Here is a 70270-nt window from a genome sequence, read left to right as displayed (position 1 = left end):
TGGAGCTGCAGCTGACTGGGCTCCTGGCTTTGGTCTGGCACAGCCTCAGTCTGTGGGGGAGTGGGCCAGCAAATGGAGGGTCTCTCTGTCTCTCTCTGTCGCTCCCTCTCTCTGCAACTCTGCTGCTCAAACAAATTAAAATTAAAAAAAGATCTGGAGCTGAGCCTATGGAATATAGGCATCTTAACTGATAGGCTACCCTCCGGCCCCTAAGTTTATATTCTAATTCTTCTTTCCGTTAAGTTTTGGAATTACTTTCCTCTATCATGCACCTGATTAAATTTTTTAAGATTTTATTTTTACTGCAAAGTCAGATATACAGAGAGGAGGAGAGACAGAGAGGAAGATCTTCCATTCAATGATTCACTCCCCAAGTGGCCGCAATGGCCAGAGCTGAGCCGATCTGAAGCCAGGAGCCAGGAACCTCTTCTGAGTCTCCCATGTGGGTGCAGGATCCCAAGGCTTTGGGCAGTCCTTGACTGCCTTCCCAGGCTACAAGCAGGGAGTTGGATAGGAAACAGGGATGCTGGAATTAGAATCAGCTTCCATATGGGATTCCAGCACATGCAAGGTGAGGACTTAAGCAGCTAGGCCACCGCGCCAGACCCAGCTCCTGATTAAATGTTAATCAAGACTTTCTTCTACCCTTATAAAAATCTCCACCTTAACCAGGCTTTTAAAGTTCAGTGAAAGGTCCAGTGGTGTCCTTACCCACTCCGCAACGCTAAAAAGATAGAACGTGCAGGTGCCCCAAATGGCAACAAGCACCCACACCTTGGAGGACTGTTATTCCTGATGAAAATCAGTGATTTCCTTACAGTGGGGGCAAACAGCAATTGACTGACTGAGATCCCTCTTGACAACTCACCTTCTCCACAAGGGCAATAGATCTGCTCAATTTTATCATCGGTATATTCCCATGCCAGAGCAGGGCAAGTTCTTAATGCATAATTTTCAATGAATGTGTGGATCAATGGCTAGATGAAAGACTAAGACAGATTTTGTGGAGTAATGCAAAGATGACTTTTGTAAGATTCCTGGCTGAGTCTCCTGTGAAAGAAAGTAGGTAAAGGTGGCCCCATGTTCTCATCCCTCCACTCTAATCTAATTCCAGAGATCACCCAATGGTGCAGGATTTTACGTGGAGCTCTCCAGGTGACTTCATATTATAATACAGCTGCTTACCTATGGACTTATGATTTTGCTTTACCCAGCCTACTTCATGCGGTACAGGGTAACATGGAGATTGTCCACAGTTGCCATTGTTTGAGAAGGGAGCAGAAATGAGATCCTTTGGGTGCATAGCATGTTGGTACGCTCTTGCTGATCGAAGAACATCAAACGACAATTGATGTCCCGGTGAGGAAGCACCCGTGCCACATCCGTAAATGGAGTCACATCAGCAGCAGCAACAGCAGCAGCAACCACCTCCAAAAGAACCATTACTGAGATTCATCAGCCTGTGCTTTGCTTGAAGTAAGTCCGCTGTTATATGTATGTTAAAATACAGGTGCTTAGAGGACTATGAATGGCTTTCTTATAGGGTTTATCTAGAAACTTTACTCACACAACATTTACTCAGCACTGAAAACATCTTAGTCATTGCATAAAGTTCTTTGAGATATGAATATTTTCTAAAAGGTAGCTTAAGAGTCTTTGTTCTGATTGCATTTGACTACTGAGAATGATGTCCCCGATACCTATGCATTCTGTATAACTGAGTATTTGTTAAAATATATTTATTGATCTTACAAATAAATCAAACATTAACTATCTACAGAAGGGATTTTATGGGCTGAGTCCTGAAGATACAAGGAAATACAAAATCTCCAAGAAGCTGGAGTGAGCATTTACCACCTACCAGATAAGATAGGTCTGTCTGACGTTGGAGTGCCTGGGTCCAGTGACTGGTTCTGATGCCTGCTTCAGCTTCTCACTGATGCAGACCCTGGGAGGCAGCTGAGATGACTCAAGCTGTTGGGTTCCTGCTATTCATAGGGGAGACTTGAGATTGGCTTCTCAATTGGCCTTGCCCATCCCTTCCCCTGCCCATGCAGCTTGGGCATTTGGATGAGAGCTCTCTATCTCTATTTTTGTGTGTGTATGTGTGTGTCTGCTTCACAAATAAATAAAACAAACCCTCAAGAGGCAAACATGGAAGAGTGACTAGCATCACTCATGCAAGAGAGTGGTGAGGTGCTCTGCAGGATGGTTGTGGAGGTTCAGAGCAGAGAATCACGATTTTCCCTGGGGCTGTTTGGACAGGTGTCATGGAAGGCAAAAGGACTGTAAATTGCCCCTGTGGAGTGGGCAAGAGTGGGGGAAAGGGAGAGAGGGTTTGTACTTCAGAGCAGGGAGACAAAAATAGAGGAAGTTTCCATTTCTGAGGAAGGCACCTCCATAAACATCAGCTTCATTTTAACCTTTTCCAAAGAATGTGTAGGGTAATGATGGAAGTGAGTAAGTACTCTGTCCTCGAAGGTAGAGGAAGAAAATACCAGGGAGTAGACAAGAAAATATGGGACGGAGCATGGTTTCAGCTCTTGTCTGTTTTAGTAGAGGTCTGGAAGACACTCTCTGGGAATTGGGTTCAAGTTCACCCCTGGAGGACTGAGATCAGGTAGGTAGGCACAAGAATGGTGAGGTTGGAGTTAACACTGTGAAACAGACCCAGGTTACTGGGCACTATGGCATCCTGAGCCAAGGTGATTAGCATGGTTTGGAGGTCTATGTAGGGAACTGTAATCTGGCTTTATCCACTGTACCTGTGGCCTGCCTTGGTTCTCATTGAACAGCATGGTGGCCTTGGCAGCACCCTAATCTCATCAGAATATTTCCTACTGGGGAAATTCCTTGGGAGATCAAAGCAAAAAAACTAAGTGTTGGCATGGATGTTCTTTGCAGAAGACTGAATACCTGGGGTTTGATATCTGTAACATGCCTGGTATACTTTAATCCCTTTGGCAGCCTTTTTCTCCTGCTGACCTTGCTGAGGGGACAGGAGTTTCTTCTCTTGCTAGACTTCAGTGTGTTCCTCCTAGACTGATTTTTGATGAAAAGAAAGTACAAAGACTTACTGTATCTTACAGTTTACAGATAAGGCAGTTATTTCTAAGATTCATTTTGTTTGTGGTCCAGCACAATGGCTCAATGGCTAAATCCCTTGCCTTGTATAAGCTGGAACCCCATATGGGCACCGGTTTGTATCAGAACTGTAACCAACACTTGAACCAGCAATCCAATATGAGATTCCAGCACAGCAAATGGGTGCTTGACCTATTGAGCCATAATGCCAGCCTCAGCATCCAGTTTTGAGGACCCCCAGCAATGAATTTATTCAGTGTTTACCACGTGGGATTGGCATTGTGATGCAGCAGGTTAAAACACTGCCTGCGGTGCTGGCATTCCATATGGACACCAATTGAGTTCTGGCAGCTTCCCTTTGGATCCAGCTCCCTGCTGATATGCTCTGGGAAAACAGTGAAAGATGTCTCAAGTTCTACCAGTTCATGCAAAAGCTAAGGGTCAGGGCTTGTCCAGCAGGATATCCTATTACTTGACATGATGATGGATCAGCAGACGGGTCACATTAGGCAAGGCCATAACATTAACTAATACTCGAGAACCATATCCGGGGGTAGATTCTGTGGGGGATGTGTGGGCCACACCCTGTGGAAATTCTAGCCCCACTGATTAGCTCAAGAGTTTGGGTGGTGATGGACTAAGCTAGGTGTGACCAAGGAGCCTGCCATCAATCACAGGTAAAGGAACCTGCAACAGTCTGGACTAATCAAGGCAGCAGCACCCGAATGTGCATCCTGAATAGGGTGTGGGGTGGGCCGGGCTGCAACATTCACCAGCTCACATATGGCCAAATGGAAGGCCAGACTGTGCCGGCACTGGCCTAAAACCCATTGGCATGTATGAGAACTGGGTCTGGGAGGGGATCAAGTGGAGGATCTTGGGAAACTCCCCTGGCAAGTCATAGCTCCCGCTGGTGAACATGTGGTCCAGACCTGGGGGTCAGACAAAATAGCTCCAACAGCTGGCTAATGTGTAAATTGGTAATGGAATGGGATGTACTGGGCAGGACTGAGCAAACTTTAGCCTACAAGCGAAACTAGAAGCCAGGATGGAGCACAGTCATGCTGAGCTAGGCTCTTGCACCTATTGCTCTACATGAGTCAAGGACGCTAAGCCACAGTGTCTAAGGCAGAGGCCAGGACAAGTGAGGGACTGAGCCAAGCTGAGTCAGAGCAGCCACTGGCATGCACGTGATCTATGGCTGGGAACAGGCCCGGTTGGGGAGCTAAGGGGACAGCCTAACTGGGCTGAGGTTCCCACCAAGGGGTGCGTGTGCCAGAATGGGGGCTGTGTTCTAACCAGGACACAGTTGTAGTCTCCCAAGGCACTAGTGTGGACTGGAACTGGATGCACCAGGCCAGGCCAGACCCCAACACCGTCTGGTGTCCTGGAGGACCAGGGTCGATGTGGGACTGACTAGGCTAGGTCTCAACCCCTACTGAGCCATATGCGAGCCGTATGTGGGTATGGACGAGCCATGGCTGGGCTGAAACATCCAACAGCAAGAACCAGAATGAGTTGAAAGCCAGCCAAGAAAAGCCACTGGTCCTGCTAGGACAGGAGGTGAACTGAGTAGGGCTGGCTCATGGACCCCCTGGTATGTGCAAAATCTGGCATTGGGAGGGGTTCTGATGGAGGAGCCTGGGCAACTCCTCTAGCAGGACACAGACCCGGCAGGTAAGCGCGAGAAACATGATAGGAAACAGCGCAGAACAGGCCATGGAAAGTTTTCCACAGGCATACATTTGGCATGGGTCAGGGGCAGACTAGGCTGAATCAGTTCACACCATCCACTGGCAAATCCAAGCACCAGAACGGAGTGTGGGTCAGGCCAGGTTCGGTTGCGACAAAAACCAGTGCACAATATGGAATGCCAAGGTGAGGTTGCCTGTACTGGGTGTGACTGCAGCACCCAACCAGCACGCATGAGAACCAGGAAGGGAGGGGGCAGAGCCAGCAGGGGGATTAAGGGGGTGGTCCCCTCGCTGGACAGCTACTCCCACTGGAGAGTATGGGCTGGGATGGGGACAGACCAGACTAAGGGCTACAACACTTGTGCACCGCATATGGACTAGATCAGGGAAAAGCCAGGCTGGGCGGATTATCTCTACTGGTGCAAGCATAAATTAGAGTGGGTGAGGGTTGTTTGGGCTTAGCCGCAGCATCAGCTGGCAGAAGCTGGCACTGGGGGCTAATTCTGTCAAGTCAAACCACAGAACCACCCGAAGAGTACATAAACTGGGATAGAGAGGGACCTGAGAGGGAAATAGTGGGCTCCTCCCTCTTGGGTTACCACTCCCAAGGGAGGGCAAGATGTCTCAAGTTCTTGGGCCCCCATACCCACATGGTGGAATCAGAAGAAATTCTGGGCTCCTGGTTTTGATTTGGCCCAGCTCCAGTGACTGCAGTTATTTGGGGGAGCGAACGAGCAGATAGAAACTGTAAACTCTGGCTTTCAAACAAATAAACCCTCCACACTCAAAAAGATGTCTGTTAGGTGTAAATCACTGTACCAAATGCTGGAGGGAAAGAGTACAATTTAAAAAAGACATGTTCCCTGCTAGAAAAGTAAAAACAACAACAACAACAACAAAAACCCCAACAACAACAAAAAATCCCCCGACGTATTGTAGCATTCTGTGCTGTTTCATAGATCTTCCTCCACTTATGGAGATGTAACCACCAGCCACACTGCCTGCTGAGCATTTGAAATGTGGATAATATTACCAAGTAGCAGAGCTGAGTATTTAAGTTAACTGTAAGTAATTTCAGTAGGCACGTGTGGCGCATGGCTTCAGAGGCATTCTGTGAATGTGGCATAGCAGGTTAAGCCGTCCGCATTGTCACCATGTGTTCGTTTAATTCCCAGCTGCTTTGCTTTGATTTACTTCCCTGCTGTTATGTCTGGGAAAGCAGTGGAATATGGCCTGACTGCCTGGGCCCCTACCACTCATATGGAAGACTCACGTGGAATTCTAGGCTTCTGGCTTTGGCTTGGCCCAGCCCCAGCAATTATGACCTTTGGGGAGTGAACCTTTGGCTTGGCCCAGCCCCAGCAATTGAATCCCTCTCTCTCTCTCTCTGTTTTTCTCTCTTTCCTACTCCTCTGTTTAAAACACTGCTTTTCAAATAATAATAAAATAATTCTTTTTAAAAATATGAAAAGTTCTAATGTAAAACAGAAAGGAAGATAACCCATCCACTTAGCATGATGTGGACAAAGAAAGCTTCCAGGAAGATGTGTGATTAAGATGGGCTGCTAAACATATCTGGGATTCCAACAGCAGAAAAAGTAGAAGATAGTACGAGCTCTTAGAGGAGTATAGGGGGCAACCAGAAAAAAAAACCAAAAAAAAATATTTAAGAGCATAAAATCCTCTTCTGGTTTTTACCTTTATTTCATCTGTTGTGTTGAAAAGTGATTGGGTTTGATAAGATTTCTCTTTTTGCCCTCTACTACTTCTTTCCCGGGGGCCTGGGCAAATGGAGGAGTAGGTGTTTGACTCAGTGGTTAAGACACCTGTTTCCTGTATAAGAGTGCCTGGTTCGAGTCCTGGTTACTATGCTTCCAGTTCAGCTTCCCAGTGATGCACACTCTGGGAGGCTGCAGAAGATGGATAAAGGAATGGATACCTGCTACACTTGTGGCAGACCCAGATAGAGGATTTTATTTATTTATTTATTTATTTATTTTTATTGGAAAGTCAGATTTTCAGAGAAAAAAGGAGAACAGAAAGATCTTCCATCACTCTGCTAGTGGCTGCAATGGCCAGAGCTGAGCTGATCTGAAACTAGGAGCCAGGAGCTTCTTCTAGGTCTCCCACATGGGTTGCAGAATCCCAAGATATAGGCTATCCTCTACTGCCTTCTCAGGTCACAAACAGATAGCTGGATAGGAAGCAGAGCAGCCGGGGCATGAATCAGCGCCCATATGCAATCCCGGCACACGGAAGGAGAGGACTTCAGCCAGCAGGTTAGTGCACTTGATCCAGATGAATTTATTTATTCATTCATTTATTTGAAAGTAAGAGTTTCAAAGAGAAACTTCCATCTGCTGGTTCACTCCCCAGATGGCAAATGGCTGCAACTGTCAGGGCCAGGGCAGGCCAAAGCCAGGACCCGGAAGCTTCATTTAGCTCTCTAACATGGGTAGCAAGGGCCCCACTACTTGGGCCATCTTCTGCTGCTTTTCTCAGGCCAGTAGCAAGGAGCTAGATCCAGAGTGGAGTAGTTGGCATGTGTGCAGTAACTAACATGGAATGCTGCCATTGTATGTAATGTCTTCCTGTGCTATGCCATTATGTTTGAGCCCTAGACTGAGTTCTTAGCTTTGGCTGGACAATAGAAACAGGAAGTTAACTCACTGGGCTGCAATGCAGGCCTCAAAATCCTTATTTTTTCTTTTATGATGTAAATCTACTAACCAGAATAGGTTGAGAATCTGTGAGACTCTCTTTGACTTGGAAGTATTTAAGGAGACAACTCTTAGGCTCTCATTCCCAGCCCAGTGAACACCTTGTTCTAAACTTGTGTCACTGACTCAGGTCATAAAAATGCAAAAATGCTAAAAATGTTTATCCTGCAGATAAGAAGCAACAAACACAGTTGGCCATGTCACAAGGACCTATACTGCTTAATGTCTCTTACTTAGTGCAAAGCAATGTTTTTCCCTCTTGCCTTTAACTTGAGCTCAGATCATAATGGAACCTTTCCCCTATAACAACAATAATTACTAAATACTTAGTAAAGTGTCACTACAGTATCTGGCTTTACTTTCAACAGATGTGTGTGAGTGTGTGGGGGTGTGCTAATTCATAAGGTCAACAATTTCTGATGACGCTAGTAATTCCATGCCAGGAGAGCTCTAAATATGACTTTAAGGGGCTGGCACCAAGCTGTAGCAAGCCTGTGGTACTAATATCCCACATGGGCACCGGTTTGAGTCCCGGCTGTTTCACTTCTGACCCAGGTGCCTGCTTATGGCCTGGGATAGCAGCAGAGGATTGCTGAACTCCACGTGCACCCATACGGGAGCACCGGAAGGAGCTACTGCTTCTGGCTTCAGATCAGCTCAGCTTTGGCCTTTGTGACCACTTGGGGAGTAAATCAGCGAGTCAGCGAATGAAAGACCTGTGTCTTTCCTTCTCCCTGTAACTCTATATTTCAAATAAAGTAAAGCTTAAAAAAAAGGACTTTAAACCATATTGTACTGCCTGTTCTACCTCCCCCCTTCCATGTCAACCTAAGTCCCTTCCATGCTGTTCTCTGACTTGGCCTTCAGAATCTATCTCCTTCTTTCTGGAACTGCCCCTCCTTTTCACTTCTTACGCATTTGCCCTAGGTCAGTATGCAGTATTTCTTGTCTGTAGAATCTAGTTATCTGAACTTACCTTCTTATCGTTAGTCTTCACATAACTCCAAAGTGCTCCTTCTAAAACAGTGAGTCAACAGCTCCCATTCCTTCTCATTATTTTTCTTGCTTCTCTGCTGCCAACTGAGTATGGTCTAAACTGTTCAGGAGGCATCTGGGGCTCTTGGTGATCTGCCTTGGCCTAAACTTGCCCCATATCATCTCCATGGAATTCTTGATCACTCTACCCTTAAACAGGTGCGCATTTTCATACTTGTCTCTCTTGCTCATGTTGTCGTTATTGTGGAATAAATGATTCCCCCTATGCCATTTCTGCCAATGCCACAATGTTTTTATTTTCCAAGCCCAGCTCAAATATCACTCAATTGTTTGACTTTTAATTTTTATTTGCCTCTGCATGTGAACCTCTCATTTGAAAGGCAGAATTACAGAAAGAGGAACAGAGATGTTCCATCTGCTGGTTCACTCTTGAGTGGCTGCAGTGACCAGGGGTGGGCCAGGCCAAAGCAGGAGAAGGAGCCTCATTCGGGTCTTCTTGGACTATTTTCTGCTGTTTCTCCAGGTGTATAAGCAGGAAGCTCAGAGGTGTGGCAGCTGAACCACAACAGCTGATCAAATATGGGATACTGTTGTCACAGGCGATGTTTAACTCACTGGGACACGAGGGTTGAGTAATTTTTTTTTTTAATCGCAAAGCCAGATATATAAAGAGAGAAGAGACAGAGAGAAATATCTTCTGTCCAATGATTCACTCCCCAAGTGACAACAATGGCTGGAGCTGAGCCAATCCGAAGTCAAGAGCCAGGAGCTCTTTTAGGTCTGTCATATGGGTACAGGGTCCCAGGGCTTTGGGCTGTCCTCGACTGCTTTCCCAGGCCACAAGCAGGGAGCTGGATGGGAAGTGGAGCTGCTGGGATTAGAACCGGTGCCCATATGGGATCCCAGCGTGTTCAAGGTGAGGACTTTAGCTGTTAGGCCATGCTGCCAGGCCCAAGGGTTGAGTAATTAACCATCAACTTAAGAAGATACAAAATATTTTCTTCAAACCAAAACAATCGCTTTGTAGATCATTTCTTTCTCCCATTTCTAGTTCCTAGCAGTTACTAATCTGATATCTATTCTTCTGCAGTCATGGAATTTTAACCTATTTAGGCATTATCCCTTATAGGCCTTGTACGTTCTCTCTCTCCCACTGGATAGTTTTCTTAAAGAAACAGAACTGCAAATATTCATCAAAGTTATTCAAGAGCAAGTTCCTGATGTATTTATTACATGTCAGGTCATCAATATTTGATAAAAGAAAAAAAGGAAGGGAGAGATGAATAAAAGAGGACGAGAGAAAGACTAACAAATTTATGGCCAAACCACTCCAGGAAAGCTCTGATTCAACCATAAGGCAGCCAGCAGGGGTAGTTTAATGAATTATTTTGTATTATTAATCTGAACCATAAAAGTATCTACTCCTACTTGCCTAACTATGAAATATATTAAAATTAGAATCAGCAAAGCATTTTAGCAGGCAGTTGGGATGGGAAGCAGAGCTGGGACTTAAACCAGACACTCCACTACCAAACGCCTGTCACAGAAAGCTATTAACATTTACTGGGTGCCCCAGTTATTGTGATATATGCTTTGCATTTTAAAATTTGATTCACATGCTCTCCTTTCACTTATTTTTTAAATGATTTATTTATTTTTATTGGAAAGGCAGATTTACAGAGAGAAGGAGAGACAGAAAGATCTTCCTTGTGTTCACTCCACAAATGGGCACAATGACTAGAGCTGAGGTGATCTGAAGAGCCAGGAGCTGTCTCTTGGTCTCCTGTGCATGTCCAGGGTCTCAAGGCCTTGGGCTGTCCTCCACTGCTTTCTCAGGCCACAAGCAGGGAGCTAGATGGGACATGGCACAGCTGGGACACAAGCTGATGCCCATACTGGATCCTGGCACTTGAAGACAGAGTATTTAACCAGTTCAGCCATTGCACTCAGCCTTCACTTAATTCTTGGATGGATAAGGAAATAGTTACAGAAAGTAGGGGATACAGATACCTCCAGGAGGACATACTGCAAGTTGACTTTTTAGCCCAACCTGAGTTTTGGGGCACTTTTTGAGTTTTTACTCAGTGACATTACCTTCAACAGGAGGGGTAAAGGGTATTGGAGTCCAGAGTGATACACACTGGGATCCATTCAGGGTCCTTTTCCTGAGGTGATCACTTTAGGAGCCAATATGATTTAAATCAATTCCTTCTATCAGCCAAGTTCTGTGGTGGGGTGTGGGGGCTAAGAGGTACAATCAGTAAATGTGTAGAAATGAGACTACCTTTTCCCCTTATTTTGGTGCCATAGGAATTTTCTTGGTTCTTAGAACAAGTTGGAAGATAAACTTTGGACAACAAGTTTATACTATGACCTTAGTCATTAAGTAACCCAAGCAAGATAATATGTTAAAGTTTAGTGGAGATTTAAATTCTTGAGACAATTAAAGAGAGCTGTTAAAAAAAAAGAGTGAGCTATTAAGACGAAAAGGTTTTCCTTTTTTTTTTTTTTAACTCCTAACTGGGGGGAAAAAAGGCAGTACAATTCAACTTGAAGGTTGAGATAATCACAGGTAGGTTGATATTTTGGGCTGATCCTGGGCAGTGTCCCATCACTGGGTTCTGAAGCCACTCAAGGTTGTGAGGTCATGACACTGAAGTGCTGTTTGCAAATGAGAAGACAGCAGGGCAGTCTGTTTGCAGGCCACTGCAACGTCCGGGCTGAGATCATATAAGAGCGGAGTTACGGCAGAAATGCTAAAAAAAACAAAATCAAAAAGAAAATGGCAGTGCTTGGGGCCAACATTGGAGGATGATGGAATCCAGATGGGATTGGGTGAGCGAAGAAGAGCCAAAGGACCGGTTTCGAGGAAAGGCTTCCAGAGGTGTAGAGAGCCGGTCACGGGTAGAGGAAGCTTGACTTTCCTTCTGTCCTCCAAGCCTGTGTCCTCAGATCAGCCGGGAAGCGCAGGCCTCAAGCCGGCCAAGCCGAAGACACGCGCGGGTCTCAGGGTCCGCCAGGCGCGTCCCCCTCACCCACACTCGGGCCGCCCCTTCAGCCCTCCTTCCTCACCCCTCCCGCCCCGCGGTCCACCCCAAAGCCCCCCACCTCAGCCGCGGCCGGCACCGCCCTCGGGCCCTTCCCATCCCCTCCCCCTTGGGGCGCTGACTTGCCCGGCTGCCACGTCTCACTGCTGACATCACCAGGGCCTCTCGGCCTTAGCCAATCCGCTAGGGGGAGTCCGAGCGAAGTCCTAGCCAGCGAGTCCACGGGGAGGGGATCAGGGAGGGGCGGAGAGTGGGGGGGTGAGGAGTGGGGAATGGGGCGGGCGACAAGCCCGCAAGGGCGCATGCGCCGGAGTCGCGGGGCTTGGCGGGAAGCGGAGTCCCGGCCGCTCTACTGCACTGTCGGGCTTCAGCGAGTGCAGCCCCGCTCGCGACTCTCCTTCCCGGCATGCCCCGCTGAGCGGCCGCCCTCGGGGCTGAGTAAAGACCCCTTGGTCTGAGGCTTCCCTATTTCCTGGTTCGCCGGCGGCCATTTTGGGTGGAAGCGATAGCTGAGTGGCGGCGGCTGCTGATTGTGTTCTAAGGGGACGGAGAGCGGGGAAGACGTTTTCTCTCCCGGAACAGCCTAGCTCATTCCTTTCCTTCGATTACCCGTGGAGCGGAGAGTCAGGGCGGCGGCTGCGGCAGCAAGGGCGGCGGTGGCGGCGGCGGCGGCGGCAGCTGCAGTGACATGTCCAGCATGAATCCCGAATAGTGAGTGCGGGAGAGCACCGGTCTGCTGGGTCGGTGGGCCAGCTTGGGAAGCTTAGAAGGAGACGTGGAGAGGTTGGGGCAGGGGCGCGGGCACTGACCCGAGGGAGACGAGGGTGACAGGGCCCCGACAGCCTGGCGGCCGGCAGTCGGGCCCCATTGTCTGACGGCGGAGGGGCGGCCGGTGGGGGGGAGGGGGCGGCCGGAGAGGTGAGGCGCCCCGGGCCTCGGCCGGGTCAGACGCCCGAGTGTGGGGGGCCCCGGGGCGTTGGGGCGGCCTCTAGGGTCAGCTGCTTTCGGGCGTGGGCTTGCTTTTTTAAGGGGGAAGTGAAGGGTGGAAGAGCTCTGCTGGAGGCCACTGTCAGACCCCCGCGGTCGCACTCTGTGGAGCTGTCAGAATGGCCGGGCTGAAAACCAGCTCTACTGGTCAGTCCTGAGCTTGCTTGGGTGCCTGTGCTTCCACCCTCCTCGCCAGGTTGCAGGTAATATGGATGCTTCTCGGACTGCGTGAGATTGAGGGGAATGAGGGGGAGAGATGGTGAGCCGCGATTCAAAATGCTCAGTTCTGTTTTGGAGTTTTGTTTATTCCTTCCCCTCCCCCGCCCCCCGAAGAGTTTCTTAAGAACTCGCCGGGCCCAGCTCCCTCCATTTTTTATCTGCCCGTAGATCAAGGGGAGAAAAAAAAACCCAAAAAACCCACCAGAATTAAAGCCAAAGACTATCAAATGAGAGGGAAAGCTACTGTCACATTGAAAGAGAAACTAGTGGGACCTAGGATAGATCCTGTAGGTTTTAGATTACCTCCTTGAATGCTTGCAGATAGGGAATGCGCTTCCATGACGTGTCATGAAAAGTTAATTCATTCCTTTTCCTCACTTACTCAAGAGGTCACCACAACAGATGTGACACACCGGGCACCTTTCCTGGGAACTGATATTCCCATGCTTGGGAAGATTTTAGTTGAGTTTGCCCCAGGGCCCTTAGCAGAAGTCCTTTTGCAGTTTCCGTATATAAATATACATTACTGGATAGTTGGTGACTTAATTAGTATTATTCTTGCTTGTCAGAAACCTTTTCAGGAGAGTTTTTAAAGCCAAAATCACTATTTTCCCCTAAAAGTGTAGTTTATTTGTTGCTTTGGTCAGTTACTACTAAGTATATTCCCCAAAAGGCTTACCCTTTAGTTTAGCTGATTGTCATGTGTGTGTCACGTGGCTCTTACAAAACTCACTCTAACTTCAGATTTTGCAATACTGTGGTTTGGTGCTGAAATGTCTCCTTTTGCACTACACAGAAGCTATAATTTTTTGGAAGCTGTGATATTTTATTAGAACTTATTTAAAAAGTTGAGGGCAGAGACATTTGCAGTGTTGACAGTTTTTTCTTTATCAAGGGCTCGGAGGACAAAGTTGGCATTGCATAGTTGCCCATAACTGACTGTGAGGTTCCTAATTAGTATTTATCCTGGTAGCAGTAAAGAACATAAAAATTTTTTTGAATTTACCTCTTCCAAGAGATTTTTTAAAGTCTCTGTTGTTCAAGGAGTTTCCTATATTTGTTACATGTGTTTTGTACTATAAATAGATTTTTGAGGATTAATTGGATTAATGCAACTTTGACAAGTTTCTCAGCGTTAGGATTTGTGATAGGAATCTTCCTTACTAGTGTGGTGGTGAGGGTTGAATTCTTCCGAATGCCTCTGGAAAGTACTTCGAGCATTCTTTTGGAGGTATAATCCTTGTAAGGCTTTCTGGTAGTACTAGGATATATAATTTTTACCCTCAAGGATCTTACAAGTGCAGTATAGAATGTAGATTTTATGCACGTCTGATGTCAGGAAATACAGCAAGTTCCACATGTGCAGAATGGACTGGAGCGACAGGATCTCATAGGATTTTAGTGGATTCTGCTTGCCCGTTGGGTTTTGGAGGACTTTGGAGAATAAAACGTGTTAGAATGTTATTGTAAGAGCAGAAAGAAGGATTTTTCCAGGGACAAAAAGGAAGGATGACTAATAAATGGCAAGGACTGTGAAATTAAGTAAATAGAGTTCTCAGATCATCCTTTCTTTTAAAAGCTCTAGATTAATGATCTCAGCAGAGCTACAGTTAAAATTTGTATACATATTATTTTCTGACATCTTGTTTGCCAATATATAGCTTACTGTATTTGTATTCTGTACTGTCTGGTAATCCAGGAGTTTGGGAAAACCTTCACATGAGTGATAGTGAAAATACCTTAAGGTGATGGTAAGAGATGGCTATTTTAGGGAAGATCTGGAGGGCAACCAATACCTAGATTTTTATCAGTATAATCTTATTTATCTTCTTTTATCTTTAATCAACTTTGTAACCATGTTAAGGGTAGTTAGAAAACATTTGGAAAATAGGATAAAAGAAAGCCTTCCTTTGAGTTAAATAAATGCAAGTCCATTGCTTTCAACACCTGTTCTAAACTATAAAATCTTATGCTTTCTCTTCATTAAAACCTTTGTAACGGGTGACTTCCTTCCCTTCCAGCATGCTGTCTTAGTAGTGAGGTGGGAAGAAGTAGGGGTGACTTCACATCAGCTACAACAAAAACTAGCAACAGAAGTGCAGACAGAAACAAGGAAAAATAGAGCAAAGGGTCAAAACCTTGTTTTTTATGGAAAACTGAAGAAAATTTCTTTTGTTTTCTGTTTTTTAAGTAATGGGGTGAAGCGGGAGTGATTATTTCAGCATGTTGGTTAAGAAATACATAACATTATTTTCATACCAGAAACTTTGTAAGTCTCTGACTTCTACTGCATTTTTTTTTAGTGTCAAAATAATTTTGGCTCCCTCATCCTTAAGTAATGTGTTAAGAATAATGCATGCATACTTATCTTGAGTATGCCAGTTAACCAAGAAAAAAATCACAGCTCGTCTACTTGGATCAACTGTAGTTTGATAATGTAAAAACTTTAAGATAATTATGTTGTTTTTAACATTCCACCACATTCCCCCTTTAAAAAAATGGATCTAGGATCTCAGAATTTTTTAGTCTGAAACATTCTTTTCTCTTTTGGCATGGTAGACTAAAGAAACATTGGACTTTTTAAATTGTCCAGTGATGTATTTCATGTGAATCTTTTTTTTTAACTTCAGTGTTTGAATGTTAAAGCAATGTAACCAATTCTGTTGTCAGTATCATTTCATTAATATTATCATTCCTGACTATTGTGTATTTTTTTGTTAGAAGAAAAACTAGAAAGCAATTAAAAGAAAGGATTTTTCTTTCTTGCCTTAATTAATTAATTGGTTATTTTATTGGTGATGGTTTCAGAAATTCAGGAAAGTTTTAAGAAAAATAATCCAGAATATGATCTTTTAATCATTATCTGTAGTTTTGGGGTAGTTTAAATTTCTAGTAGTTGTGTGAAATCTTCACAAATGCATCCTAAATGGTTGATATGAATGAGCTGATCTTGAGATTGATTTGAAAATAGGAACTAAAAGTTTTGCATTAAAGTTGTTCATTTTCCTCATAATTAAATTGAGAGATGTTGATAGTTTGTTACCATTAAGTATCGTTTCCTAGAGGTGGGAAGAGTTTCAGAGAGTTTTCTTTTCCAGCTCTGGTTGGCTTTTTATTTTTTTTTTAAGATTTGTTTATTTTTATTGGAAGGAAAGATTTACAGAGAAGAGGAGAGAAAGCTCTTCCATCTGCTAGTTCACTCCCTAAATGATTGAAATGACCTGAACCAAGCTGATCCAAAGCCAGGAGCCCGGAACCTGAAACCTCATCCCTGTCTCCCACACAAGTGCAGCCGTCCTCAACTGCTTTCCCAGGCCACAAGCAGGGAGCTGGATGGGAAGTGGGGCTGCCTGGACATGAACCAGTGCCCATTTGGGATCCTGGTTCTGGCAGGCAGAGAATTAGTCACTTGAACAATAGCACTGTTCTCTCCCCAGTCCCCACTGCAGAATTGGCTTTTAAAGAGAATTTTGCTTTCTGAATGATTTTGTTTTGTGATATTTTGTCTTTTTACTGTGTAAGTGATTGTAATAATTTGTGTACTAACATGGTATATTCATGTCTTAATAGTGTTTTTTTGGGACCACAGTTGTGTGTGTGTGTGTTTTCTCCTTGGTGGTTCTGACAATACCTGTGGAGGGTTTCACTAGTTGTAGTTGTAATAGTTAAATATTTCTTTTAATAATAAAGAATAGCATCCTGGATTGGGTGTGTGATGTAACAGTAAAGAAACTGACTTGGTCTTCGGAGTGCCTGGATCCAACAGCTCTGTTTCTGGTTTCAGCTTTGTGCTGATTTGTTCCATGGGAGGCAGCAGGTGGTACCTTCTGATCATGGGTCCTGGAGTTTTGGCTTTGACTTGTCCTAGCACGGACTGTTGCAGGTATTTTGGGGGAGAGAACCAGCAATTGAAATATCTCCGCCTTTGAAATACATTTTTGTACCTATTCTCGGCTTGCTCTGCTATGTTAAGATGCTTACATTAAAATAATGTATTTTCTCACTATGTGGGGTGGGGGTGGAGATCGGCGCAATGGCTCAACTGGCTGATCCTCTGCCTCCAACCTTGGCATTTCTTATAGGTAGTGGTTGGTAACCCAGCTGTTGCATTTCCCATCCTGCTCCCTTCTGAAGGCCTGAACAGAGGATGACTCAAGGCCTTGGAATTCTCCTGGCTTTGTATCAGTTTAGCTCCAGCTGATGCTGCTGTTAGAAGAGTGAACCAGCGGGTGGAAGATCTTTGTTTGCTCTCCTCTCTGTAAATCTGCCTTTCTAATGAAAATAAAGAAATCTTTCTTTTTCAGATTTTTTTTTCTTTCTTTAAGGGATTTTGCAGAGAGAAGGAGAGACTGAGAAAAAGGTCTTGCATCTGCTGGTTCACTCCTCACATGGCTGCAATGACCAAAACTGAGCCAGTCCGAAACCATGAGCTAGAAACCTCCTCTGGGTCTCATACCAGTGCAGGGTCCTAAGGCCTTGGGTCATCCTCTACTGCCTTCCTAGGCTATAAGGAGGGAGCTGGCTAAGAAGTGAAGCAGCTGGGACATGAGTTGATGCCCGAATGGGATTCCCGACCCTTGCAAGGAGCCCATTGAGCCATTGTGCCGGGCCTGCTTTTCAAATCAACTTTTGAGTATTGTAACATGAAGAAAATCAGAAAATGGGTATAGGGGTGGCGATGTGTAAGATATTTCAGATATGTAGCTTATCAGCTTTTTACCACTCTTTGAACTACACATTGAGTTTTAGTAAGAGATTTGCACAGATTTCCCAGCTTCCACACCCCTTCCCCCTCCCCCCCCCCCCCGCCCCACCTAGAAGGGGAAGGGAATGGCCAGCCTGTTTCTCTCTATGGAGATGGTGGGGCTGAGCTTGCTCCTTTCATGTCTGGAGTAAAATTTATGGATGATAACCCAGGTCTTGGCTTTTTTTTTTTTTTTTCATCTTTTGTGTTTCAGATTATAAAGGAAAAATGGGGGAATGAGTTTTGAAAAAAAATTAGTTCTTAAAGCCAGGAAAACAAAGGGTTTGTGGGTTAACGTAAACGTGTGAGAAGTAGAACACAAAAGAAGTAAGAAATAGAAGGTTTTCCTGATATTTTTGTGACTGGCTCAGTTGGCTGGAACATTGTGTTTTATTATGTCCAAGAGTATGTTGTATTTCAATTGTTTGTTTTTTCTGTTCTGGGTTTGTAGAACCTTAATTACTTTGAAACTATTTGGTTTCTTTTTTTTTTTTTTATTTGAAAGAGCAGTTGAGAGAGCTGTTTGATCACAGATGTCTGTAGCAGCTAGTGCTGGACCAGGCCAGAGGAGGGATTTCCTTGTGAGCATCATGGCCTCAACTATTTGGGCCATCATTGACTGCCTCCCACTGCAGTGGCCTGAAACTAAATTGAAAAGGGGCCTGAGACTCCAGCCTGGCTCTCCAATAACGGATGCATGAGATGCAGTGTCCCAGGTGCCATTTAATTGCTGTACCAAAGGACTGCTTTAGGTGCTTAATTCTTCCTCTTTCTCAAGATTTATTTATTTATTTGGAATCCAGTTAGTGAGGAAGGGAAGGAGGGAGGGGAGGGATGGCAGGAAGCTGGGTTGGAAGTATAGCAGCTGGGACTAGAAATAGCGCTCATGGGATTGTGGCCCCAGATTCTTAATTCTAACAAGTAGTTTTACATGTGTGTGTCTTTGCTCACCAGGGAGACTATCCTGTAAAAACAGGAATTTAAAAATAATAGCTAGTGTTGAGCAGCTGTTTGCCCTGTGTGCTGGTCATTTGGCTATGTCCCTACGTAAGGCATTTTGTGTACTCTGTACCTCTAAGTGGGATAATGATGGATTTATTGTCTAAATGTAGTCCCTTATTGTAGTAATAATCAGAAAAATTAATCTTCATCGTTTCTTCTCTGCCTATAGATATTTTCTAATAACTTGATTTAGGCCAGTTTACTCTTAACCCATTACTGGTGATTTATTTCTAGTAATATTTAATGTGCCTACTCCACGTGTGTCTGTGTCGCATAATGTCTTGTAGTTGCAAGCAGTTCAAACCCGTTTTACTTCATGAATTTCTAGAATACCTGATTGTGTTAGTGTTGTTGCTTAGTGAGTAAATCTGCTTGCTGCTGTGCCGACATTCCATATGAGTGGTGGATCCAGACCTGGTTGTTTCATTTCCAAATTCCTTGCTGTCCACTGGGAAAAGCAGTGGAAGTTGGTCCAAGTGGTTGGGCTCCCGCCAGCTACATGGGAGACTCAGAAGTTTCTAGCTTCAGCCTGGTCCATTCCCAGCTGTTGCAGCCATTTGGAGGTTGAACCAGAGTGCACGATACCTGGGTTCCTCCCCTGTCTTTAACTCCACTTTTTAAGTAAATAAAATATAATTGTTTAAAAGAATGCCTGACTTAGAAGGTTCAACACACAAAAGAACATTTTTGCTGTTGTCAGGATAACGATGTGGAAATCTGCGTTTTACAGCTTTAACTTTTAATCCTGTAATCTGAACTAATTTGAGTTTGAAATGTTGAGTTTGTTTGAAAAGTATTTTGTTTTGGTAATCTAGTTCTCCTTTTCCTCTTTTTCCTTTTCTTTCCTGTTCCTCTAATCTCCTCCTTTCCTTTTCATTTTCTTTCTGTGTCCTGCCTGCCTTTTATGGATGCTTTCTGTTCCTGTTAGGTTACTATTACATGAAGTATTTGTAAGAGACTTAAAATATAAGGTCATTATGTTTAAGGAACATTAGTATTCACCATAAGAACAGTAAGTATGTGCCTGGTACTGTGGCCTAGAGGCTAAAGTCCTTGCCTTGAATGCGCTAGGATCCCATATGGGCGCTGGTTCTAATCCCGGCAGCCCGCTTCCCATCCAGCTCCTGCTTATGGCCTGGGAAAGCAGTTGAGGACAGCTCAAATCCTTGGGACCTTGCACCCACGTGGGAGACCTGGAGGGGGCTCTGGGCTCCTGGCTTTGGACTGACTCAGCTCCGGCTGTTGTGGTCACGTGGATAGTGAATCATTGGACAGAAGATCTTCCTCTCTGTCTCTCCTCCTCTCTGTATATCTGCCTTTGGAATAAAAATAAATATATCTTAAGAGTAAGTAATCCCCATAGTATTTTTACTGCCTAATCCCTATAAATTTGTTAGGATAAACCTAATGGATTAAGAGAATTCGATGAACTTTCTAAGAATAATCGGTAGCTGGACTTATAAAAAGACATTTGAAAGTAACTATGAGTACATATTGGGGTTAATTAGGTAGTGCCTTCTTGGTAGATTGGTGAGCACCTGTTCTGGTATAGATGGTTTTATATATTTAGTGATATTAATGAAGTCTGAGTTATATGTTAGGCTTTTTTTTTTAACCTGTCTTTTTTTTTTTTTTTTTTTAAAGAAAGATTCATTTGTATATTTTGACAGTCTCCATGTGGGTTATGGGGGATCAAAAACTTGGGCCATCTTCTGCTACTCTTCCCAGGTCAGCTGGGACTGGTGCCCATACAACTTAATGTACCGTGCCGCAACACACCAGCCCCTTTTTCTCTTTTTACTTTTCTTTTTGCTTTGCTTCTCTTTTCTCCCTTTTTCATCTTTCCTTTTTAAAATATAGATTTGTTTATCTTTATTGCAAAGTCAGATATATAGACAGGAGGAGAGACAGAGGAAGATCTTCCATTTGATGATTTTTGCCCAAGTGGTCGCAAAGTTGGAGCTGACCAAGCTGAAGCCAGGAGCCTCCTCCAGGTCTCCCACGTGGGTGGAGAGTCCCAAGGCTTTGGGATGTCCTCTGCTGCTTTCTCAGGCCATAAGCAGGGAGCTGGATGGGAAGCGGGCTACCGGGATTAGAACCGACGCCCATATGGGATCCCAGCGTGTTCAAGGCGAGGGCGTTAGCCACTAGGCTACTGTGTGTTGGCCTGGCAGGTGGTCTTGATTTGGAAGTTTTTCATCACTATTATCTCTGTTCTTCCTTCTGTAACTTAACATTTTCTCATAGAAAATTTTTTCAGTTTTTCTGAGGCTGTTTGCGTGTGCGTACACATGCAGCTGATTTCACTTTGAAAGAAGGTTGGTTAAGAGCGTAGTCCTTTATCATCAATGAATGTTAGGAGTTTAAATTTTTCTCCTGTTATTTGTTTCAAATTGGAAAGCATGTACTTTGCTCTAGGTATTTAAAAGTAGTTAATGAAAATGATTCCTGCCCAAAGAAGCTTATAAATCCAACAGTTACTATAAGTTAACTACTGTGATAGAAGTACACAACGGGAGGAGATAATGTGCTGGTAACAGGGCTTATGGTGACTGTTGCTCAAGGTTTACTCATGTTGATTTAGCTGAAGAGTAACCACACCGAGGGCTCTCCAGGACCCTTGATGCTAGTCTTACGGTGAGTTCAGCATGGAGAACTTGAGTTCCTGCTAGCAGTGGAAAATTTACATGTGCAAATTATTTTCCTTAATCCTCACATTAGAATGTCCTAGCATTAAAGATGATAGAATAGGGCCCGGTGCGATAGCTTGGTGGTTAAAGTCCTCACCTTGCATGTACCCGGATCCCGTATGGACATCTGTTTGTGTCCCCACGGCCTTGCTTCCCATCCAGCTCTGTGCTTGTGGCCTGGGAAAGCAATGTAGGATGGCTCAAAGCCTTGGGACCCTGCTCCTGTGTGGGAGACCCGGAGGAAGCTCCTGGTTTCTGGCTTTGGATTAGTGCAGTTCCAGCTGTTGTGTCCCCTTGGGGAATGAATTAATGGACGGAAGATCTTTGTCTCTCCTTCTGTATATGTGACTTTCCCAAAAATATATATAAATCTTTTTCAAGAACAGATGGAGAGGAGTTAAGATTAAATGATTTACTGACCCATAGACATTAAGAGTAAGTGGCAGAATTAGATTTTTTACTTAAGGACCTATGATTTCTCAGGTGTTCTGTTTTCATTTTGCTACATGTAGTTACTTACAGGAATTCAAAATACAGCCAGCTGATTAAGCTGCTTATATTTTTTTATGATTACTGCTTTTAAAAATAATTGGTTCAGGCCTGGCGTGTTGGCCTAGTGGCTAAATCTTCGCCTTGTATGTGCTTGGATTCCATATTGGTGCTGTTTTTTTTGTCCCGGCAGCTCCACTTTCAATCCAGCTCCCTGCTTGTGGCCTGGGAAAGCAGGTGAGGTCAGCCCAAAGCCTTGGGACCCTGCATCTGTGTGGGAGTCCCAGAAGAAGCTCCTGGCACCTTGCTCCTGACTTTGGAATTGCGCAGCACTGGCCGTTGCCGCCACTTGGAGAGTAAACCAGCAGGCGGAAGATCTTTCTCTTTCTCTGCTTGTCTCTGTAAACCTGCCTTTCCAATAAATATAAAGCTTAAAGATTCTTGTGTGGCAAGGTCTTTTTAAAAAAGATAGGAGAGGTTTGTGAAGCACAGATTATGGGCATTGACTTTGTTCTTCCTTTTGTGTTAGGTTGGTATATTATTTTATTTTATGGTTTGTTTATTTTTATTTGAAAAGCAAATGTGTATATAGGGAAGGAGACTCAGAGACAGTAGGAGCTGGACCACCCAGGAGCTAGGAGTGTGGAATTTCAGGACTGCCACATGGCTGCAGGGCCCCAAGGCTTTGGGCCATCCTCTGCTGTTTCCCAGGCACATTGGCAGGGAGCTGAGTCGGAAATGCAGCTGTTGGGACTCAAACTGGCACCCATAGGAATTCCAGTCCTGGAGACTGAGGCTTAGCCTGTCCCTGGGTTGGTGTTATTAAGGCTTGTTTACCTCGTGTCAAGTTTTAATTCTGCAAAGGTTTCAGGGACATTCATTTCAAAGTGACCACACTTATGCTTAATTTCTTTATAGATGTCCTATAAAAGACAGTGGGCTATTATGTGTTATTTATAGTTCTCAGTTTTTCAACTGAGACTGGTGACTCTTTGAAGCTTATTTACTTATTATTCATTTTGAACCTCAGAATTTGAGAAGAGACTCAGATTGTTCACTTTCTGGATGGCTACATTGGCTAGGGCTAGCCAGGCTGCAACTAGCAAGTAGAAGCCTCTTCCAAGTCTTACAGGTGCTTGCAGAGGCTCAAGGATTTGGGCCATCTTCCACTGCTTTTCCCAGGCCATTCGCAGGGAGCTGTGTTGGAAGCGGTGCAGCCACTAGAGGAAGCAGCTTCCATATAGAATGCCCATGTTACAGACAAGAGCTTTACGTGCATGCCTCAACACCAACATCAGTGACTTTTTTTTTTCTAAAAGAAGATTTATTTTAGTTTTATTGGAAAGGCAGATACACAGAGAGGAGGAGAGACAGAGAAGAAGATCCTCTATCTGATGGTCCACTCCCCAAGTAGCCGCAACAGCCGGAGCAGCACTGATCTGAAACCAGGAGCCCGGAGCTTCTTCTGGGTCTGTCACATGGGTGCAGGGTCCAAAGCTTTGGGCTGTCTTCTACTGCTCTCTCAGGCCACAGGCAGGGAGCTGGATGGGAAGCAGGGCTGTTGGGATTAGAACCGGCACCCATATAGGATCCCTGTGTGCCCAAGACGAGGACTTTAACCACTAAGCTATCGCACAGGGCCCCTCAGTGACTGTTCTTACTGAGTTCCACTTGGGGGCCTTAGAAGACATGGATGTCTTTCTGAGAATAAAAAGCAAGTGAAGCAGAGAACTACCTTCTCTCTTTAAAATTTATTTATTTTTTAATTGTAAAAAGAGTTGGTGTGGTGGCATAATTGGCTATTTTTCCACCTAAAAGCACCAGCATCCCTTATAGGCACTGGTTCATGTACCAGCTGCTCTACTTTCCCTGCCTGTGGCCTGGGAAAGTCAGTGGAGGACAGCCCAAAACCTTAGGACCCTGCACCTGCATCGGAGATCCAGAAGCTCCTGGTTCCTGGCTTTGGTTTGGCTCAGCTCTGGCATTGTGGCTATTTGGGGAGTGAACCAGTGGATGAAAGATATTTCTCTTTATAAATCTGCCTTTCCAATAAAGAAAGTGACTAAATCTTAAAAAAGGGAAAAATGAGAGTTCTTTCATTTGCTGATTCACTTCCTATGTGTCTGCAAAAGCAGACTTGGGCCAGAAACAAGGCACAGCCAGGAGTGCCATCCCAGTCTTCAGGTCTTCCTGCCAAGTTGGTTGCAGGGGCCATCAGTAGCTGACTCAGGGTGCACCTTAGCAGAGAGCTGCAGCGATAATCCGGGCACCCTGACGTGGGAAGCAGGATTTCTTAGAGGTGTCTAAACTCCTGTGCCAAACACCCTGAAAAGTCCCTTTTGTTATTGATGGCACACTTGCTGTGAGCCATATTTTCTGTTCTCTTTTCCTTTCCTTTTTTCTCTCCCATTCCCTTGCTTGTTTCCTTCCTTCTCCCTCCCTCCCTGCTCCTTCCATTTCCCCTTCCCTTTTTTCTCTCTTTATTTTTCTATTTATTAAACGTATTTGTGTGTGTTTCTGAAGAGTCATTTGAAAGGTAGAGCTACAGATTTTTTTTTCTTTTAAAAAATATTTAGCTTTTATTGCAAAGTCAGATATACAGAGAGGAAGATTTTACGTCAGATGATTCACTCCCCAAGTGTCTGCAACAGCCAGAACTGAGCCAATCCGAAGCTAGGAGTCAGGAGCTTCCTCCAGATCTCCCACATGGGTGCAGGGTCCCAAGGATTTGGGCCGTCCTCGACTGCTTTCCCAGACCACAGGCAGGGAGCTGGATGGAAAGTGGAGCAGCCGGGATTAGAACCGGCGATCATATGGGTTCCTGGTGCGTTCAAGGCGAGGACTTTAGCTGCTAGGTCACCGTGTCAGGCCTGAAACAGATTTTCTGATGATTCATTCTCCAAATGACTGCAAAGGCCACAGCTGGACCAGATGGAAGCCAGGAACTTCAGTATGGGTGGCAGAGGCTCAAGCACTCCATTCTGCATGTTAGAGATTCTTGGATTGGAAGTGCAGCAACTGGGAGTTGATCCTGTACAGAAATGACATACCAGATTTGCTGGTGGCAGCTTAACCCTCTGCTCCACAATTCCAGCTGGCCCCTTCATGTATTTGACAGCCATAGACTGACACATCTCTGCTCTGGGACACTTGGTTATGTGATGTGTGTATCCCACATAGCATCCTTTCTTCTTCCCTTCCTCCCAGTTCATTCTCTTTCTCCCTTTCTCCTTCCTTCCTTGTTTTGTTTCCTTTTTTTTTCCTTAAAGACTTGTTTGCTTTTTTGTTTGTTTGTTTGTTTATTGGAAAGTCAGATATACAGAGAGGAGAGACAGGAAGATCTTCTGTCTGCTGATTGACTCCCCAAGTGGCTGCAGTGGCCGGAGCTGAGCTGATCCGATCCCAGGAGCCAGGAGCTTCTTCCAGGTCTCCCATGTGGGTGTAGAGTCCCAAGGCCTTGGGCTGTCCTCTATTGCTTTCCTAGCCACAAGCAGGGAGCTGGATTGGAAGTGGGGCTGTGGGGACATGAACTGGCACCCATATGGGATCCTGGTGTTTGCAAGGCCAGAATTTTAGCTGCTAGGCTACTGTGCTGGACCCTGATTTTTCTTTTTCTTTTTTAAATTTAAAAGCCAAAATTACAGCAGAATTAGGAGAAACAGGGAAAGATCATCTGTCTCCTGGTTCACTCCCCAGATGGCTATAACAGCTAGAGCTGGGCCAATCCAGAGCCAGGAGCCTCCTCTGGGTCTCCCACATGGTTGCAGTGGCCCAAGGCCAGTAGCAATGGAGCAGCCGTTATAAGATACTGGCACTGCAGGTGGAAGCTTAGCTTGCTGCGCTGTGGTGCACTACCGTAAATAAATCTTTAAAAAAGTTTTAGGTTTTTACTTTGTCTAAGTAATGTGTGTGTAGTATGGTATAAAGTTATATACTATAAAGGCACATGTAATAACTAGAATTTCATATGTGTTTCCAGTAAGGATTAAATATTGCAACCTGAAAGGTCAGTTTTTTGTTGTTTAATGAAGCACACTCAGTGAGAAAGGACACTACTGTCAAGCTGAGTCATTACAATACAAGGTTTATTGATTTTTTTAAGGTTTATTCTTATTTTAAGGGCAGATTTTACAGAGGGAAAAAGGAGAGTTAAGGAGAGAGAGATATCTTCCACCTGCTGATTGACTCCCCAAATGGCTGCAATGGCCAGAGCTGAGCTGGTATGAAACTAAGAGCCAGGAGCCTTTTCTGGATCTCCCAAGTAGATACGGAGTGCTATGGACTTGGACAGTTCTCCCTCTGCTGCTCTATCAGGCCATAAGCAGAGAGCTGGATTGGAAGTGGAGTAGCCAGGACGTGAACCAGCACCCATATAGGATACCTGATGTCCTCTGCAGCCCTAATGGACTGCCTATTCTCCATGTGCATCTACGTATGCTGTTCATGGCTCCATCTAAGCCGAATTAAAAAGAATTGCATGACAGATTACCAGCACTTGTATTCACTGGTTTGTTCCCCAAATCCCTGCAGCCAGTCAGCAGTGGGCCAGGGCAAAGTGACAACCTTAACCTTAATCTGATTCTCTCACATGGGTGGTGGGAGTTGCAATGCTTGAGCTATCACCACTGCCGCCTCCAGATCCGTATTAGAAAGAAGTTAATAGGGAACTGAAGCTGGGACAGCTGTATATTTTTGCTGGAAAAGAATCATGAAGTACAGCCTAAATTTAAAGGAAGAGGAACAAGGCTTTATCTCAAGGTTTTGTGGCAAAACATTAAAACCATGAAAATAAATACTTGATTAGAGGCAGCATTTTGAAGCCAGGCAGATGTTGTAGTTTTCAAAGTTTTGTTTACAAATGTTAGCATTCATTGGTATATTTTCCATGTAGCAGTTGTTAATGTGGTAATCTACTAGTGATTTTTTGTTTCATTCCTTCTGCATGGATTATTATAATCCTCTTGTAAGGAAGATTTGTTATTCTCTACTTAACTAAAAAATAATTTATTTATTTTGAACAGAGTTAGAGAAGAGTAGACAGAAATCTTCCATCTGCTGGTTTAGTCTCCTAGTGGCCGCAAGGGCCAGGGCTGGATCTGGCAGGAAACAGAAGCTTCATCCAGGTTTCCCACGTGAGTGCAGGGGACCAAACTCTTACACCATCTTATCATGGTTTTCTCAGGCCGCCAGGGAACTGGGTTGGAAGTGGAGCACCCAGGACACAAACTGGCATTCATATGGGCTGCAGTGTTACAGGTGGCAGTTTTACCTGCTATGCTGTAGTGCCATTCCTTACTTAATAATTTATATCTTGAATAAGCTTATGGGTGTTTATTCTTTGAGTTGTAGTCTAATATATGGTTATTTTATAGTTCATATAGTTGTTCTGAGGCCATTGTATCCTTTTAATAACATGCCATTTTCCCATTGACTTTTTTTTTTTAGTATTTTACCCAAAATGTTTGAGATGGCCCCGGATTTTCCTTAATAAATCAGTAACAAAGAAATGAAGAGGAAATTGAATGGAAAAAACAGATAGGATTTATTAAGAGGGTGAAAATCAGAGAGACAGGGAGGAGGAATAAATCTTTCATCTACTGGTTTACTCCCAAGATGGCTCCAGCAGCCAGGGCTAGGCCATGCTGAATCCAGGAGCTGGGACCTTCCAGTCTTTGAAGTGGGTATCAAGGGCCTAAGCACTTGGCCTGTCCTATGTTGCTTTCCCCAGCCATTAGGTGGAAGCTGGATTGAAAGTGGAGCAGCTGGGACTCAAACTGGTGCCTAAATGGTATGCTGGCATTGTAGATAGTGGCTTAAGCTGCTCTGAGACAATGAGGGCCCAAAGAAGGTGATGTTTTTAATTTAATTGTAAATCTGTAGATTTCTAAACGAGCTAAATCTGTACTCTATTGACTTCAGCCTTCCTCAGTTATTGTGGCCCTTTGGGGGAATAAACCAGTGGGTGACAGATCTGCCTCCGCCCCTTCTCTCTTACTCTGCCATTGAAACATAAACCTTTTTTTTTTTTTTTTCAAAGAAGATATATTTTATTTTTATTGCAAGTCAGTTATACAGAAAGAAGATACAGAGTGGAAAATCCATCCGATGATTCACTCCCTAAGTGAATTCACTCTCTGGCTACAATGGCCAGAGCTGAGCCAATCCGAAGCTAGGAGTCAGGAGCTTCCTCCAGGTTTCCCATGTGGGTGCAGGGTCCCAAGGCTTTGGGCTGTCCTCGACTGCTTTCTCAGGCAAAGACAAGGAACTGGATGAGAAGTGGGGTCACCAGGATTAGAACCAGCGCCCATATGGGATCCCGGCACGATCAAGGTGAGGATGTTAGCCACTAGGCCACCACCGTGCTGGGCCCTTTAATCCAAATTGTTAGAGAAATAATGAGTAATAAATACATTTAATGTCTTAAGTTAATTTGACTCTTACTAAATTCTGCACTTTTGATTTCTAATTTTAATTTGTGTATTTTTCTCACTTTTTAAAAAAGATTTTTTTTTTATTGGAATGATATACAGAGAGGGGGAGAGACAGAGAGGAAATCTTCCATCCAATGATTCACTCCCCAAGTGACTGCAATGGCCAGTGCTGCGCCGATCCAAAGCCAGGAGCCAGGAGCTTCTTCCAGGTCTCTCATGGGTTCAGGGTCCCAAGGCTTTGGGCCGTCGTCCATTGTTTTCCCAGGCCACAAGCAGGGAGCTGCCTGGGAAGCAGGGCTTCTGGGATCAGAACCGGCATCCATATGAGATCCTGGCTTGTTCAAGGCTAGGACTTTAGTCGCTAGGCCCTGCGCCGGGCCCAGGTTGTCTTTTTTGAAGATTATATTCATTTATTTGAAATGCAGAATTAGGGAAAGAGACAGAAATCTATTCACTCTTCACTCCACAGATGGCCACAGAGGCCAGGGCTAGGCCAGGCTGAAGCCAGGAGTCAGAAACTGATTTGGCTGTGTGAGAAGTTGATGTTTAAGATAATTATGCCTCAGGCAACATCTATGGCCTAATGCAGTCCTTTATTATACTACAGTCTGATTTAACTCATTCTGAAATGTTTTTTGAATATCTACTTGTTCCTTCTCTGTGCTTGGGGAAATGGGTGTATTAAAGCCATGTGTTGTATTGCAACTGCTTAAAAACCTCGCTTCTTGCAGGGGGCAGGGGCTATCTTACGACGTAGCTAGTATAACCACTGCCTATGACCTTGGTATCCCATATGGGTACCAATTTGTGTGTCAGCTCCGCTTCTGATCTAGCTCTTTGCTGTTGTGCTGAGAAAAGCAGTGGAAGCTATTCGCCCGTGTGGGAGACATGCATGAAGTTCCTGACTTTGTCCTGGCTGAACCCTGGTCATTGTGACAACTTAGAGAGTGAACCAGTGCATTGAAGACCTTCTGTCTTTCCTTCTCTGTAAAATCTTAAAATAAATCTTAAAAAAAAATCCTACTGATTAATAATACTGATTCTAACAAGTACTCACTATTGAGGTTCAGTTTTTTTTTTTTTCTTTAAAGATTTATTCATTTTATTACAGCCAGATATACACAGAGGAGGAGAGACAGAGAGGAAGATCTTCCGTCCGATGGTTCACTCCGCAAGTGAGCCGCAACGGGCCGGTGCGCGCCGATCTGAAGCTGGGAACCAAGAACCTCTTCCGGGTCTCCCACGTGGGTGCAGGGTCCCAATGCATTGGGCCGTCCTCAATTGCTTTCCCAGGCCACAAGCAGGGAGCTGGATGGGAAGTGGAGCTGCTGGGATTAGAACCGGCGCCCATATGGGATCCTGGGGCTTTCAAGGCGAGGACTTTAGCTGCTAGGCCATGCTGCCGGGCCCGAGGTTCAGTTTTTTAAGAATTTATTTGGTTTAGGGCTTGGAGGCGTGGCCTAGTGGCTAAGGTCCTCGCCTTGATCCCATATGGTCACTGGTTCTAATCCCGGCGGCTCTACTTCCTCTCTATCCCTCCTCCTCTCAGTATATCTGACTTTGTAATAAAAATAAAATAAATCTTTAAAAAAAAAAAAATTTATTTGGTTTAGGGACTGTTGTGATGGCTCAGTGGCTAAATCCTCACCTTGTATGTGCTAGGATGCCCCATGGGTGCTGGTTCATGTCCCAGCGGCCCGCTTCCCATCCAGCTCCCTGCGTGCGGCCTTGGAAAGCAGTGGAGGACGGCCCAAAGCCTTGGGACCCTACACCAACATGGGAGACCCGGAGGAGGTTTCTGTCTCCTGGTTTTGGATTGGCCTCAACTCCAGCCATTGTGACCGTTTAGGGAGTGAACCAGCACATGAAAGATCTTCCTCTTTCTCTTTGTAAATCTGCCTTTCTGATAAAAATGAAGTAAATCATGTTTTAAGTATGTAGAAAGTTGACTTCCTGTGTTGTGATGCTGCGGAGAAGCAGGAATTTGTTAATGTATTCATTTGAGAGCCGAGGCAGAGAGAAATGGCTTCCATCTGCTGGCTCCAGATGACTGCAGCTATTCTGCAAATGGCTGCAGCAGGCAGAGGAGGGCCTTCACTGCCCAGTTTCCCATGGGTGACAAGGAAGTATTTGAGCCGTCATTTGCTGCTCAGGTGTGTTAGCAAGGAGTTTGCATCAGAAGTGCAATAGCTGGAAAAGAAATTTACTTTGATACGAGTTTATGTAGCGTTAGTCTCTTGGACTTTACCAGAGAGTGTGTCACTTACTGTTAATTTTCATCCTTCCTCTGGAAGTTCATCATCTCAGATAATGGGTTGGTATTTCATATCTTCTCTGTAATTCTGTCATGTTTAGTGGCTCATGAAAAGGGTTGCTCCTGGCTTTTGTTTTTGGCTTGGGGATTTCAGGAGCTGTTGTCTTCACAAAAGCTGTTATTCTTGGTTGTATTTGTGTTGTTCATTAACTTAGCAATGTAGTATGCTTTGTATTAATGTGATTTTCTTTTTATCTTTTTTATTGCAGTGATTATTTATTCAAGTTACTTCTGATTGGTGACTCTGGGGTTGGAAAATCTTGCCTTCTTCTTAGGTTTGCAGTAAGTTGAAATTGAAATGCCTTTACAGAGATTGTTCTTCATAACATATGTTTTTTTAGGTTGACCAAAAAGTTACTCAGATAATTCTGTCAGATTTTGTGTATTTAAAGCCTCCAGTTTGCCTCTTCAATTTGTTATTTAAAGCTTCCAATATACATCTTTGACTGTTAATTTTGCTCTTACAAAGTGTAGTTATAAAGTAATAATGTGTAATACTGTTGGTAAAGGTCAATATGTACTAAGTATTAAAGTAGGAAATATTTGGTGATAAACCTAAAAAGGTTGCCTTTTCTTTTTTTTAAAGATTTATTTATTTTTATTGGAAAATCAGATATACAGAGAGGAGGAGAGACAGAGAAGAAGATCTTCCATCCGATGATTTACTCCCCAAGTGAGCGCAATGGCTTATGCTATGCCTATCCAAAGCCAGGATCCAGGAACTTCTTCCAGGTCTCCCACACGGGTGCAGAGTCCCAATGCATTGGGCCATCCTCGACTGCTTCCCCAGGCCACAAGCAGGGAGCTGGATGGGAAGTGGAGCTGCCGGGATTAGAACCGGCGCCCATATGGGATCCCGGGGCATTCAAGGCGAGGACTTTAGCTGCTAGGCCATGGCGCCGGGCCCAAGGTTGCCTTTTTTATTGTGTTAATATTTGTTCTTGAAGCCATGTTAGTAATAAGCATTGCTGTTGGTGCTTTACTCACAGGAGAACCATTCTCATTAATAATGTATTTAATGAAATAGTAAATAATGATTAATCTCTTAGAATTTTGGGTTTTGAATATGTCTTAATCTTTGTGAAGGGAAAGTGTAGTCATAGTGGAAACATGGACAAGTGCATTAACAGGCGGTTTATCAAGAAAATTGCCAGTAACAAGGAAAAATTATTGTTAAGACAGTTTAACTTAAAATAAGCATCACTCATTGTTTTTAAAAAAACTGAGGGTTAAACCAAATTGATTTAACCTTTATGATTAAATCAATATTGATAGGTGGTTTGGATATCAAGGAGAGTCCTCTTGGAGAAACCATAGAAACGAGAGACTGTCAGGGTAACCCAGGAAAGTATTTTAATCACCCTGAGTCCTGTGTACCCAAAAAGAAACAGTCGAGGTAGGGGCCATAATAAGGCTACAGAAGCACAAAGGGAAGAATCTCTTAGTTACTTTTGCTGTGAAGTTATTTGGAGCACTAGTGTTACCTGAGAGCAGAATTGATGAATGCATAAGAACTGTGTTGTGACCCAGGGCCTGGTGGTGTGGAGTAGAGGTCTACAGAAAGATGTACCAAGGCTTTTATGGAATGGTATATGCCATGGTTCACAGGCAGGAGAGGAAGAGTCATGTAGGAAGCTCTGTAAAAATTCTCTAGTTCTCACTAAGTACTTGACATATGGAAGTACTCAGTTAATGCATGCTGCATTAACCTTGCTTTTTTAAGAAACTATAAATTGAGAGGCAAAGTGACAGAGCACGAGAGACTGATCTGTCTTTTGATTCACTCTGCACAAGGCCGCACTAGCCAGGTGGGCCGTGCTGAGACCAGGAGCCAAGAACTCTGTGGTCACTCCCATGGGTGGCAGAGCCCAGTTGCTTTGGCCATCCTTGGCTGCCTTCCCAAGTGCATTAACAGGAAATAGGATCAGAAGTGGAACAGCCAGAATTTGAACTGATGGTTCCAATACCAGATGCCTGTGTTATAAATGGTGGTTTTAACCACCGCGCCACACAATATTGCTAATTATTTCATTTTTTTTTAAGCTTTACTGATTTTTATTGGAAAGAAGATTTACAGAAAAGAGATAACAAAGATCTTCCATCCTCTGTGTACTCTGCAAGTGGCGCAGTGGCCAGAGCTGAGCTAATCGGAGCCAGGAGCCAGGAGCCTCCTCCTGCAGCTCTCCCACATAGGTCCCAAGGCTTTGGGCTATCCTCTTCTGTTTTCTTAGGCCACAAGCAAGGAGCTGGATAGGAAGTGGAGCAGCTGGGACACAAACCGGCACCTAGTATGGGATCCTGGCACATGCAAGACAAGAACTTTGGCCACTAGGCTAACGTGCTGGGCCCTCATTTCATTTATCCACTTTTGGTTGTCACTTATACTTACTAGGCGCTCAAGTACAAAAAAGGATGGCTTAAGAATGAATCCCTAGTAACAGGAGCATTTTGTCAAATTGCATTGAATGTGATATTTAGCCAGCGATTCCAGATATGCATAAATGTGTGTTAACAAGGTTAAATTAAAACAGTAGCTGCTGGAAACTTGAAAGTCTCTTTGATCGCAGTTCAGATTGTTTTTGTTTTAAACTCATACACTATTAGATTTAGCATCATCAAGATGGTTTATGTAATCCTGTTTTTTTCCTCAAACGAGGTACTTTTTCCCTGCCCTCCCAGATCCCTCAATAATCATTTGTAAAACTGGATGTTTTCTCTTTACAAACTAAGTAAAAATTTCTTGACTGTTTTGAAAGTGCTGTGTTGCTTATTGGTGTTTTATACTGTTTCTTTGATTGAAAAGAACAGTGACGGGGGAGACAATGAGAGAGCTCTCTATTGGTTCATTCCCCAGATAGCTGCAACTGTTTGGGTCTGGGCCAAAGCAAGGAGCCAAGAACCCTATTCTGGTGTCCTGTGGGTGGTAGGATCCCAAGCAATTTCCTGGCATATTAGCGGGAAGCCGGATTTGAAGTAGTCAGGACTTGAACTAGCATACCAGTAGGCTTAACCCACATGTCACAAGGTCTACCCCCATGGCTGCCATTTTGACTAGCATAGCTTATTGAACTTTTCATCAGTATGGAAAGGGTGTGTGTGTGTTTTAAGATTATTTTTTATTGGAATGGATTACAAAAAGAAGGAGAAACAGAGAGGGATCTTCCCATTTGCTGGATCAGTCCCCAAATAGTCACAGTGGCTGAAGCTGGGAGCCAGAAGCTTCTTCCACGTCTCCCATGTGGATGCAGGAGCCCACGACTTTGGGCCATCCTCTGCTGCTTTCCCAGGCCACAGAAGGGAAGTTGGATCAGAAGTAGAGTAGCCGGAACTCGAACCCTTGCCTGTATGGGATATTGATGCTGGCTGTGTAGGCAGAGGCTTAACTGGATATGCTACAGCACTGTCCCCAGAAAGTTCTTTCTGATAGTACTGTTTTTATTAGGTTAGTTTAATAGTATGTTTGAGAGGCAGAGAACCACCGGTCAACTGGCTTACCCCCAAATTATGCTTATTTCTTAAGTATCTAGTATATGCCCAAAATGCCCAGAATAGTCCTGGGCCCAGAGGTCTCTAATGTGTGTGGCAGGAACCCCATTCCTTGAGCCATCTTTTGCTGCCTCGCAGGGTCTGCACAGAGGAAGATAGCAGGAGCTATAGCCTAGGAATTGGTCTAGGTATTCCACTGTGGGATAGACATTTTAACCAGCTTAACTTCTAGGCCAGAGTATGTTATGTCTTTGTTAGAGTAATACTCACCAAGTGGTGCTTTGCGAGTTAGGTGAGGATAACTGGTCTTTGCATTTATGTCTTATCACAAGAAATATTCTAAGTTTTTTCTATTCTGAGTAAAAAGCTATGCTAGATACTTAAAACATCAACACTGATTTAAAAAATAGGCATTATATTCATGTGAAATTTTGTATACAGATGTTCATAGCAGCATTCATAATAGCAAAAAGGTGGGAACAATCCAAATGTTTACCAAATGATGAATGTATAAATAAAATGTGTTATACCCTTATAATGTAATACTGTTTAGCCTTAAAAAGGAGTAAAGTACTGACAGACTAAAAGACTGTGTGAATTCTGAAAACATATTAAATGAAAAATAAGACCATGTACTATATGACTTCATTATTTGAAATGCCAGTCTAGGACCATCCAGGCTCAGGAAGTAAAGTAATGGTTGTCTAATCCAAAGAAAAAAGGCAAATGGGGAGTGGCTGCTGATGAACACAGGGTATGAAAAAAGTTTCAGTGAGATAAAGGTTTTCTGTAATTAGATGGTGGTGATACTTAATTCTGGGAATATACCCATTGAATTGTATGCTTACAATTATATGTTGTATGCATTACATCTCAATTTATACCTAGAAATAAAAAAAAATTCTTAAATCCACAGGAGAGAAAACAAACATTGTTTTATGGTAGATCAGCTGGGTTAATGGGAGCAAGTGTATTGCTGATTAACAATTGAAAAATCATCTATGGTCACTGGAAATTGAAACTAAAAATATTTTTTTATGTGATGATGTTGTGTATAATTTGGCAAGCTATGTTTGGCAAAAGTGAAGAACAGCTAATTAAAAAATAAAGCCAGTGTTAGCTCGACAGTGCTTTGTAATCAGACCGTGACATGTACTGCAGCAGAAGGGCATGGCTCTTGTCAGCATATTAGGAATTGTAAGCTTTATAAACTGTAAAGGTAAATATTACATATTTTGGATTACTGTATTGACGGTTCTGTGTTTTTTCCTTCAGGATGATACATACACAGAAAGCTACATCAGCACAATTGGTGTGGATTTCAAGATAAGAACTATAGAATTAGATGGGAAAACAATCAAGCTGCAAATAGTAAGTGATTTATGGATGGAAATTTTTTTGGTATTTGTGCTTTATGTATGTATCTTTACATACTAACAGCATTGAATACAAAGTATCTTATTCATCTGATGGAGCAGAGTTGGAATTGTTCAGTTTAAAAATAATTTCTGTAAGATTATATTCCTCATTGAATAGTATCTTTCTATTAGCCTTCTTGTTCAGGTGTAACAACATATGGGTCCTTCTCAAAGTTATTGATCACAGCATTGAGCAGGGTAGGACAGGAATGGAGTCCAGCTGTATGCCATGCAAGGCCTTTCTGTGATTGTTCATTGGTTCATGAAGCTGTCATGGAGTTGCTTACATTTACAGCAGGAGCTCAGATGGATTCAGGTTGGAGACTGATAAAACATGTTCCATTAGGAGGAGATTGCATACTAACAAAAGAGGCAGACATGGGCCTGTGATTATGAGCGCTAGTGAGAATTACATGCAAAGGGTGATCCAGTGAGAGAAGAATGCACGCTCAGCACAGTTAGGATGTAAGGTCAGGCTCAGGAATTGGGACTGTTTTAGATTAGGATTGTCTGTTTTTAGATTAGGATTGTTAACATTTTATATTTGCATTATTATATATTTTAAAGTATCTTTTAGATCCAATTTCTATCCTTACATTACTCTTGTTATCATAGCTAACAAAGTGGGAACAAATTTCCCTAATTAGTTTTTAACATGTCTGTTTTGGCTGTGCCTGGAAAAGAAAGGCATTTTACTGGTTGCTCCTAAACTTTAAAACTTTGTTTACATCTACTCCAAAACTACATCACTCATTCCCGCCGAAGGCTTGCATATTAATTTCCCTAGGGCTTTTATTTTCTTAATATGGTAACCATTTTGTTAATTACCTATCACTGTTAATGATAATTTTGGCTTTTATTAGCATGTTTTTTTTTTTTTTTTTTAAGATTTATTTATTTTTATTGGAAAGTCAGATATACAGAGAGGAGAGACAGACAGGAAGATCTTCCATCCGATGATTCACTCCCCAAGTGACTGTAATGGCTGGTGCTGTGCAAATCTAAAGCCACGAGCCAGGAACTTCTTCCAGGTCTCCCACATGGGTACAGGGTGCCAAGGCTTTGGGCTGTCCTCGACTGCTTTCCCAGGCCACAAGCAGGGAGCTGATGGGAAGCGGGGCCGCTGGGATACAAATGGCTGCCTATATGGGATCTCGGCATGTGTGAGGCGAGGACTTTAGCCATTAGGCGTTTCATTGTTTTCCTTGGGATTGAGATAGTCCTTGCCTGAGATGGTTAAAGTGCCGTCTCAAGCTGTGTTTCTTTGAGTTAGGTCCTTTTGCTGTTTTCCATGATGAAAAATGTACTGCCAAGGTTGTATGTGTATGTATGTACACACGCGTGGTAGTGCTCTCAGGGGATGTGAATGTTCATGCAGATATGCTGTCATGCCACTTTAGGACCTATAAATAGCTTTTCTAACCAATACAACCTGTCTCTGTGTTACACTGAATTCTTGTTATAATGTTACAGGCTGTAGGGAATATGGACAGTATGGCATAGTTTTGCTCTTCAAAGAGCTTGGAATTTTGGCAGTGAAGCCTGTGTTGTGATGTTATAGGTAATGCAATTGCTTCTGACGCTAGCATCCTATTTGGGTGCTGGTTTGTGTCCCAGCTCTCCCACTTGAGTCCAGCTTATCAGAGCCAGGGAACGGAAAGCAGCAGAAAATAACCCAAGTGTTTGGGCCACTGCCACCCTTGTGGGAGATCCTGTATGAAGCTTCTGGCTCCATCCTGGACATTGTAGTCATTTGGGGGAGTGAATCAAGGCATTAAAAAATTCTTCTTCTGGGCCCAGTGCAATAGACTAGCGGCTAAAGTCCTCGCCTTGCACCAGGATCCTATATGGGCACCAGTTCTAATCCCGGTGGCCCCACTTCCCATCCAGCTCCCTGCCTGGGAAAGCAGTAGAGGATAGTCCAAAACCTTGGGACCCTGCACACGCATGGGAGACCCGGAAGAAGCTTCTGGCTTCAGATCGACTCAACACTGGCCATTGCAGCTGCTTGGGGGAGTGAATCAGCAGCCAGAAGACCTTCCGCTCTGTGTCTCCTCCTCTCTGTATATCTGACTTTCCAATAAAAATAAAATAAATCTTTCAAGAAAAATTTTCTATTCAGATAAATCATAGGGGGGAAAAAGATCATCATTGCCACAAGCTAAATTGTAGGTATTCTTTTCTGGATAACTGTCAAGTTTAGTGATATGAGCCTTGAGAGTTAATGTTTCCATATCAAATCCAGAGAATCTTCACAACTATAGAAACTCAATTTTCCCTTTTCCTGCACCTTTCTCCAACTATGTTTTAATGGACTTGTTTGGACTTGTTTTGTCATAGTGGGACACAGCAGGCCAAGAAAGATTTCGGACAATCACCTCCAGTTATTACAGAGGCGCCCATGGTATCATAGTTGTGTATGATGTGACAGATCAGGTGAGTTCCAAGAGGGGATTGTTACAGCTTGCTTTACTTTGCATATTAACCAACAGAATTTTTATGATAGAACTTTGTATTGTTGCAAATTTAAATGTTAGTCACATCACAGTGTTTTATTTCTTTCAGTAAAAATAGAAAATCTTGTAATTTTATATTTGCTTTCAAGGGACTTGAGTTGTATTTATTATCTGCTAGATAACTATGATCATACAGGCAAAATTGTAACATAGAGGTAGGAGTTTTATTGCAGTTATTTGGAATAACTGGTAGTGAAAATTTGCCCATCAGGATTGTTGAAAATGAAATTAGAGGTCTGCTTGTAGGGGATATAGTTTATAAAGAATTTGAATAGGGTTGAGGATAGGATTATTTTAGGAGGAGAATAGATGTCTAAAAATTAGATGTTGAGAGAAGGTGGAAGAATAGATTCTCTAAGCTAGGTTAATGGAAAAGAATGAGGTGCAGGGGCCTGTTGGTCAGAAATGAAGCAGGTTTAGGTTCCTCTTTTTTCCTTTCAAACAATGAAAAGATAAATCTTGGAAACTGGAATTTGCGTTTCTTGGGGTACATATTGAATCCTACTAATTTGAAGTTCATGCCATTGTAAGTACTGGGTGGGTGGTGTCCATTAGAAAAAGATCAATTTCAAAAACTTGTAGTACGTGAAATACCTCCAATGAAAGAATCTCAACTGCATTGGAACTATGGAAATGCAACAAGGTGGAGCAATCCACCATGGGGGGAGGGTTTGGGGAGGGGTGGGGGTAATCCCAGTGCATATAAAAATGTGACACATAATGCAATGTAATTAATAAAAAAAAAATAAATTAAAAAAAATTAAAAAAAAACTTGTAGTACCTGAAAATATTTTAAAATGAAAACTTAGTTTATCAGCTAGTATATTTAACATCTCCAGAACACATAGGCTAGCTGTCCTATTTGTAACAGGTTTTATAATACACTTGAATTGTGAATACTCAAAAGTAATTGGGCTTATCAGAGTTGTAAGTTAATATGTAAGTTGTTTTCCTCTCAAGGTGGTTTTTTTTTTCCTTAATTATCTTTTATTTCAAGGTATTTCATCATTAAGTCTTCAAATTTAATCTTGTCAATTATTGGCATACAGTCATTCACATATCAATTGTTGTTTCCTTGCTCCATTTTTTGTAGCTAGCACTGTCTCGCCAGATCTTTTCTGTTAGGTCATGGCGGATGTTCCTTTTATCACTTACTTTACTAGAGCAAATGTGTCCAGAACTAAATCATCATTGTCTTTTCAGGAGTCCTTCAATAATGTTAAACAGTGGCTGCAGGAAATAGATCGTTATGCCAGTGAAAATGTCAACAAGTTGTTGGTAGGGAACAAATGTGATCTGACCACAAAGAAAGTAGTAGACTACACAACAGCAAAGGTATGTTTAAAGTTCAGCTTTCAAGCTGATTTTGAAGGTCTACCTTAGCTTTTGAAAACATGTGCACTAGAATACTGATAGTTCACATAGTGTCTATCCAGTGAACTTGGTCTTCCTTTTACTCTTTTTTCAGATAGTAGGAATGTTTATTAAATGAAAAAGATTTTCCAATGCTAATGTGTGCCTTATTATTCTTAGGAATTTGCTGATTCCCTTGGAATTCCATTTTTGGAAACCAGTGCTAAGAACGCAACGAATGTAGAACAGTCTTTCATGACGATGGCAGCTGAGATTAAAAAGCGAATGGGCCCTGGAGCAACAGCAGGTGGCGCAGAGAAGTCCAATGTTAAAATTCAGAGCACTCCAGTCAAGCAGTCAGGTGGAGGTTGCTGCTAAAATTTGCCTCCGTCCTTTTCTCACAGCAATGAATTTGCAATCTGAAACCCAAGTGAAAAAACAAAATTGCCTGAATTGTACTGTATGTAGCTGCACTACAACAGATTCTTACCGTCTCCACAAAGGTCAGAGATTGTAAATGGTCAATACTGACTTTTTTTTTATTCCCTTGACTCGAGACCGCTAACTTCATTTTCAGAACTGTTTTAAACCTTTGTGTGCTGGTTTATAAAATAATGTGTGTAATCCTTGTTGCTTTCCTGATACCAGACTGTTTTCCGTGGTTGGTTAGAATATATTTTGTTTTGATGTTTATATTGGCATGTTTAGATGTCAGGTTTAGTCTTCTGAAGATGAAGTTCAGCCATTTTGTATCAAACAGCACAACTGGTGTCTGTCACTTTCCATGCATAAAGTTTAGTGAAATGTTCTATGTAAGATCTGATTTGCTAGTTCTTCCTTGTAGAGTTATAAATGGAAAGATTACACTATCTGATTAATAGTTTCTTCATACTCTGCATATAATTTGTGGCTGCAGGATATTGTAATTTGTTGCACACTATGTAACAAAACAACTGAAAATATGTTTAATAAATATTGTACTTATTGGAGTAATATCAAACTGTATGGTGATAAGTATTGTTTTAATTCTTATGGTTAAAGGGAACTAGAGCCTTGCATTATACTCGAACAGCCATTAGTGTGTGCAACCAGGGCATTGTAGACCTACTTACTTTAGAGCAGCAACCAGTATTTGCTTTCTAGATACTCTGACAAATGACCTAGGGAGGCTTCTGTGCTGTGTAGGATTTAACCAACTTTAGTGATTCAGGGAGCTCAAACTATATGGAAAATAAGTTTTTAGAGTGTATGTTACCTTGCCCATTATTTCTGATCTTTCTCTAAAGCCATATGGAATGGCTTCAGTAATCAACATTTAATTGACCTGTGATACAGGTGGAAAGCTGCATAGTTTTCCTAACCAGCAAGTGTCAGAATAAGGTGTGTGCTAACCTTGTTCTCTGCTGTGAGTCATGTCAACTATTTTATCATGCCCACATAGCTCATGTTGGAGGAGAGTTTAAGCATTTAAAGAGAAAACAAGAAATTTGTTTGCCTAATTTTAGAAATTGTATCTCTGAAGATTAACTGAAAACATGAATGCTCGTTGGGAATGATGAGAAAAATTATTTATTTGAATGAACTTTTGCACATGTGGAGATTTTGTTAAATAGTACCTTCAAGATCCTAGAGTTTGTGTTTATTGTGGGAAGCAAAGTATCTATTGCTGACACTGGCATTTTAAGGTGGCAGAGGTGGAAGTTGTTTCCTTAGGTTGAAGTAGCAACCAAAACATTATTCATAATAGGGACTTGGGATGTGGCTGTCAGCAACATTTTATTGTGGGGTCTTAAATGATAAAATTTAAGCTAAAACAAGCCAAAAATTATAAGTTTCTTTATTTTTCACTAAACAGGCAATTGAAATACATGGTACAAAAATAAGTGGTAAGATTATTGTAAAACGAAATGAACAGAATATTCAATTTAATTTTCCATCTATGAGAATTTCACAATAAAATCATAGTTTACTTTGTATTTAGACGTGCTTATTGGATCTCTTCATCCCTGCATAAGGCAACAGACATTACCAATATTACTTGGTGAAACTTTAATAATGCTTTAGAAGGTTTGGTTTTATGCCTTAACCAGTACAGTATAAACGGGGAGATCAGAAACAAAGTAGCTAAATGTTACACCACATAGTGCCATGCACTTCAGCATTATACAGCAAAAGTTATTCAAACCGTCAGCTTATTCTTAGTGAGTAAGCAGAACACATACGTGATTTTAAAAAGTGAACATATTTACAGTTGAGGAAGTTCTAGTTCTGTTTTCTCCTATGGCAGTCAAGCTTAGGACTTAGAATTCTGAGTTCAGCATGCTTCATTATCCACTTTTATGCATATGCCAGTAAGTGAAGTACTGAAAAACAGTTCCCATTGCTACCTCCATTTTCAAGTACAAACATTTCAAGAAATGGCTTTAGTAGTCCACTTATTAAAAGTAATTTTACTTGTTATGTTTTAAAAGTGGATGCCTTAAGTTTGCTTACAGTGAAGAATGTTTTAAATTCAGGTGCTCACAAGCTCTTGGAAATCCTTATAGCCAGTATGGTTTGAGCAGTAACTTCCTGTTTTCTGACCTGGGACTGAAATTGCTCCTAGCATACATCTTGCTATTCTATTCCAATTATTACAGATTAACCCTTCCTGATGTTACCATTTACGCCTTAAAGACACCCACATGTCGATAATGTCCTTGATTTGCTGGGTGAGCTTAGCCATGTATCTGCAACCACCAGGGTTGGTTTGGAATTGTAATTGCAAGGCAGACTCAGCTTTTTCTATTACCACTTCCCTGTTAACCCGACCTCTATAAGTTTAATAGGACAATTAAGTATTTATTCTAGGTTAGTGCAATAAATGCACCAGCTAGGCAGGCTGTGTTTGCACAGGGAAATGCTGCTGGCAACATCCTTCTCAGTTGAAACAACTTCAGCCTTTTAAGGGAAGTCTTAAACTTTTTAAAGCAGGGCTGAAGATACAATTACATGACGCTTGTGCTGATAGTCGTCAGCGGCATTGATAGCCAGATTCACAGTTAGCACCCTGTAGTCAGTCACACATTTCACACAGGATGTACAAAAATATCTTGGGATTACCTCTGGGAAAGGTAATGTATTTTGTGAAAATTCCTGTAGTTGAATGAGAATAGAATGCCACATTGTACATTCTGTTGGTATAATGACCAGTCTGTTTCTATGGTACAGACTTAAGATTTTTCATGACTGTCAAATACCAGTATGTAAATGCATTTAATTCTAAAGATTTTCTTGTGAACATACTTTGGAAAGGCATGTTCTAGTTTTATAAAAATTGAAATGTATCTATCCATTTTAAAAACTTGTTATTAGACATAATCTCTTAAAAACCTGATTATAGGGTAATAATTTGCTAGCGAGATGTCATCTTGTAAGATCTCACTATGTATGGGACCAACATTAAGATGGAGCTGGTGGAATCCTAAGGTGGTTTCATTCTGATCAGGCCTCTAGCATTATGGTATAAATCACCCCATAGTAGCACAGGCACTTGAAAGACTGCATTTTTCTCTGTAGCTACTCCTGAACAACTAACCTACCAGTATTAAAATAGCAGCTTTTCATCATCATAAAGTCAGATGTTTTGAAGCAGAAAGCCACATTTAATAGGACTTTAGCTTCTGTAGTAAGCGTTCTGTGCTTTCTTCCTGTCAATATTCATTTATGACCTAAAAAGAATATTTTCAAGTACTATTATATGGAGTTTTAGTTTCAGCAAAAACTGATCATTTGCTTTAGAAAGCTAGGGAAATTGGTGCTTAAAATGGTGGATCCACAGCTTTTTTTCTCTCTCAACATACTTGACAATGCTAATTCCCAAGCAACAAAGAATTCCCTGGAAGAATTCCCTCCCACCTCACCCCCCCATTGGCATGTTAGTTTCTTTAGTGAACTGGGGTGTGTGCAGTTTCATTGTTTTTTCTGTGATCCTGAGCTGCCCTTCAGAGGGAGGGCAGGGGTGGAGGGACGACTCCTTGCAGAGGCACCAGGGCCACGCTGAAGCACAAGGGCAGTTTTCCAAGTCCCTAACCAACTTCAGATAACAGGCAGGAAGGTGAGGTGAAGCCCATAGCCCTGAAGATGGCAAAAGGCATTGTAACTGCCTATAATCTACAGAGTTCTCTTCATTGATTCCTTTTACTATGCAGAGTAAAAGTCTCATTTAAAATTTTTTAAAGAGGGGGCCTAGCGGCTAAAGTCCTCGCCTTAAACGCCCCGGGATCCCATATGGGCTCTGGTTCTAATCCCGGCAGCTCCACTTCCCATCCAGCTCCCTGCTTGTGGCCTGGGAAAGCAGTCGAGGATGGCCCAAGGCTTTGGGACCCTGCACCCGTGTTGGAGACCTGGGGGAGGTTCCGGGTTCCCGGCATCGGATCGGTGCGCACCGGCCCGTTGCGGCTCACTTGGGGAGTGAGACATCGGATGGAAGGTCTTCCTCTCTGTCTCTCCTCCTCTCTGTATATCTGGCTTTCCAATAATAATAACATCTTTAAAAAAAATTTTGTTTTAAAGAGAAACTTACAAACCTAAGCCTCATTTTATGGGAGGGACCTAAGTTCTGGCTAACCATTCATTTTTCATTCTCTTGGATCCTTTGTTATGCCTGATAAATACTATCTCTTTGGAACCTTTCTTTCTAGATGCAAGTGGAATAGCATAGGAGCTTTGCCTGCTGTTTTTAAACTGGACAGAGGAGGAGGCAATTCCTGTCCGATTTTATCAAAAACTACAAAGCCATGTGCTCTTTGTAGAAAAGCACCAAACAGAAAACTTTAGTGTTTAGAAGGAGTAACTTAACAGCCCTGCTTCAAGGAGGGAGAAAGGCATTTTAAAGCTAGTATGCTAGACTTGCTTCCCCCGGACTTGGGTCTTTCAAGGACATTTTGAAAGGTTTCTTCTTGCAAACCAACTTTTGGCTGAAGAATTGCATCTGCTTGAGAAGTAGTCTGAAAGAGAAAGATGGGTTTGTTATAGGCAGAATGTTGCAAAGGCAGAAAGGAGCAATTACCTGTGTTCAGCTGAGGGCAAGGACACCTGCTTTGATGTAAATAAGGGACTCAACTCTACAGTGAATTCTCACCTAGAAAATTTTGAGTTAAGCACCACAGATTTTTACAGAATAGTGCAGGTGTGAAATTTAAGTACTCTAGGTAATGGCAATCCCAAAGTGGGTACCAATCCTCCCAGCTTGTATAGCTCCTGTCATTCTCTTACACTTTCCCAAGAGATCGCAAACAAGTTGTCCTACTCACAAAGTCTGTTCTCTGGCCCTTTGTGGAAGGGCAGGGTATGGGAAATTATAGCAACTCCTTGGTGAGAGTGATGGTGTTGCTGGTGTGCAGGAGCTACCAGGGCTATGAGAAATGCCCAGAGATGAAGTACCAAGTGAGTTAGGCAACAAAACCCTTCAGAACACTGGCGGCCTGGTTACCCCCCATATGGAAGCGTCCATGGACAAAATGGAAGTTAGGTGTATACAGTTGTGCTTCTTGTGTCTGGGTGGCAGAGGTAATGATAAAGAGACTGCCACAGAAATGGGAGCTGGTGCCCTCTCCTGAGCAAGCAGCAGGTGTGGAACAGAGCCATGGACAGCACCACAGTGAGCAACCATCATGGAAGATCTACAACCTTCCAGCATTGGTAGCTGCTCCTTTTTCAGTGCTTTCTTCCAGGAGCTCATGTCTCACCACGAAGTCAACTCTCTGTGTCCTAATCAGCACTGGGGATGGAGGAGATTTTCTCACTGGGTTCCTTTATTTACCAGGTTAAACTCTTTCACACTTGCGCTCCTTGGCTCTTGCCGGCTTGCTCTCGGGGGTGAGGGCGCAGCCAGCCAGCAGGTCCAGAGAAGTTAAGATAGAGTCATACAGGCGATCTGCATGGCTCTCCAGCTCAGCCGACTGCTTCGCGATCCTCCCAAGGACATCCTTTAAGACTGACAGGTTCAAAGCAGTTAGACCAAAAGAACCCAGGAAGATGTTGCCCAGTAAATAATTTCTAAACAATGTAAAAGCGTATATATAGCATTTTTGCCTACAGTTGGAGCCTAGCACTTCATTCCAAATGTCCATTATTTCTAAATGTAATTCTGCCGGGCCTTCCAGGTTAACTTCTAGATCAAGCCTACAGAATTCATTGGCCCCACTCTGGAATTACAGAACTCACAGAAGGACCACCCAGCCATGGTTTTCTGGTGACTGGTATTAGCTGATTACAGAGATGGGACACAGGGCACACCCACATCCTGCCAGGTCCAACATGCCAAACTTGGAGAAGGGACCCTGCTTCTAACAGGTCTTAATGTCTGGTGGCCGAAGGACTGCTGCTTCACAGTGTGGGTGTTCTTGTAATGCATTTTGGAGATGTTTGTGACCCCTCCTTTTGTGGGTCTTAGGTAAATAAGCTTAAAAAGACTGAACAGTTTAAGACAGGGCTGCCAGAGAGGGTAAGACCTACACCTCCAGTCAGAAGTGGTCAGGATGATGAGGGCATGGGCTCAGGTCAGGGTACATCACACTCATCAGGCTAGTTTGTTTTCTTGCTCTTAAAATTTCTTTCTTTTGTTAAACACATAGGCTGCCGTAGCTTCCTGTACCTTTATCAGCTATGTTAATATTCCCTAGTTTCCTGTCGCAGCTGTAGCATCTGTCAGCAGAGGAAGGGCAAGGGGAAACTGTACATCTGCAGACAATGCTGACTTGATGGGCGGAAGCTGGCTGGGATGGGCGCAGGCTGGCTGTGCTGAGATCAGCCCCTGGGGAAGCCACACCAGTGCCGTGTCATCAGGGCTGAGAGCACGCGTGCTGTGTGGCACCAGCAGGCGCCCGCCTGCAGCTGCATCAGACTACTCCGTCTGACTGCACGGCACTGAGGGCAGCTTGCTTTTCTGGAATTTTTATTATTTATTTAAGATTTTATTTTTATTTGAAAAACAGAATTAGATGAGAGACAAAGGTCTTCTGCTGGTTCACTCCCCCAAATGGCCACAACAGCCAGAGCTGAGCCAGTCTGAAGCCAGGAAGGAGCCAGGAGCTTCTTGTCATGTGGGTAAATGGTCCCAAGGTTTTGGGCCATCCTCCACTGCTTTCCAGGGAGTTGGGTCAGAAGTAGAGTAGCCAGGACACAAACCAGCACCACATAAAGAGGCTTAGCTTACTATGTCACAGCACTTTAGACTGTTAAAATCATTGGGCCAAGTAAAAGATAAGTAGGGAGGGGGAATGAAACAAATATTTTCCTAAGACATTTTTGTGTTTTCAGGGAATAGTGACATACAGAAATCTAGATTGGCTTTAGCACTAGCAGGTTTGAGTTGAGTTACATGACCTAGTCTAAGAAGTTTGATGTGGGATGCAACTGCTGAATTTTACGTTTAAGTAACTGGGTCAGAATATAAAAAAAATGCTGCATTTCCATGCAGAGAAAAATCTCTGGTGGGAGTCTGAGGCATGAGTGGTGAGGGAGCAGCTAATGGCATTGTGTCCCCAAGGTTACCCTTGCAGCTGAGTAAGAAGGGACCATGCAGAAGCTGGGTAATGTGTGCTGCCTGTACTGATGGGCAGCGTGCTCAAGGGAGGAAAAGTATGCACTGTGTCCAGAAGGAAACAGACTGAAGTGTGACTGTCCAACAGCAAGTGCAGAATAGAGAGGGGCAGTGTCAGTCTGAAGAGTGCTTGGATACAGATCTGAAAGCCACAAAAAATCCTAAAGCCTTAACCTGTAGAACACCCATAGATCCATTCTGAGACAAGGGCCAAGCAGAATGTTCTTACAACAGATTTAGCACTAAATATTATTAGGTTGATTTTTAAATGAAGGTCAGAGAAACATCCTCCCCTTTTAAAAGTATATTTTGAGAGAGCTTGTGCCTATCTGATCTAAATGACTAAGGCTGGGCTGGGTCTGGCCAAAAGCAGGAGCTGGGAACATTCAGTCCAGGTTTCCCCTGTGGGCGGCAGGAACCCAGTACTTACACCCTCTTCCTGTCTTCCAGGATGCATTAGCCAAGAAGCGGGAGCAACACAGATACATGCGCTTTAGTAGGCCAGCTTTGGCATATGTGGCATCCAGGAGGACAGGAGGTTTCTAGTATTCCCCTTTCTGCTGAGGTCTTTGTGCTTCTAGATACTGAGATTGCAGCATGGTAAATTCACAATCGTAAGGGAAAAATGCAAATCAGAAGCACTAGAAGATATCATGTTGCCCCACTTATAATGAAACTATCAAAAAGACAAAAAGTTAACATGTTGGCATGGATCAATGTGGAGAAAGGCACACACACGCTACTGGTGGGAATGTAAATTAGTGCAGACATCAAGGAGAAAGGCTCTTCCAAAAACTGGAAATCATGATATGATCCAGCAATCCACACTGAGAATATATCCTAAGTAAATGAAATTATTATATAGGGGTTGGTATGATTATTCAAATCCTCCATTTGCAAGCGCCAGCATTCCTATATGGGTGCTGGTTCATGTTCTGGCTGCTCCACTGCCCTTCCAGCTCGCTGCCTGTGGCCTGGGAAAGCAGTGGAGGACGGCCCAAAGCCTTGGGACACTGCACCCACATGGGAGACCCGGAAGAAGCTCCTGGATCCTGGCTTTGGATCAGCTCAGTTCTGACTGTTGTGGCTATTTGGAAAGTGAACTAGCAGATGTTTGTCTCTCCTCTCTATAAATCTTCCCATAAAAAATAATCTTGAAATTATATAAAAATGAAACCCACACTCTCATGTTTAATGCAGCATGATTTACAATAGCCATAAAATAGAATCTGTTGCATCCATTGACAAAGAAAATGTGATATATGCACACAAAATACTCAGCCATAGAATGAAATTCTGTTATCTGTAGTAACTTGGGGTAGAATTCAAGAATCTTAGTAAGGCACAGAAAAACAAAAACTGTATACTCTCACATGTGGAAGCTAAAGCAAATTGATCTTATGGTGGCAAGCTCTTTCTCAGAATGTCTGAGCTGGCTCCTTTTTCCAGCTTGCTGATGTGCGCCGGGGAAGCAGTTTGGACAAGCTGGACTGCACCTGAGGCTCCTGGATTTGGCATGGCCCAGTCACTCTGGGCATTTGGGGAGAGAAGTAAGCATATGGGACCTCTGTCTCGCACATAAAAAAACAGAACATTGGTATGAGAGTAGAGTAGCGGTCAGGAGGAGCTGGCGAGAGTGTGGAGAGAAGGAAGAGGGTGGTCATTCGCTCCAGAGGCTCAGCTGGACAGCAAGAGCAGCTTCTAGTGCGCAAACAATGAAGTATTTCAATAGCTGGCATGGGGGATTTTGACTATTAAGAGAGGGATGGATAAGCCACTTACTGCACACAGGGACTGAAAGGCCACACTACCCTACAGAGGCGTGCAGTTATTACATGTCAAGAATGAACACCATGGGCTCAGCGGTGTGGCCTGGTGGCTAGGGTCCTCGCCTTGATCCCATGTGGCCGCTAGTTCTGGTCCCGGCAGCTCCACTTCCTCTCTGTCTCTCCTCCTCTCAGTATATCTGACTTTGTAATAAAAATAAAATAAATCTTTAAAAAAAAAAAAAAAGAATGAACACCATATTTAAGGAAACAGTGAAAGCTCGAGCATCTCACCTGGGGCATTATCCAGCAGGCACTGAAGAAGCATCTCCCCTCTCTGTAAGACACTCTCCGTCAAGGACTGGTGTTCGTCTATTTCTCTCTTAAATTGCTTAAAGCATACCAGAGAAGAAAAAGGGAACATTGTTATTAGGATTGTCTTGGGAAAGGACCCTAGGATAAATGCCCTGCAGGGCAGCTCAGTACCACTAACATTAAGACTCCACTGCTGCTAAGTGATCCACAGAATTCTCCGAGCAAACTGCCCAACAGCTCCAGGGCAGTTCTCTAACCCATGGTACACAGAGCTGGTGGCTTGTACATCTGGTTTGACGTCAGAAGTTTTCCCTGAAGAGGCTGGATCATGAACAGTTTGGACGCCCCTCATACAACTCCAGTTTAGTCTGGATAGGAAATTGCAGGGCCCCTTCTGCCTATGCTACAAGAACCAGCATTCCTGCTAGGAGGGCGCAGCTGGCTAGGCCTGCCCAGGCCGGGGTGAGGTTCTTCCCCTGGAACTGAGCTGGCTTCAAGCTGGAAAACAGAGGCCCTCCCTCTGGCAGCAGGGGTGTGCCAGTGAGATGGAGTCAGCTTGGCCTGGTTACAGCCCTGGCTCCTGTGTAAGCAGGTCACGCCCTCTTGTGTTGAAGCGGAGAAACAGCACTGAGGTAGACAGCACCAGCCTCGGAGAGTGAAAGCTGCCTGGCTCCTTCACCTTGTGTCGGCCGGATAATGCCAAGGTAAATACTGGTCTTAGGGGCACCAACTAAGCCATGTGTCCTCCAGCTCAGAACACTTCTGAGAACGAAAAGGGACTCATTATTAATGATGCCAGAACAACTGCTACAAACTGCGGCAAATAATCACACCAAATACATTTGATCTAGGATCAAGGTAAGTACAGCCCACAAAAAGTAGGGGCTGGCACTGTAGCACAGTGGGTAAAGCCACTGTGTACAATGCCAGCATTACTTGTGGATGCTGGCTCAAGTCCTAGCTACATTTCCAATTCAGCTTCCTGCTAGTGACCCAGGAAAAGGAGTATAGAGGATGACCTAAGTGTTAGGGTCCTTGGTGCCTGGCTTCATTCTGGCTTAGAATGAAGTTGTGGCCATCTGGGGAGTAAACCAGCAGGTGGGAGATCTTTTTATTCTCTCTCAGGTGGAAGATTCTTTTCGTCTATGTTGTAACATTTTCCAATAAATAAATAAATCTATTTCAAAAAATAAAAATAGGAGTTGGTGTTATGGCATAGTATGTAGAGCTATTGCATGACGTGCTGGCATCTCATATGAGTGCCAGTTTGAGTCTTGGCTGGTCCACTGCTGATCTTGCTCTCTGCTACTGTGCTTGGGAGAGCAATAAAAATATGACCCCAGTGCTTGGGACCCTGCCCCCTCATGGGAGACACAGCAGTTCCTGCTTTCAGAATAGCCCGTCTCTGGCACTGTGGCCATTTGGGGAATAAACCAGCAGATGGATGATCTGTTTCTCCCTCTGATTTTGAAACAAATCATTATTAAAAAATGAAAAAGGGTCCGGCACAGTGGCCTAGCAGCTAAAGTCCTCGCCTTGAAAGCATCTGGATCCCATATGGGTGCCAGTTCTAATCCTGGCAACCCTGCTTCCCATCCAGCTCTCTGTGGCCCGGGAAAGCAGTCGAGGATGGCCCAAAGCCTTGGGATGCTGCACCTGTGTGGGAGACCTGGAAGAGGCTTCAGGCTTCTGGCTTTGGATCAACTCAGCTTCAGCCGTTGCAACCGCTTGGGGAATGAATCAGCAGATGGAAGACCTTCCTCTCTGTCTCTCCTTCTTTCTGTATATCTGCCTTTCCAATAAAAATAAATAACTCTTTTAAAAATGGAAAAAATAAAAGGGGGCTGGCACTGTGGTGCAGTGGCTTCAGCCCCTGCTTGTGATGCAAGTGTCTCACACTGGAAGGGGTGCCTGTTTGAATCTAGTTGCTCTGCTTGTGATCCAGCTACACACTAATGTACCAGTGCAAGATCCCAGGCCCTGGCCACTGCAGCTTTTTAGATTAGTGAACCAGTAGATAGAGTATCTGTCTTTCCCTTTGTCTGCCTTTTGAATAAATACATTTCAAGAAGAAAATAATAATAATAATAAAAACTCTTACAGGGTGGCTATTTGGTATAGCAGTTAAGCTGCCAGTTGGGATGCATGTGCATGTATCCCACAATGGTGCGCCCAGGTGCAGTGCTGGCTCCACTCCCAACTCCAGTCCCCTACTAGTGTGTACCCTGGCAGGCAGTGGGTGATGGATGCCTTAAGCATAGGGGCCCATCATGTAGGAAATCTGTACCGAGCTTCCAGTTCCTAGGCCTGGCCCAGCCCAGGAGGCTGTGCGTATTTGGAGAAGAAACTATTGGGTGAGTGCTCACTCTGCCTATTTTTTTTTTTTTTTTAAGATTTATTTATTTTAGGACCCGGCAGCATGGCCTAGCGGCTAAAGTCCTCGCCTTGAAAGCCCCGGGATCCCATATGGGCGTCGGTTTTAATCCCAGCAGCTCCACTTCCCATCCAGCTCCCTGCTTGTGGCTTGGGAAAGCAGTTGAGGACGGCCCAATGCCTTGGGACCCTGCACCCGCTTGGGAGACCCGGAAGAGGTTCCTGGTTCCCGGCTTCGGATCGGCGCAGCACTGGCCGTGTATATCTGACTTTGTAATAAAATAAATAAAATCTTTTTTAAAAAAAGATTTATTTTATTGTAAAATTAGATATACAGAGAGGAGGAGAGATAGAGAGGAAGATCTTTCATCTGTTGATTCACTCCCCAAGTGGCTGCAATGGCCAGAGTTCAGCCAATTCGAAGTCAGGAACCCGGAGCCTCTTCCAGGACTCCCATGAGTGTGCAGGGTCCCAAGGTTTTGGGCCTTCCTCAACTACTTTCCCAGGTCATGAGCAGAGAGCTGGATGGGAAGTGGGGCTGCCAGGATTAGAACTGGTGACCATATGGGATCCTGACGCATGCAAGGTGAGGACTTTAGCCGCTAGCCTACAGTGCTGGGGCCTCACTGTGCCAATCTTTATGTCTCTCTACTTCTACAGTAAATGTGGCAAATTAAAAATTTTCTAGTCAATAAATTTTAAATTATACAATTAAGAAACTTAATGAAAAGCTGGGGAGAAAGTAACCATACCAAATCAAAACTGAAACCAATACAGAAGCAAACTGACATTGGAGTTTTGTTTAAATACTGTCAGAATGCCTGGTGTATATTCTGAAGTCAGTACCACCTCACCTCGGTCCTTGAATAATAGTACAGGCCAGGGAAGTGGGTGCGTCATTCCCTGTGGCAGCTGCACACATGTGAGGATACCAGGGCACCTGCAGCAGCACCCATCTACACACCCACCTCCCAAGACAGGAGTAAGAGCACTTCCCATCACTCCTGGTATTTGTGACACCAGGTAAAACCCGGAATTTTCTCCAAACTTGATTTGATGTGAGAAACAACTCACGTTATTTCACAATGTTTTCAGTGTTAGTGATTTGAAGAGTCTCTGATTATATCTCCGGGATGGACGTTGAAATGAGCTTTACCATGGAAGGTATCAGTTTCTTGTGATGTTTCTTTGCCATAAAACAGTCTGGCTGCCATCCTGAGCCAGCAGGGCGGCTTACCCGGTACAGCTGCAGGGAAGACTTGAGAGCCGTGAGGCTGGAGCCAGGAGGAGTCCCAGGATCCGTAGCATCGGCCACATTGTATAGCCAGCGGATCAGTTCTTCCAGCTGGGTGCAAAATATCTAGGGAGACAAATGAAAGAATACCTGGCATTAGTGACTGAACTTTTTAAAAGGTTGAAACAGGAAGATTTCAGGACCAGCATGGTGACATAGCAGGCTAATCCTCCACATACAATATTGTTATCCCATACAGGCACCAGCTCATGTCCTGGCTGCTCCTGATCCAGTTCCCTATTTATGGCCTGGGAAAGCAGTGGAAGATGGCTCAAGTCCCTGGGACCCTGTAACCATGTGGGAGACCAGAAGCAGCTCCAGGCTCCCAGCTTTGGCTGTTGTGGAGGTAACCAGTGGATTGAAGATCTCTCTGTTGCTCTTTCAAGTAAATTTAAATAAATCTTTTAAAAATGGGAGAATTCTACAAGATGGACTATGCACCTTTCCAGAGTGTTCCCTTACAGAGCCTCCAGGGCAATAAAAGCCTGTTAGGCTCTGTCCCCTTCAGGTTGGTGTAAGGCCGAGCAGACCCGGCCTGCTGGGAGGAGTGAGCAGCCCTGGGCACCAACTCTGGTCAGCACTGCTGCTACCAACTCTTCGGGGGCTGGTAGGGAGGAGAACAAGTGATAGCTCATTGGAACCTACACCCCAACATCACCTCATAAGATCTGCCGTTTTAAAGATTTTATTCTCCTGAAAGAATGACAGTGGAAGGCAGAGAAAACTCTTCTACTACATTATGGTTTGGGCAGGGAAGCTGGGAGCCTGCAGCTTCACCCGTGTCTACCACATGGGTAGCATGGATCCAAATACTGGCCACATTCCACTGTTTCCGTGCCTATACCCAAGAAGAGGGAGTCAGGAAGTCTCAGTGGTCTGGAAGGCCGGGCACAGGACATCAGATGCCTGAAGTTTACAGGACATTAATTTGGCAAAGGGGGCCCTAAGAAGTCCTGCAGCCCGAGAGCCACTCTTGCTGACTGAGCTCACTCTTCCTCTGAGCTGGGACCCAGGGAGGAGCAGTGGTTCAGATGGAAGGCTCTAGGTCCTGGCCTTACCAACTTGACATGGGCAAGTTCCCTGACTTCTGTGCTCTTCCCCCACAGTGAAATGAGATTGCTATGATCTGGTAAGGGTTGTGAGGGCAGAGTAAGGACTGCACAATGCTTGGTACATTTTATCAAGTGCTTACTCTGTGTTGACAAGCGCCTTCATGATGTCAGTGGCTAAGAGAGTAATGCCTGCACACAAAGCCTTGGGTAGTATCCTTACCTTCACACACTGTACCAGCGATTCTTGCCCCTGTTCTTCCCCAGGAAGCTGCCCTTCAGCAGCTAGGGCTGAGGAAGACCACGTGTCCAGCATGGCTGGCAAGCAGGCCTGGGCCTTTGGCAGTCCAGAGGCAGTCCCTGGGGCCTGGCTGCTCAGCAGACTGCCCTCCCCTGCAGAGTCCTGGGCACAGATGAAGGAGGGCAGGAAACAGTGGTTCTGGCTCTCCAGGTCCCCAGAGGTGTGCAGGGTGGCCTCAGAGGGGAGCTGGCCCCGGCTGCAGCTGGATGGCAGAGAAGCTGGCCCATCGCTGTCTGACACTTCAAGGGAGCTCTGTCCTTCAGCAGCCCCACCAGGCGGAGGCATCCAGCTGGGAATAGAACTCAGATACGAAAGCAAACTAGAAACCTGTGTGAGTCGAGTGGGCAGGGCCAGGTACTCGTCGTCGCTGTCCACTTCCTCTTCTGAATGCCAGCCAGAGACTGTGCTGACAGGGCAGTGGACACTCTGGCTGGCCCTTTTAGTCCTCTCTGGCCTGGATGAAGGCCACCTTCTGTCCCAAGTCCTCTGCTGTGGAGAGCCCACCTTGAGATGCTTGTCCCCTGGAGTTGATTCTCTGCTCTCCCAAGAGGCATCCCTGGTGCCTGGGGCCCTGGGTGTAGATGCCAGCCGGTGCCAAGGCGCCAGGTCTGTGCTGTCCTGCTTCTGGGGTACTCCAGAGGGCCACTGCTTTAGGTGGGACTCTGTGGTCATGGAAAATGGCACAGCCGTGGCCTCTAGGGGTGGGCAATTGGGGGAGACATTAGTGGGCGATTTGAGGGTACTTGCTGGGGACACAGAGAAGCTATCCAGGTCTACACCCGAGTCCTGCAGGATGGGGTCAGCTGGTGCACTGCTGTAACGGACCTGGGGAGGCTGAGGCCCAGGCCTCAGTGGGTAAGTGTAGTCCAGCAGCTCTTCATACTCTTTATTTGGGTTCCAGAGTGGGGAGTGGCGGTCAGGGGAAGGAGGCAGGGAATTTGGCAGCACGCAGGCCCAGTACTCCGCCTGGAAGGAGAGGCGCCTCCTGCCCAGGCCAGCAGCATCAGCCCCACAATTCCTGGCCTGTGGTGACCACTGGCACCCAGGCCTTGGCCTCTGCCGAGAGGTGCCTGTCTGTGGCACCACCAGCTCCAGAGAGGAGACCTTGGCAAGGGAGCAGGTCTGAGGCTCTGCTATCTTTTGGTGACCTTGGAGACTGCTGCCTGTGGAGGAGGCAGAGAGGCTGCAGCTGGCTAGCTGTGCAGTTGTAGCCCCTGCAAGAGGGAAACCTGAGACGTGAGGCTGCTGACTGAGGCCCAGCCCCTGGGGCGAATGCACTGGAGAGGGGTCATCTTCAGTGTCCACATCATGTCCTGAGCAAACAGCTGCAGTTCTGGGAGGAGGCAACGGCTGAGGTAGCTCCTTGCAGGCAGTAAGCACGGCTTCCTCCACCTGCAACGGAAAGAGGGGAGGAAAGGCATTCAGGCTGGTGGCCATGAACCCAACTTCTTTGTCATTCTCAGATGACAAAGCTGGGAGTTCTCTAGTGGGCTCAGGCAGTCCTTGGGAAAGATCTAAAAGTGAGACATTTGCTGCCTGAGGCCACAGTCAGTTTGTGCTGCTGGGAGCCAGCCTGCTTGGAGCAGAAGAACCGGCTTCCCCAGACTGACCCCTGGAGCCCTACAAGCCCCTTCCTCCTCTGCCAGCTCTATCCTGCTGCAGCTAGAGTCCAGTGAAAAGGGTGTCCCAGGCAGAGGAAGCCCCGCTGTGGCTGACACGAGACAGATAAACCTTGGGAGCCCAAGACTGTACCTGTTCAACTATGATGTCAGAGCAAATGCTGGCAAAGGACTCCTTCAGCCCAGCCTCAACAACCTCAATGCTTTTAAAATATCTTACATTACTTTTTAAGATGTATTTGTCTGTCTTTTACATGAAAGGCAACTGGTTCACTCTCCAAATAACTTCTAACAAGCAGGCTAGGTTAGGCCAAAGCCAGATGCCCGTCTGGGTGATAGGAACCCAAGTACTTGAGACAGCAGCAGCTGCTTCCCAGAGAATTACGTCAGCAGGAAACTAAGCAGCTGGGACTCCAACCGGGCACTGCAGCGTAGGATGCGGGATGTGGGTCTCTTTATTGTACCATCCTGTTGTCCCTGCAAGGAAGAACTGACCTGATGAGGAGGGAGGCACAGTGGTTACAGACATGGCCTTTGGAAGACGACCTGATGTCAACCCCAACTCTGCCACCTCCCACAAGTGTCACAAGCCTCACTCCCCCTGCTATAAAAGGGAGCAGGCAACAGTTCCAGCCCTCAGGGCATAACAACGGGCACCACAGTCAACAGTACAGACTCACACTCGCTTCCTGCTTCACCACATGTCTGACTCACAGGTGCCAGCGCCTCCTACCACTCCTGCTCCTGGCTTGCGCAGTCACGCTCACAGCCTCCCACAGGGGCTCTGTAGTGGGGAGGTGGGTGGTGTGTGGCAGCCAAGAGCCCAATGACACAGAAACAGGGAGAACATCAAAGCCATTCCCTGGAGCAGTCTTGGCAGCAGAGTGTAATAGACACCAGGACCAGCAGGGACAGACCATTCAGGTCACCTCCCACACCTGGAGGGCCTGAAAGGTTTGGTCTGCTGGGTGCTGTGATCTCAGGCAGTGCCACGCCACATGACTTCCCCGAGGAGAGGTCGCCCTGTAGTCAGCTCTCCCTCACCAACGGCAGAGCTGCCCACCCTGGGGACCTCAGGTTCACATGGGTCTCTGGGTCCCAGGGTAACTGAGCAGCAGAGTGCTCAGGCCCACATCCCTCTTCTCCCAAGCCTCTTTATCCTTGTTCTCCTTGTCAGGACAACCAGCTCCCAGCCACGCCATCCTCAAAATGTCACCCTCTTGAGAAGAGGACATATGATGGACACAGCTCCTGCAGGCCTTGAGGTCCAGTTCTTGGCTCCTTTACTCACAGCCAGCACGGGGGCTGGGAAAGGGGGTGAGAGGTAAAGGGAGGCAGAACATACCGCAAAAGGGCACTGCTCCCAGCAACAATTCCACCTGCTCTGTATGTACCTGGTTCCCCACAGAGTGTGGAAGGTGTCCAGGAGGAAGTTGGCCACTGAGAGGGGCTGGTTCTCTTCCGATGTCCTTGGCCTGTGGCTGGTAAATCCCAGCCGGACTGCAGGGGGGGTCAGCAAGCCCCTCTGCACCCCACAAAGGAGAGGCAGGCCCTCCCTCGGCTTCCAGGCGCGGCTGTTCGCCAGGCACGGGCCCTGGAGGGTCCAGCCCGTGACTCCTTCTCTGGTAGGGTTGGGCCCCTTCTTCCACAGATGCTTCCACCTCAGCCTTTTCTTCACCCAGGGCCATTGAGCTGTCCCCTAGGCTATGTTCCCTGAGTCTTCAGCTCCCTACAAAACACAGGAAGGGAAGGAAATGTAAACTTCTGGAAATTGTGCAGGAAACCTTGCTTTTTACCAAGTAAGGCAAATTTTTTTTTTTTTTTTTTTTGGTCTAAGTAAAATGAAAACTACTCCCTTACAGGAACACAACAGACCAGCTTTTCCTTGGTCCCAGACCCTTCTAAAGAGGACACAGGCATGTTATTCTTCTGCTGTTAAGGTGGCTAGTGCCACCCCAGGCAGCAAGCACCCAGGAGGGCCAGTACAAATCCAAATTAGAGTCTAGGCCCAGGGCTGCCAAGGGCACCTTCTCACCTTGTCCTCTTGGCACCCCCTTTAGATCAGAGGCCTGATCAGCCCTCCCCTTGTGCAGTTCTGCAGTGGGTCTGTTGTCTCTACAGAGCTATAAGACAGCAAGTCAGGACATGCTGGGCTCAGCTGGGCAGGGAGGAGATCCCCATGGCTCTGGTGGCAGAGGAGGCCTCTCTCACGCAGCAATCCTATCCCTACTCCTAACCCCAGGTAGCTGGTAACCAAAAGAGGAAGATGAGTTAACTCTGCTGGGGTGGCCTGGCTAATGCAGAATGTGCCGTGGAGGGCAATGTGGAAAGCAGGTGGGTGCTGTGGCCCTCTGCTGGGGGTACTGAGCCAAGTGCTCAGGGGAGAAAAAGAACCGAGTGCCTGTTCTGCAGACAGGATAATCTGCGGGGATAGCGGGGGAGAGCCCCTTTGGCTAAACCTACACTGCCTGCAGGCTGCTGGCAGGGCTGGTAGGCTGGGGAGAAAGAACACAGGCTCCTGGAGGAGCTGCAAACAGGGAGAGGAAGCTGGGTGTGGGTGGCAACCTGCAGTTTTCAAAGCTCAAACCTCCACAGAAACAGCCCATTTCCTCAGGGACAGGAGGTGCTGGTGGCAATAAGGCAGCTGGCGGAGGTTGCTGTAGGTCATCCCATTTGGCAGTTTTCATGCCAACCTAGAAAACACAACCTAGATGGGCACTGCACACACCTCGAGGTCTGAGGCCAGCGCATGAAGAACAAAGAACTAGCTCTGAACAACTGCCCTGCTGGCAATACAGCAATGAGTGCATGGAAGATAGAATTAAAAGGTAAGTATGGCAATGCACACAGACACAAAATCCATGGACAGTTTTTTTGCTTTTTAGAGGTTTATTTATCTGAAAGCCAGTTACATAGAGCAAGAGACAGAGATGTGCCTGCTAGTTCACTTCCCAAATGGCTACCTCATCCAGGGCTGGGCCAGGCTAAAGAAACTTCATTTGGGTCGCCCATATGGGTAGCAGAGGCCCAAGAAATTGGGCTAACTTCTGCTGCTTTCCCAGGCTATTAGCAAGGAGCTCGATTGAAAGTGGAGCAGCCATGGGCAGAGTGCAATAGCTTAGTGGTTAAATCCTTGCCTTGCATGTACCAGGATCCCATATGGGTGCTAGTTCATATCCCGGCTGCTCTACTTCCCATCTGGCTTCTACTTGAAGCTTGGGAAAGCAGTAGAGGATGGCCCAGGGCCTTGGGATCCTGCACCTGCATGGGAGATCCAGAAGAAGCTCCTGGATCAGCTCAGCTCTGGTCATTGGGGGAGTGAATCAGTGGACAAAAGATCTTCCTCTCCTCTCCTTCTCTCTATTGTATCTGCCTTTCCAATTAAAAAAATATATATCTTAAAAAAAACAAGTGGAGTAGCCAAAGGCAGAAGTTTTACCCACTATGACACAATACCAGCTCCCAAAATATAGTTTTTACATGGCATGCATTTTCCATAAACTCAAAGACCCTTTATATACATCGATTTCAAAATTTTTTGAGCCAAAATAAATGTGTTTTTTCTGTACTTTCATGAATTCTTTCAAGTACCCTTGTATTGCAGTTCACACACAGAATACACTGCTAACAGATGCCTGCATCCAGCCTTGTCCTGTCCCTCCACTGGAACAAGCCGGCTGAGGCAGAACATTCAGGACAAGGCCTTGCACACTGACTATGCTCAGGGTCAGGCAGCCCTGTCACCAGTGTCCTGTGAGACGCTGACAGCTCCAAGTAACTGGTCACCTTCCGAGGAAGAAACACAGGAGCCAAACAGAGGAAAAGCAACCAAGTTTTTCTGCAAACCAAGCAAGGAGTTCACTACAGGAGACTCACCAAACAGGTGCACAGTCTTACCAGTTTTTGTGTGTGATTCTTATCTCCTGATATAGATGCAATCACAAGTATCTACTTTAGCACCCTTCGCCCCCTTTTAATAACAGGGACACAGAACACATGGCTCAGAACCTTGTTTGTATTTTCTTTAAACCTTCCCTTCTTTTTTATCTTGGCCTGGTGTGGATCCCACTGTAAGGGAATTCACCAGTCCTGTACTAATGGATATCTGGATTCTTTACGATGCCATGACAAACAGACCTGGGATAGATAACCAAGTCCTACATGCATCCACCAGTTCATGTATGCTGGCACTCCTACAGGATGGCCAGCCCAAGTGGAAGTGCTGAGCAGAAGGGAAGCAGTTCGAATGTGTTTTTGACAAGCACGGCCAAGTGCCCTCCCTTGGGTGGTATCAGTCCATGTCCTGGCACGTGAGTATGCACGGTCTCTTATCAGGCTCTGAGAGTCAAGCCCAGGCCATCTGACCTCAGAATGCAGGATATTATTGGGGTGACCTGGACTTGGCTATTAAATTCAGCATCCACTTTCAAGGCGGTATGATCTACTAGATAAAATTAGGAGTGATGTGGGCTTGGCTTTCTCCGGCCCTACAGGGCAAATCTAACACTCATGAATGTGGCAGGCCTGGACATCTGACCTTTCTGGGGATCTGCTGTGTCACCCTTGGGTGGGCCTGTCACAACTGCCTGGGGTTCTTCCCATTTGCTTCTGTTCAGGACAGAGAAAGGGGAGCGGGAGCTGGAGCGCAGAGGGATGTTCTGCTCTTAACTACTCCATGCAAACAGAGGAAAGATTCCCTGACTAAAGAGGACATGCCCCCAGATTCTCTGAATCACTAGCTTCCTCAGAAACAGTTTCTTTGAGAACAATGCTGCTCTGAAGTTCCGTGCTGCCAGGGGCCTGTCCCTGTGCCCAAGCACACAGCCAGCCACTCGCACAGGCCACCAGGGCAAGCCCTACCAGTTTAGGTGCCAAAACCTTGAAACTCACAAACACACCATGTGTGGCAGGACTTGGCCAGACAGGCAGACACTGGGGCTGCACCTGTTCCTCAAGGGCTGTATAAGGCCTCACACGTCCTTCAGTCCCAGACAGGCCTGGTTTTCCCCATGTTGTAAGTCATTCTGGGCACTCTGTTCCCCCACTCTGCATGCACAATCAAAGTAAAGGGCCAGTGAAGAGCAGACTTAAAGCCACTGAGGGGTATGTGGCTCTCCTGGCATGACCACGGGACCAGGCACTCCCAGGAACCCTGGGCATCAGCAGCACTTTTGCTCCCCTCCTAGGGCTGATTCTGCACTGTGCAGAGCCAGCAGAACAGTTGTCTCCCACCCAGGTCAATGTTGTGTAGGCCTGTGGGCCAGGCTGCCTATGTCTGTACCTGTTCCTCGCCCTTGCTAGGACCCCCAGCAGCCTCAGAGTACAGTCTTCTCACTCACCGAGTGGTCTTTCGATGGCCTTTAAAGACAGCTGAGGACCACATCTGTAAGAAACCTGGCTGGGCTCCCAGACATGCCTTTCCTCAACCCCAAGCTCTCTGACCTCCCCAGTAGTTAGCAGAGTGTCCCCAACCCACAAAGGGTACAGGACGCAGAGGACAGAACATGCCAATTAACCGCACAGAGGGCAAAGTAGACTGGCAGTGCCGCTGCTCGCCTGCAGCAGGCATATGATGTGGCAGTGAAGGCATCATTTGGGATACTGCATCCCATATCAGGGTGCCTGGAGTTGAGGCCCCACTGTGTTTGATTCCATGTTTCTAGTAATGCTCACCCTGGGAGGCAGCAAGTGAGGAATCAAGTACTTGGGACCCTGCTAGTCACACAGGAGACCTGACCTGGATCCAGTTTCTGGCTCCTGTTTTGGCCTGGCCCAGTCTCGGCTGTTGCAGGCACTTGGGGAGTGAACCAGTAAATGGGAGATCTCTTTTACTCTCCTCCCTTCACCCTCAAGTGATTTTTTAAAAAGTCACTGCTGCTTCACTCTCCAAATAGCCACAATGGCCAGGCAGGACCAAGAGCCATGAACTTCATCCCACTCTCCCATGCGGCTGTTAGTGGCCCAAGTTCTTGCACCCTCTTCTTCTGCTTTCCCAGGCATGTTAGCAAGGAGCTGGACCAAAAGTCCAGCAGTTTGGATATGACCTAGGAACTATATCCCGCTTAGGTGAGCCTAACATTTGAGCAGTCTTCTGTGGCTCTCCAAGGCACATTAAACAGGGAGTTGGCCTGCAAGTAGAAACACAGAAACTCCAACTGGTGCCCACATGGGATGCTAGCATCACAGACTGTGGTTTAACCCATTGCACCACAATGCCAGCTCACACTTTATTAACAATCTTGTTAAACCAGAAGCATTATGGAAACAATCTTCAGATCACTTTTGGAAATAAGAACAAGAAATTGTTAATAAAATAAAGGAAAAAGGAGCCAGTGCAATAGTTCATTTGGCTAACCCTCCCCTTACAAGTGCCTGGCTCCCATATGGGTGCCAGTTTGTGTCCCGGATGCTCTACTTCCCATCCAGCTCCCTGCTTGTGGCTGGAAAAGCAATAGAGGATGGTCCAACAAAGCCTTGGGACCCTGCACCCACGTGGGAGACCCAGAAGCAGCTCCTGGCTTCGGATCAGCTCAGCTCCGGCCACTCAGGGAGTGAACCAGTAGACAGAAGATCTTTCTTTCTGTAAATCTGCCTTTCCAATAAAAGAAATAAAATAAATCTTAAAAACAGCAAAAACCTGTCTCTGCCCTTAAGAATCCATGATGGACTTCCACACCCTCATTAAAAGAAACGGCAAGGAAAACAATTCATAATTCAAAAATTTTACTACCATGAGAAAATGAGATTTCCCATAACTTACAAAAAGCAAGAGCAGATGCTCTGGTTGGTATTTTACCACCCAAAGTATGGTCCAGCAGCAGCGTGTCCACAGCACCTTCCTCCCCGGCCTTGGAATCTGAACCTGCTTTTCAGCTCTCCATCCAGATGATCTGGTAAGCACACTCAGGTTTAAAACACCAGGTCAAGGCCTGACTGAGGGGCGGTGGGTTAGCCACTCCTTGGAATACCTGCACCCCCTCTCCAAGTTACTGGCTACCTGCAGCTGCTGCTACAGGTCCCTGCTAGTGTGCCCAGGAGACCAATACCACCCAGGGCCCTGGGCTCCTACTATCCACATGGGAGACCCTGAGGGGGTTATGGGCTTCTGGCTTCAGTCTGGCCCACAGCTGTTAGGGGCAGATAGAAAATCTGCCACTGCCTTTCAAATCAATGAATGAATCTATCTTCAAAAACAAGCTCCAAGTCAGCAGGACTCTTAGAGCAGCCCCCAAAGAACAGCCTGAACGGCTTTACCTCCACTCCCAGAGCACTATCACGGAGAAGGAAACACACTAGCCTGTCCTCCAGGCCTTGCCACAGGATAGGGAGAAAGCTCACACTGGGCGGAGGTTCTTAACAGCCGGTTACTGAAGGCCATAGCTGGAAGAGCTCCCGGAACCAAGGATCTCCCCAGAAAGGACAACAGCTACTTACCTCAGCCCCACTAAAAACACAATCACAAACCCCATACCTGAATTTCCCCCGTGACAACTCCAAGTGAGGACTAGGAGGTATTTTTTTGGAGACTCCAATTAATTTAAGGGAAACTGACATGTCACAGAGGCTTTGAGCTAGAAGGAAATGTCCCCAATGCAGCCCGTTTCCTGCCACTAGAAAGGAAAACCTGGCACAGGAAAATCTGGAAGTGAAGCAGTGCTCCTTGGGCACTCCACCTAACACCTCTGGGCCAAGTGGATGGTCTCGTCCACTTATCAAAGTGCCAACAACTTGAGAGAGAAGGTGGCTTCTTCTCCATTATCAACCAGCTACCCAAGGCCCACCTCCACACACTCAGTGCTCAGCGGCACGGCCTCAAGATAGGTCCTCGGCCACGGCACACCCCATTTATCTCATTCCCTTCTCAAGTAACCACCCACACCAGTCAGACACTACTCTAATGCCAGGACAAATCCTTACCTGGCACCTATTCCAGCTCCAGAGGCTGACTAGATTTGAGCTACATAAGTAGACAGCTGCCTATGTGGTGTATTTTGGGTGGGGGGTCAGGAAGGGCTCCAAGGGTGTTAACATAAAGGATCAGACGATGCCCAAAGGTGGGGTGGCCTGAAGGGTGAAGGGTCTCACACCCAGCAGAGCTGGGTCTGTTTGCATATACACTGACCTTCACAACTGCTAAGGGCTACTCAACATTTTCTTCACCTCGCTCAGTTTTTAAAAATAAGATTTACTTATTTTTATTGGAAAGTCAGATCCACAGAGAGAAGGAGAGAGAGAGACAGATCTTCCATTTGCTGGATCACCCCTCAAGGGGCTGCAACGGCCAGAGCTGAGCCCATCCAAAGCCACGAGCCAGGAGCCTCTTCCTGGTCTCCCATGCGGCGGGTACAGTGTCCCATTTTCTTGGTGCCAGAAGCCATGTCAGGCACTTTCTATCAGCATTTCAACCTTCACGACCCAGAGAGTAGGTACTCTTACTATTCCCAGTTTCACAGTTAGGGAAACTGAGGTCGAGAAGTACCTCACCCAGAGTCTGTAACCAGCAGATCTGATCAGCCTTAACATAGCCTGGGGTCAGTTGCCTGCCTGTAAGAATAACTGGCCCAACAGGTTAACGAAATAAGAATTTACGTTTCATCAACTTTTGACTACCCTGCTGACTTTGTTTTCTTTTAGCTTCCTTCCATCCCTGAATGCCTTCCACACTGCAAGCATTGTGGTGGGGTTGGGTGAACCACAATGCAGTGCAGCGTGGAAAAAGAGACCAAGGAGAGCAGTCTAGAGCAGCCGAACCTGCTCTTTGATGTAAATAGGGCCCATGGCAGGGAAGTGAAGGAACAAGGCGAGAAGTGGTGTCTCTTCTAGATCCAAGCCCAGGCAAGTGACCTAGCATCCTTTCATTGCATCCCTTCAGACCACAACTCTGACAACGGTCCGGTCAGCCGTGCACCACGCGTCTTCCCTGACTGCCCTTCCCCCCCACTTCCCCAGGGATCCCATGGGGTCCAACGGATGCCCAGGGCACTGGCAGGTTTCCGTTCTTTATTACAAACAATACCGAAACGTGACCTAATCACTCGACACGGCCCGCCATAGGCTTTGCTCCAGGACAGAAGCCCCGGGCTAGCGCCCGACAGCTGGCAAGGGCAGTCCTCTACGTAAAACGCCACGCAGCCTGCTCCTTCCCCTCTCGGGACCCAGGGGCTGCCGCGATCACGGCGCTCACACAGCACCATCCCATCGTTTCAGGGGTGACTGACTGAAAGTGGCGTTCGTCACCACCGGGGAGCAAGGTAAAGAGCACCGCGGCCCAGGCGAGGCTGTGCGCGGCAGAGATTTCCCTCTCCTCGCAGTCCAGGCGAGACGCCGGCCACTCGCGCCCCAGCGGCCAGGCCCTGGCCGCGCCACGGCATCCCCAAGCACGGCCTCCCGTCTCGACCCTCACGCCTGTACGGCGACCCGCGCACGTCGTTCCACCTGCAAAATGGAGGCGAAGGCACGAAGAGTCCGCTATCCCCGCGCCCAGGAAGCCTTTGTGCCCTCCCAGGCGAGGACGCGAGGGCGGCGGCCTCGCGGAGAGAGAACCGAAGAGATCCTGGCACGGAGGGGGCCTGGCTTCGCAACCGCTGGGGCTCCCCAGGCCGCCGCCCCCAGTGCCGCGGGGACACCCCGGCCTCGGCCTACCTACCACGCCTCAACGCTTTCGTACGTTCCGAGCCGCCCCGACAGCCCCAAGCGCCAGCCCAGAGCCTGGGGTCCCCGCGTCCGAGCGCGGAACGCTGTGGGGCGGGGCCGAGCACCAGTCCCGCCCTGTGGACCTTCCCCCGGGTCCTCCGCACGAGACCGCCCTTCGCCACCTGCGCAGCCAATCCCAGACCTCAGTTCTGTCATCCCCACCAATAGGCAGCCAGGCCCTACCCGAAGAGCCCACCCCTTGCGTCTACCTGGCCTATGAGCGGCCAGATCCCCTTAGGCTCGTCCTCTCTCACGGTCCGCGCTCCTCGCGGCAGGCAGGGTCGTGTGGGGTCGAGTCGCTCTGGTTCTGGAAGGTGGTGGCAGGCGCTGAGGCGCACGGGCTCGGGGGCGCGTGTCTTCTCACTGCGAGCCGGCTCACGCCTGCGGCATTCATACACGTTGGTCAGGGCGCCGGGACGAGTGGGCGGCGGCGCACTGCTGCTGAGGGGGCGGCGCCACAGCCGCTGGGCGTGTGTGCTCGGGGCCAAACAAGCAGGCGGCGTGACCGAGGCTGAGCAGGTGCTACGGGGAGGCGTGCCAGCCCCGAGGCGGAGCTGCCAGAAGCCTGGTCCCTGGGGACAGTTTGAGGGAGGACGGGGAACTCAGGCAGACTCGGAAAGGATGGGAAGGATGTGTCCAACCCGGAGCAGTCCGGGCTTGGTGGGTGAGGGAGTGTGAGGTGACTTGGAGCAGCTGAGGGGAGGCTGGGCCACACCTCTGCTCCCCGGCCGGCCGGCTGTGAGGTGAAGAGGCCGCGTTACCTCTCGGTGGCATCCCTAAGTCCTAGTGGAGGCACCGGGCGCATGGCATGGGAAGGGGTCACCTTGTAGTCTGTGTCATGTCGTGCCCTCTGACTGTGTTGGCCTCAGGAGGTTGGCTTCCCCATCCCTAACCCTATAACCATAACAGATGGTTCTCTGTGTGTCTAAACTCCAGCTGTGGTTAGGGTACGTTCAGTGCCTTGGAGCTCATGGGCCCCAGGCTGTGGAGAAAATAAACACATGGGTTTCCTCAGGCCTGCCATGCCAGCTCAGGAATCTGGTCTAACTTAGGGGTCAGAAATTCTACCTTCAAGGGCAGTGACTAGGCCACAGGTGGTTCTGTTTGGGCAGTGTTCGCTTTTGGTGGTGGTGAATAAGAAGTTAAATACCACCAGCACCACTTGGGTATGAAGCATTTCACATTTATTACATGCCTGGTGTTGGCAGCGTTTGTGTTGATCTTTGGTCTTCTCTGTAACACAGAGACCTCTAAAGAAGTCCAGAGCTGGGATGACTTTGCTAGCCAAGATGCCCTACTCCACGGAGAGAACTGGATCGAGACCAGACAGGTGGCCAGACCAGGCCGAGCACCAGGGTACCAGATCCAGGCGGCAGGAACTGGAAAGCAGAAAAGAGGCCAGATGAACAAGCCAAGGAAGCTGCGGGTTGGTAGAACTGGGGAAGAGCAGCCTGAACAGAGAGGAAGGAACTCAGGTCAGCCCAAGGTAAGCAAGCGCTTTACGCACGCCCGTGTGTCGCATCCCCACGCCTTCATGAGGTTCGGACTCTGCCTGCACCTTGCCTGTGGCTTTTATCCTTTTTGACCCCGTGTGGTTTTCTCTGTGTGAGCAAGCAGATAGAACAAATGGGGCCCAAGGTTCCTTTCAGGTCTGACCTGCTGTAGTCTTGGGAGAAAGTAGTCGTTCTTTCGAAGGGGTGTCCTCAAAGCCCTGGATCAGATGATTGTGGAGGCCCAGAGTGCCCTGACCTTCCAGGTCATGATGGATGAAAGAAGGGGAGGCACGAGGCCAGGCCTGGCCTGGGCTGCCGCCTCATGCTTGGATTTCCCCAGGAATGGACATCACTCTTTCTGAGATGCCCTGCACCCTTGTTGGGGATTCGAGAGCACAAGGCTGGAAGAGAGAGTCTTTCTTTGCCTTGCTGTCTCTGGGTTTGGGCAGGGGAAGCCTGGTGCTGCTTACTGTTTGTGCCAGAACAGCTGGGGATAGTGTGGCTGTTGGGATCCCAGGGCTGTGGGGCCGCAGGGTCCCTGCCTGAGGCCTTGCAGTTCCACCACTCTGATTAGGGGTGTGTCTGCAACTTTGGTGGTGTAGTGAATTGCTTTTCAGCTCCTCTGTGGTGTTGGTTATTTGCTCAGGATTTAACTTCTGGCCTGCACTGTTTCCATGGCCTTGTTTAAGTTATGTCTGTGTGTTCTAACTGCCAGGGAGAATTCTGGTTGCCTCTGTAATGGCTCCCACTACACCCATTGGCTTCTCATGTGGGGAGGAGCCCAGTTTCTTACTAGGACTCAATGTAAGGGTTCCCTGAAATTAGTAGTCTAATGTTAGGTAGCCAACAGTAACTCCACTCTAATCCATTCCTTAGGGTGTCCCTCCCAATTTGTGCTGCAGCCTATGTGACAGAATGCAGCCAGGCGATAGCCCCTCATGAAAGTGGGCAGGTGTGACTCCATTTTGATTCCTTGACTGACCGCAGGTATCTGCTTCTTTGAACAAGCTTGCTAGCTGATTGGCTTCAAGTGTGATTTGGACCTAGGTTGATTGAATTGTATTGCATGCCAGCCAGAATGTGGTCTGCTGATTGGATGATTTGAGAAAAAAATCCATGGCAGTTGTATGCCAGTGGGAGCTTAAAAACCTCTAACTTTAGCTGTGCAGCATGATGGTTCCTGGAGTGTAGCAGGAGCTGTCATTGCCAGGCCGGGGTAATAAAGACTCCTGCTTACCGTCCTACGCTGTGTCCTGTGTGATCTCTTGCTCTCCGTAGTACCCAGGCTTTTGCTTGTATTAAGGGGTGGAGAAGCAGACACACAGAGAAGAGAGAACTTCCCTCTGTTCTCCACCTGTCAAAACCTGCAGTGGCTGAGCTGGGAGCTCCGTCTGGGTATGCCATGTGGGCGGCGGCAGTCCAGCTGCTAGAGCACTAGAGCCAGGAGCTGCAGCCAGGATCACCCCAGGCACTCTGTGTTGGGGCAGGGCTGTCTCAGCTAGGGTCTTCATCGTTAGGCTAAATGCCTGCCCTTCCTGTTCTTGTCTGAAAGTGTGTGAGAGAGCCATGTGTTGGATTTTAAAGAAAAATACTTTGATTCAACAACAGCATCATCTCTCCTATGACAAAAATGGACTTATCTCTCCCTCAACAAGAGTGTATCACAGAGTGTCAGCATTTATGATATTTGGCCTCTAGTCTAACATCTGTAAGCGATGTTCCATTCCTTAAGTATCATTGTCATCCCATTTCATTGTTGTAACAGGCAGACTAAATTTTAAAATTATAAACTACTGCTCATGTACTTTACAGTAATGAAAAATAAGAAATGAAAGAAAAAAGACAATAGATACAAGTTCTGCATGTATGTACAATATGGCAAGAGGGGAAGTATCAGTGGGGGGTCACATTCCTCCTTTTGTCACTGGTAGGGAAGCTTTGTTGGCATTTCTGATTTCCTTTTCGCGCTGCCCGGTCCAGGTGCCCGTTAGCTTTGAACAGCTCTTGTTGTATTAAGAGCTGTGTTGAACAGTGCCTTTGATCCTTGACAAGTTTGCCCCAGTGGGCCTGCCTGTGTGCAGCAGCAAGGTGCCTGTGTGGAACCCCAACCAGGGGAGTGCCTTCCCTCATCTCGCTGTGCTCCTCCTGCTGCCTCGGTTGTGCAGCAGCACCCGTTTCCTCACTAGTAGTCGGGGTCAGTCACTGCACAACACTGGGACCTGCAGGGGCACGAGGAGCCTGCATCAGAGGTCTAAACCAGCTGCTAAGAGGCAAAGGAAAGCATGAATTTTGGAGGAAAATGATCAGATATCATGTGAGATGTACCACCCACTCTGTGACTGGCTCAGTGACAACTGTATTCTGCCATGAAAGAAACTCTATTGGTCATTAGTTGAGAGTGCTAGGACTTGCTCCAGTAGCTGGTGCTGTGGCATAGCAAGCCAAGTCTCCACCTGAGGTGCTGGCATCTCCTAAGGGTATGTGTTGGCAACGCCTGCGTCGCCGCATACCCCGAGCCGAGCGGAGGGACTAGGGTTACAAAAAGACAACACACAAGACAACACAAGACAACACACAATGGGTCACTCTTGTAAGCAGAATGCCGTTTGTTTGGGGTAAGCCGGCCTCTTTTATAGTCTTCCTAGTTCCTCCCAGTATTATCCCAATGCTCAAACAACTCCTAAGCTCCCCTGGGGGCATCATAAAAAGGGGAAACAGGGAAGAGGAACTTGCGGTCAAGCCAAGGGCTAAATGCATAAGGCCAAGATTGCCCATCTTGTTATCCCTTAGAAACTAGCTAAGCTGTGAAGTTAACTCTTGGGAGACCGGGCCCTGCAGGTATGGTTCAAATCCTGGCTGCTCCACTTGTGATCCAGCTCTCTGCTGTGTATTTGTGCAAGCAGCAGAGGATGCCCAGCTATTTGGGCCTCTGCACCCACACAGAGGCTTAGGGAAAGCTCCTAGATCTTGTTTTTGGCCTGGCCCAGCTGCTAGGTCTGACTGCTATGGCCATGTGGGGAGTAAACCAGCAGGAGAAAGATTTCTCTTTCTATCCTTCCTTCTCTCTCTGTAACTCCATCTTTCATATAAATACATTTTTTTTTTAAAAGAAAATGCTCAAAGTGGGGCTTGCAGTGTATTGCTGTGGGTTAACCCTATGCCATCTGCAGTACTACCTGTATGTCGATTCAAGTCCTGGCTTCTCCACTTCTGATCCAGCTCTCTACCAAGGTGCCTGGAAAAACAACAGGAGATGGTGTGAGTGCTTGGGCCCCTGCTGCCCGTGTGGGAGATGTGCTTGTTGACAGTGAGACCCTGATCCAGGACACCTATTAAGCCATGCTTGCTTCATGGTGCACAGAAACCATAGCGCAGTCAGTTTGTCCTGCTAAGCTGCAATGCTGGGGAGTAATTTGTCTTGCAGCAACAAATACCCACTACGTAAAGGGTCTGTCCATCACACTCTCCAGCTTTTGTAGGTTTACATTGTCTCTCCATCCAGGATAATCTAGATGATGCACTGCTGGGGCAGCGTGGCCACTGATCCTGCTGCTGTGGCAGGGGATCCCTTATCCTCAAACTGAGGCTCTCC

The 70270-nt window shown here is 46.0% G+C and overlaps 3 protein-coding genes across 3 annotated transcripts; 2 read left to right on the top strand and 1 right to left on the bottom strand.

Annotated features, from left to right (window-relative positions):
• Positions 1-11839: 11839 nt before the first annotated feature.
• On the top strand, positions 11840-41166 carry RAB1A (RAB1A, member RAS oncogene family). Its single transcript, XM_004580090.4, has 6 exons — positions 11840-12252; positions 30627-30699; positions 35179-35274; positions 37662-37757; positions 39041-39172; positions 39371-41166. Exons 1-6 carry the CDS (start codon positions 12230-12232, stop codon positions 39566-39568), a joined length of 618 nt encoding a protein of 205 aa, XP_004580147.1. The 5' UTR covers positions 11840-12229; the 3' UTR covers positions 39569-41166.
• A 2576-nt stretch (positions 41167-43742) lies between these two features.
• Positions 43743-65120, bottom strand: CEP68 (centrosomal protein 68). Its single transcript, XM_058667888.1, has 7 exons — positions 64928-65120; positions 56887-57221; positions 53796-55265; positions 52467-52589; positions 48836-48932; positions 44994-45167; positions 43743-44178 (listed from the first exon to the last, which is right to left on the bottom strand). The coding sequence occupies exons 2-6, from the start codon at positions 57178-57180 to the stop codon at positions 44998-45000; spliced, it is 2154 nt and encodes a 717-aa protein (XP_058523871.1). The 5' UTR covers positions 57181-57221; positions 64928-65120; the 3' UTR covers positions 43743-44178; positions 44994-44997.
• Positions 65121-65401: 281 nt separating this feature from the next.
• LOC131481064 (uncharacterized) lies at positions 65402-66919 on the top strand. Its single transcript, XM_058668343.1, has 2 exons — positions 65402-65704; positions 66432-66919. Exons 1-2 carry the CDS (start codon positions 65402-65404, stop codon positions 66768-66770), a joined length of 642 nt encoding a protein of 213 aa, XP_058524326.1. The 3' UTR covers positions 66771-66919.
• The last annotated feature ends 3351 nt before the right edge of the window (positions 66920-70270 follow it).

This window comes from Ochotona princeps, chromosome 8 (genome assembly GCF_030435755.1).
Source record: "Ochotona princeps isolate mOchPri1 chromosome 8, mOchPri1.hap1, whole genome shotgun sequence".
NCBI classification, from domain to species: domain Eukaryota; kingdom Metazoa; phylum Chordata; class Mammalia; order Lagomorpha; family Ochotonidae; genus Ochotona; species Ochotona princeps.
Note: the sequence above shows the minus strand (reverse complement) of the source record. Positions and strands in the feature narration are given on the sequence as shown.

Coding starts and splice junctions, on each gene's coding strand:
- RAB1A (XM_004580090.4), top strand. CDS start 12,230: ATGTCCAGCATGAATCCCGAATA. Junction 30,700..35,178: donor GCCTTCTTCTTAGGTTTGCA/GTAAGTTGAAAT, acceptor TTTTTCCTTCAG/GATGATACATACACAGAAAG. Junction 35,275..37,661: donor AAACAATCAAGCTGCAAATA/GTAAGTGATTTA, acceptor GTTTTGTCATAG/TGGGACACAGCAGGCCAAGA.
- LOC131481064 (XM_058668343.1), top strand. CDS start 65,402: ATGAGCGGCCAGATCCCCTTAGGCTCGTCCTCTCTCACGGTCCGCGCT. Junction 65,705..66,431: donor GCGTGACCGAGGCTGAGCAG/GTGCTACGGGGA, acceptor TGTAACACAGAG/ACCTCTAAAGAAGTCCAGAG.
- CEP68 (XM_058667888.1), bottom strand. CDS start 57,180: ATGGCCCTGGGTGAAGAAAAGGCTGAGGTGGAAGCATCTGTGGAAGAA. Junction 48,933..52,466: donor CTTCCCTGCAGCTGTACCGG/GTAAGCCGCCCT, acceptor GTATGCTTTAAG/CAATTTAAGAGAGAAATAGA. Junction 45,168..48,835: donor CCTGCTGGATAATGCCCCAG/GTGAGATGCTCG, acceptor TGAACCTGTCAG/TCTTAAAGGATGTCCTTGGG.